Source organism: Glycine soja, chromosome 18 (genome assembly GCF_004193775.1).
Source record: "Glycine soja cultivar W05 chromosome 18, ASM419377v2, whole genome shotgun sequence".
NCBI lineage: Eukaryota > Viridiplantae > Streptophyta > Magnoliopsida > Fabales > Fabaceae > Glycine > Glycine soja.
In genome coordinates this window covers 37,410,823-37,482,911 of record NC_041019.1, presented here as the reverse complement: position 1 = coordinate 37,482,911, position 72,089 = coordinate 37,410,823, and the positions used below count along the sequence as shown (strand labels likewise).

Here is a 72,089-nt window from a genome sequence, read left to right as displayed (position 1 = left end):
AACAAAGGCGGTTGGTTAGCGACTATGACACATAGATATTCTCTAGCTTCTCCCACAAGGCCTTCAGTGTTGTCTCCTTCAACATGTTGTGCTTTATCTTGGGAGCAAGGGCTAATCGAATCCTACTCACATCCCTTCTTTGGATTTTAGTCCACTCGGTTTCATTTATAAAAGCTGACCTTTCATCTTCTAATGTCTGATCAAGACCTTGTTGCACCAAAAGGTCTTGAATAGTACTCTGTCAAATCATAAAATTTATTTTTCCATCAAACAACAGTATCTCAAACCTTTGTGTGCTCTCGATCATAGTTCTGATACCACTATTGGGTAATCAACACACTCACAAATAAAATTACCCACACCTACAAAGGATCGTGAAAACACAACAAAGATTACACCGTAGGAAAAATAATAAGAAACACAAGAATTTAACGTGGTTCGGCACCTCTTGCGTACGTCCACGGAATCGTCTCAAAAATATTTCCCTATCACAAAAATGATTATAAGATTGTAACCCACCCCAAATAGTGTATCACTCCACATACCCGAGTACCCCACTCAATGGTTACAAGAAATGATAACACTCTCACACAAAGACACTTTTCTCTCAACAAAATGACTTTTTTTTACGATCTCTCTTCTCACACACTCTCTTCATGTGTATCTTCTCCACTAATTCTCTTCTCTATTTATAGTGAAAATTGCCACCAACTTTAATAAATAAGTTCCCTTGGAAGTTGAAACAAAAACAACTTCCAATGCATCCATTCAAATAAGTTTCATCTAGTAGAATGCTATCTTCCACTTTGCATTTAAACCACCTAAACCTTAGTGATAAAAATTCAATTCCCACTATGCATTAAATGCACCTTATTTTTGGCTTGGAACTCTACAAGAAGAAAGGTGTGTAGCAGTAGAAGTGTCAAGATGAGAGTGCCTGTGTTGTAAGGCTTGCAACTTTGATTTTAAGAAAGTATTAGTTAGATGTAGAAAAGAGAGGCAAGTTGAAACTGAAGTGTGTCATGCAAATTAGAATGACAATTACTAAAAGGTGAGAGAGAAATAAAGAAGTGTTAGGAGAAAAATTTTCCCCCATTTTTAGATTATGTCTAACACTTATTTTGAATAATAAAAAAACAAATGAATAAAAATAATGAACAAAAATTTGCAAAGAGATTAAAATTAGTCATCTGAAATTCCATAGGGACTAAAAAAGAGTAAATAAAATTAAGAGGGAATACAAATCAAAATTTGATATAGTTGAGGGACAAAAATTTATTTAATGCTTTATTGTATTAATCTTTTGAGAAATAAATTAAGACAAACAATGAGCACTTTGAGCATAAGCTCAATTTAAACCTGAATTAGACACAAACAAGTGTTGATTTAAATTAAGATTTTATTCACCCAAGCCCACTCAATTGTTAAGTAGCTTAATTTGACAGCCACATGTAACTAGAGGGCATTTTACAACAAATTGACCTCAATAGCAGTTCATGAAATATTGAAATATAACATTACATATTAAGGAACCAAAAAGGAGAAAACATTTAGTATGAAAATCATAGGAGGACACATAAAAGATCATGAACAACATAATTTTTGCATCTCAATAAAAATATTTATATTTTAAATGTATTAATTAATATCCTAAGAGTATCGGTTAGTATATTCCAAAAATTAAATACATTCATTCTATGCTAGGAGTTACCTTATTTATTAATATAACCGTCCCAAAATCTATCGATTTATTGTGAAAGCAATGACTTCCAAGATTATTTTGATGATGCCAAAGAATCAAGAGTTAAGCAAATTCCAAATATTCAAGAATCAAGTTTCAAGAATCAAGATTCAAGATTCAAGAACAAACAAGACCAAGATTCAAGATTCAAGACAAGACTCAATCAAGATAAGTACTAAAAAGTTTTTCAAAACATTAAGTAGCACAAGAATTTTTCACAAAATCTTTTACCAAATATTTTTACTCCCTGGTAATCGATTACCATAAGGTAGTAATCAATTACCAATAGCCAGCATTGTTTTCAAAACTAATTTACAAAGTTGTAATCGATTACCATAATCATGTAATCGATTACCGATGTTTTAAAACGTTAGAATTCAAATTTCAAGTGTCACAACTAGTGATAAAACATTTTCAAATCATTTTTAACTTGTGTAATCGATTACACAATACTTGTAATCGATTACCAGAGTTTCTAAACGTTTTGATTTTCAAAATTTAAACATGAAGAGTCACATCTATTGATGTGTAACCGATTACACCTTGATGGTAATCGATTACCAGTGACTGATTTCGAAAAATAAATTTCCAAAAGTCACAATTCTTAAAGTGACTTGTTTTTGAAGATTTTTTCAAAAGTCACAACTTTTTAAATGACTAGTTTTCAAAATAGTCACAATTTTTAAAAGGTTACTAGTTTTAAAGAAATTGCCAAGAGTCACAAACTTTAACTTGAGTCATCAAAAGATTATAAATATGTGACCATGGCATGAATTTCATATCAATCTTTCAACAAGTTTCATAACAAGTTTTTTTACAGATCTTTCTGATTCATTTCTCTTCATCTTTCTAAAAGTTTTTGTTCAATCCTTTCTCTTTCAAGAAAAGTTCTTTGATCAAAAACTTGTGTTATTCTTCTTCATTCTCTTCTCTCTTTGCCAAAAGAATAGAAGGACTAACCGCCTGAATTTTTTTGTGTCTCTCTTCTCCCTTTGCCAAAAGAATAGAAGGACTAACCGCCTGAATTCTTTTGTGTCTCTCTTCTCTCTTCCAAGAGAATTCAAAGGACTAACCGTCTGAGAATTCTTTTGATTCTTTCCTTCCCTTTAAGCAAAAGATTTCAAAGGACTAATCGCCTGAGATATCTTTTGTTTCCCCTTTACAAAGATTCAAAGGACTAACCGCTTGAGAATTCTTTGTCCCAACACATTGGAGGGTACATCCTTTGTGGTACAAGTAGAGAGTACATCTACTTGTGGGTTGTTATACTGAGAACAAGAAAGGGTACATCTCTTGTAGATCAGTTCAAGTGGAGGGTACATCTACTTGGTTTTTCAAAGAGAACAAGGGAGGGTACATCCCTTGTGGATCTTTGGTTTGTAAAGGATTTTACAAGGTTGAAAGAAATCTCAAGAACCAGTTGGTTGCTTGGGGACTGGACGTAGCCACGGATTATGGCCGAACCAGTATAAATCTTGTGTTTGTCTTCTTCTTTCCTACACTCTTTAATTTCTACTGTGTTCTTTTATTTCCGTTTTACTTTGGTTAAGTTTTTGTTTCTGTTCTTTACTTTCTTAACTTAATAGTAAAATTAAGAAGAATAAATTTTTTAATTAGTCAAGAAACATTAATAATTAATTCAACCCTCCTTCTTAGTTATTCTGAGACCACTTGATCCAACATTTATTTATAATATACAAAAGTTAAGTTTCTTAATATCATGTTATCACGTGAGTCAAATTAGTGATTTAGAGGAAAGAGAGTTTTTCCATATTACATTGTCACGTTAGCAAAATTAGTGATTTAAAGGAAGAAAAACATTTTTCATTTTGTATCACTATATTAATTCAAAGTAGCACTAATCAATAGCCATTGATATATTTTAATAAAATTGAAAACTTCTCACATTACTAATCATTTAAATTATTTGCAATATTTAATTTTACATATTAAATTAATATGAAGGAAAGATTATTACATAAAATAAATGAAAAAGTTTAGACTAATTTAATATTACTGTCTATGCACAATTTCATTTATTTTTATATTTAGTTACTTTAAAATATATTTCTGGAAAAATAATAAATTAAATACATGACTATGAAGTTATGAAATAACATAATATAATATAATATGAAAATAAGAAAAAATATAAAAATTAGATATATATATATATATATATATATATAAAAGAATTTTTACATTATTTTATTGTAAATTTTATTTTGTAAACTAATTTTTTAAAAAACTATAAATATAATAATTAAATAATAAATATTATTGGGTTCACTTTTATATAAAAATAGCTATATGTAAAAATATATGTTACAAAATTTATCTTAAGATAAAGTTAAGAATATTTTTCAATTTTAAATTATGTTTTTCTAAAATAATTTTTTTCCAATAATTAAAAAAATTATATTTTAGAGTATTTTAATACCACATTGAAGTTACACAATGAATATATCAATAAGATTTAATTGTTACATGTATTAAAATACTATCAAATCATATTAAACAAGCTTAATAGGAAATCGTTCTATGTACATGAATGAGTTTTAAGATTGAATTTTATGTATAAATAAATAAATAAATCTAAACTCTAAGTTAACTTATTTGTGAAATATAATTTTCAATTAAATTCATTCGTAGTCATTTAAATGTATTAACCCTAATTATATAGTTTTGATACTATTTTAAATAATATTTTTCACATTAATAGTAAATTAAATAATATTTGACTATGCTTAATTTTATTTTATTTTTTAAAAATAAGGTGCATTAAAGTATATATTTCACAAAAATAACTAAAAATATTTATAATATTATATACTGTAAAATAATATATATTAAAATTGTATAAGACATTATTATTATTATTATTATTATTATTATTATATATTAAATAGTATAATATATTATTTGTTTCTTGCTTTTTTTCACTTGGATCTTCATAAAAATTTACTATTATATAAATATTTTAATAATGAAATTATTTTTAAAATTAATAATATTTATAATCATTGATTATAATTAAAATTGTATCACAGTTTTCATTGGTCATTATCAAATTGATAGTTTGATTTTCTATCTTCTTCTTCTTTCCATTATTATAATATCATTTCTTTCATTCTTTATTTTTATTTTTATGTATGAAAAAGAATATTTGAATGTGTTATTAATCATGTTAACATTGAAAATTTAGCTCTTTTATATCAACAAGGTATAAGGTGGATCTATCACTACTCCTTTTACATTGGTTAATAATGACTTTTAACATCGATTATTAACTGATATTAAAACTACCGACGTTAAAATATCAACATTAACATCAGTTGTTTAAAAACCGATGTTGTTTAGCAAAAAACAACATTGATTTTCCTAAAAACTAATGGATGTTGTTTACTAACAACATCGATTTTTTCTTGAAACCAATGCTATGTTTTGGTTTTTTTTAATATCCTATTTGTTTTTTAATGACCAACATGTAATTAATTCATATCACAACTTATCATTCAAAGTTGTAAAAAAAACACATAAAATTAGTCATGCACCAAAAGTTATAAAAAAAATATATCAAAATATCATGCACCAAGAGTAGTCATAAACATTTATAAACAAAATATATCATAAATGTGTTCAACATGTTCCAATTATTTGGACATTACAATGATCTGATTGACATTATGATATTATCCGAATTTAAACCAAATTTGGACAGAAGTTAATTTCTTACATACAATAATGTTATCTTTCCAATAACAAAGGATTGAAACCAGCCTTCACTGTCACTACTACAAATATTGCTTTTTACGTCACTTGTGCTACAACGGTTATTTAGAAAACCGATTTAAATAGTGATGCGGTGGCATTTTTGTAATTATTTTAAAAAAAAATTGCATTTTACGACATACATTCTAAGGCGGTTTTTAATAACCTCCTTAGAATATTATATGTAATAAACTTTACGATGGGTTTTAGTAAAAAACTGTCGTAATTGGGTTAAAAAAAACAAAGCCCGTAAAAAACCTTTTGTCCTAGCCCCTCTTCGTTACATTGAACCCTAGCCCCTCTTGCCTGTTCTGTGAGTGAACACATTGACATTGAAGCAACGTAGCCCTCTTTGCTGTTCTTACATTCGATCAACCCGACGATGCATGTGGACGACTCTTCTTACAGCTTGAAGTTCCTTTGAATCAGGGAGTTCGTGAAGAGCAAGGCTTTCTCCACGGTCCTTACCACTAGGTTAGTCACTTACTTACCTTCTCAGCAATTTCATTTGCCTTCCCTGCATGGTTTCTCAAACAGATTTATTTTGATAGAGAGAAATTTAAAGTATCACTTGAGGGTCCTTAGTCACACTCACACATGCTGTTGGAAGATTTTTTATTTTTTTTAATCAGCAAAAACAAATTTAATCAGAAGCACAAGGTCTGCCATTCAGTGGGCAGCATGCCTTGGAACTTGTCTAGCCTTTTGATGCAGTCACGGAACTACTAATGTCTATGACGAGTTGGCTGGTGGATTAGGTGACATGCACATATATATGTGAATATGTTGGGATAGGAATAGGAGGGGGATTTTTTGTTGGGGGTTTAGGGGTATACTTTTATCAGTTTAGGAATTTATTTGGTTTTAGGAACAATTGGTTTATAGGTAAGAAAGAAAATATCTATTGTTTACCAGAGGACAGGTTTTTCTTTTTTGGGCCTGGTAAAGTAAGGGCTGGGTACCCTTGTACCCATGACCTCTTCCTATTAATGATACATTTGTTTTTTTTTTGGAAAAAAAAAGAAAAATGTTTCATAGATAGCCATTATATTATAAATCACTTAGAGAAAATTAAAATATATAAGTATCGTAAAATACTCAAACAGATTTATTTTTGATAGAGAGAAATTTAAAGGGTGAAAAAATGATAATTAACAAACTAGGCTTTGTTACATTACTAATTCTGTCTTTCATGGCATTCTCCCTAAGAATCTTGAGCTTCTCCAAGGCTAAAGCTTTTGATGATTTCACTGCTTGTAGCTCCAAAAGGGTGAAAAAATGCAATTATTTAGATACCTTATTTTCACCTAATTTTTTTTAAAAATATTTTCTTTCTAGTGACATCATTTATTAGTATTTAGTATTTCTTCAATCTGTTTTTTTTTTTTTTTTTGTCATTCTATCCTTCCAAAATCAGCTGTTCCAAAACAGAGGGAGTGTTTTTTGATGAGTAACAGAGGAAGTGTTTTCCTATTACATGTTAACAATGCTCAGTATGTGGGAAAGTAGCAAGCTGGTTCAATTCACTGGCCTCATTAATTCATTTATTTCTATTTGAAGACACATCTAAGGATTGTTTAATTTACTTAGATTGTAATTTTGGGATTCAAGTAGTTCGACTTTGATTATGGAACAGTTGAGTCAACATAACATGGTCATAGTAATTAAGAACACCCCCAACTAGACAAGGCATACTAGCTAGATAGTATGAACAAGGTTTAATGTACCAACTAATCTTGCTTTGATGTTTTCTTCTATTTTTATGATCCAAATTAAACAAGGCTATATATACTCTCCCGGATGAAGAAAAGTTGAAAATCAATCCTTAATAATATTTTATGTATGAGAAAAGGAAAATTTAATTTCAGTCTTTAAATCATGACAGCAGGTTCTGCAAAGTTAAAATCATGGTTGCATGGTGCCCTTCCTATAAATTTTTAAACTCTAGTACAGTTAATAAGTTAAACTTAAAAATGTATCCAGGTTTCTTCTTATTTCTCATCCTATAAAAATAAGAAAAAGATAATTTTAAAATGATATTATAAAAGTAATTAATTAAATTAACTAGTGTAGAAGCCCATAAATAAAGCCTCCCCCTTTCCCATTCTAGGTTTCTCACTGCGCACTCCATGGCACCTTGAAATCTTTCCTCACTCACCTTTATCTCCAACAAGGCCTTTTTAATCTCTTCTTTGGTTTCTGCAACCTCTCCATTTATTATAAGGTCTTTTTCTTTTTTTGCTGCTTCTATTTTGGACTTGAGCTTATCAAGAGTTTGTGTCAAGTTACTCAATATTGATTTGGCCTTTTCCTCTGCAGCAGACACAGCTTCTAATTTAGATTTTTCTCTCAAGAGCTTGTAACTGAGGTTTCGAACTTTTGCACCAATTTTCGATTCCTTGTTCTTTAAATGAATCGTGGCTGCACTCACATGCTTTAGTTGTTTTCTTGTGACATACATAGAGGCCATAAACTTAAAAACTTGTTTTGTAATGGAAGCCAAGTCTTTCTTTGCTGCCTCTATTTCTTCTTTTGTAGGCTCTAACACACCAACATGTCTTGATTAATCTTCTTCTATATGCTCAATGCTCTGACCACCTCTTTGAAGTAACCTTTTCCCTGTTTTGTTAACAAACTTGAACTCATTCTTCAACATATCAATATCAGACAATGTTGTGGCCAATTCCATTTCGAGCTCTTTTGTCTCATCTATCGCTTGAATGGCCTCTTTCAATTTGTTCCTTGTGTTTTGAAGTTGTTCAATGTCTCTAAGTTCATTCAAAGCATCCATTATGTCCAATTGAACCACCAATTGTTCTTCACTGGCTTCCTCAATCTCGTTCGTCAGTTTTTGTGCTACTCTTGAGAAGGACAGCATGCTGGATCTCGATGCTTTGACTTCGTTCTCCGCTTGCAATTTCTCCTCCAAAACAGAACCCACATGAAGCTTAAGTTGGAACAATTCCCGCTTAGCATGTTCCAATTCTATCATAACTTGTGAATACTGATTATCATCGTTTCTCGGTTTGACATACTTCTTTAGTGGTGCCATGTCTCGCATTTCGGCTTTTGCCTTGTACATAGATTCCCCAATCATAGAGAAAAGATCTTTCACTGTCTGTTTAGCATTGGAAAGCTCAGCTTCTGCTTGAGCTTTTGCACATTCTGCTGCCCATTTGGTCTCTTTGTACCAAACAATATCATTGGTTCCTCTGTGGAGTTGTTTTGCTTTTGAGGAATATTTACCAAAACAATGTTGTTATCAACTGCTCTAATTAAAAGGCCACATAAAGAATCTATAAATAGATTTTTTTTAATTCAAAATCTTAATAATGTTGTGTTCATGTTGTATGGGCAAGAATTGTACACAAAGACATATTGGTGCAATTATTTTGACATATACAAAGAAGACCACTGAAAGACATGAGTGACTAGAGTAGAACATATGTTGTGTTTATTTCATCACTAGATAAGACATTTATTGTTATTGTTGTGTGTTTGGTAAGGGTTTTTTAGAAAATCTTTTGAATTTAGATTTTTACTTAATAGTGACAAACTTGTAAAAATTCTTGTTGAGAAAAATTGCACAAACCAATTTAGTAGAAAAAATGGTATCAGCTGCAGCTATAGTTGAAAAAATGCTCCTCCACAAGGTTTCTCTAGCTGGTTGACACATTTTATGAATAACAGTTTTATCAAGACACGTCAAAATTAAAAAGACAAATCAGAGACATTCAGAATCCAAACAGGTCAATGTTACATTCTGTTAAAAATATTATTCAACAGAATTCTCCATTGAAATGAAAAAATTCAATGTCATTTTTTGCATTTCAGGCACATCCTTCATGATGTTGTTAGCTCTCTCAGTCTAAAGGAATTCAAGAACCTGGAGAGTAGAGTACAAAAAGGTTTAAGCAGAGTTAGATCCATAAAGGTATTATACTATCAGCACTCAGGATCTTAAGCTTCTAAATATATAGGCATTGTGAATTTATGTAGATATGCAATAAGTTTAGTTGATTTTTTTATATTTGTTCATTAGTTAATTACCATGTTAGTTAGATCTAGAAATTGTAGGGGTTGGACATTTTAATTCCTTTTTGTTATAATATATATGCAGTTTTCCAATGTCAATGGCCTAGTTTTATCTGTAAATATAAATAGTAGTAAGTCAAATATGTTATACCCCTTCAGCCTCTTTTGGGCCCTGGATAGTCAAATATAGTAATGCTGACCTGAATGGAAGTGAAAAAAATTCAAATGTTTTACCTTTAAGATAACAACTAAACCAAATTGCACAAACATGCACCTACTGACTCTACTATCTTTTCACCTTTTCCCTCATTGCATGGGCAACTAAGGCTGCCCAACACCTACCTATTTTCACTCCTAATGTTCTCTATTCAAGACTTGATTGCTAGAGAAATCATGGATATTAACAGTTACTGGAAAAGAAAGAATTGAATGGGTAGCTTTTTGCTTTTCTGGTTTAACTGTAATAAGGTTATTAAAGAAAAATTGCTTCAAATAATAAGATCGTGTTACAAATGATAATAAGAGTTTGATTTCTATAATTCCTATAATGTTGTTAAAAAAATTAATTTTAATATATTAATTCGTATAATTTTGTGTTTGATTTCTAGTTATTATTAAAAAAACAATCCATCTGGTTGCATAAGATAATACTATCTATAAACAAGTTATTTACATATAGTATAGTTTAACTATGTTACATTAACGGTTAATAAAATAAATTTAAAATATCAACTGAGTTTAACTATATTTTTTTAAAAAAAATTATCAAATATATTGAAAGACAAAATATGTTTCTGCTTTAGGATTTTGATTTTTGAACATCTCTATGATTTGAATACTCTTTTTTTTATATTTTACAAATCAAAATTTTAGATATATTAATTATTTAATTTGAGATCTCTTTCAATGATTTCTCCTACCACTACTACAATAATGGCTTTTTCTTCTTCCTTTTGCTCCACAATTGCATCAGCCTTGTCAACCCGCGTTTGGAGTCCTGCTAAAGCTGAAACCAGATTTTGAACCCGGCTTTTTGAACCTGCACAGAAAACTTGGACTTTAGACATATACCTGCCCTGCTCGAAGATACAATTTGGTGTAGCCAACATGGTACACCAAATAAGAAGGATTAATTCCATTGACTAGAGCACCTTGAAATACAACAAAAGTTTTACTTTACAAAAAAAAAAAACAGTTAAGATGCTTGCATGGGAGTAGTTTATATTTTAAAAGTTCTATTTAAATGAAATGAAGTTTATAGCTAAACTTAATATATAGTATTCTCACTATAACACAAAGTTACATTTTGTTTTCGATCGACGAAATACCTCGTCTTAGACTTATTAGTTTTTGAAAATATTAGCTAGCTTTATGATTACTTGGGCCAACATATATTCTTCAGCAGTATTTACCTAGAATATAAACATTATTTTTGCTTTTTCTAGAATATATGTTAATTTTTGAAAGGTAAGAGAGCCACTTCACATTGGTTTACTATTGTTGATTTGATGCTACGAATTAGTACATATGTTAGAATTGTATGTCTTGACAAAGCATGTAAAACATAAAGAATATTTACCTAAGCCTTAACTATTCATTCTTTCAAAATGCCCAATATGTGGAATAAATTTGAACCATATATAACCAAGGGGAAGAAAGATAGCTAGGCTGGTAGCAAAAAGGAAATTGATGCTTTTAATTTCCCAAGTGATGTATCTTTATACTTGAAACATTTCAAGCAAAAGAAGATAATGTATTCTAGTTTTAAAATGAAAACACTAGGAATAACTTGGCATGACTGTGTTTGATGCTGTGTAGGAGGCAGAAATAAGAGTGCCAAACAAGTATGCATTAGACCAAAGTGAATTATTGCAAGCTCAATCAGTGAATCCCAGTCATTCTCCTTCTATTGGTGTGGGACAGAATAGTAAAAGAAAGCAGGTAAGAAAAATAGATAATGTGTGTTTTTTTTCAAGTACAAAATGATAAACCTTATTTTCTTTCCTTTCATACAACTCACTAGTAGTGTTTAATAGCTTCTTTGGTTATATTTTCAGATATTTACCTGAGCATCTGAATTTTTTTTGTACACTTTGAAATTTATCTGAAATGTGCATGACATATTAAATGCCTGTTTTAACAAACTCAAATAATGACCTTGGAGGAATTTCATGATGATTTGATATGCATCATAATTTAAACACGATGCTAGAAGTATGAAAGATAGATGATTGCATAGTGTTAGTACTTGTTTGATTTATAATATGATGTCTCAAACTGATCAGGTGGAGCTCGATGGCTTTGTTTTAAATGATACAGTTGGTAATTGCTTGATATGAAATCTAGTTTTTCTTTCTCTTTGGGATGCCCTTGAGTGATTTTATGTTCGACCTATAAAATGTCCTCGCCTAGGTGTTGGGAGGAGGAGGATAGGATTTTCACTTATTTCAATCAAATAGATTATTGGCAGGTGAATGTTAAGCAAAATAGGATAAATATAAGCATGTAGGGCCTGAGTCAGTTTTTGTTATTGATAGTTAATTGGTGGGAATAGAGAGAGTGTGAGACTACATATATATAATTCTATTGCAAACAGGTATCTAATCTTAATAGAAAAAAAAAGAGAACCTAAGGATGCAAAAAAAAAAAAACAACAAAACTAAAGACATTTCATTCTAGAATCTCAAAACTCATGAATCAATGGATTAAGTTGTCTTTCATTTTCACTATTCATAGCCATTAGCCTGTGCTCGGTCTATCTTATTCAATACATTTTCTGATTGACCTTTTAATTCCTATGACCCTATCAGCATGTTAGAGATATAGTTTTAAATTTTGATTGTGGTCTTTACACTTGTGTGTTCTCTTTCAAAACTTATGTTACTTCATTGAGATAAAACCCAAAATAACAGAAAAAAATGAAATAAATGATACATCACATGAATATTCTAATTGAAAAGATGATTTGATATATATATATATATATATATATATATATATATATATATAGAAGTGAATTATACTAATATGAAAAGATATATTCCAATGAATAGTTGTATACAGAAAGGTTAGTTTCTCCTTGGTGGTCAGTAACTCCTGGTTTTATATCACCAATTGGCTCATTCATAGAAATTAAAACATTATCTATTTGAAGGAAACCAAAATTATATAAGTTCCTTTTGATTTTTTATGGAGATTTTTATAACTGTTTCTTAAAACAATTCAACATGACTTAGCGGTCAATTCCTGATCTAAAATCTATTATTAAGTTTTGAAAATTTCCTTAAAAAACAAAAATAGTTGAGAGATATTTTCTCATACTCTTCCTATAGTTTCTCATCCAACAAGAAGAAATGTCAACTGCGATGCTGTATTGAAGTATTCATTCAGAGAACAAAGTTTTAGAAATAAGAAAATTGTCAAATAACCATATTTGAATGTCGAAGCAGACCCAACATTCAAAGACGGTTTTCTACTAATAACCGTCTTTGAATGTCAAATCAGACACAACATTCAAAGACGATTATTAGAAGATAACCGTCTTTGAATGTCAAATCAAACACAACATTCAAAGACGGTTATTAGCAAATAACCGTCTTTGAATGATTGTAATTTTCAAAGACGATTGTTAAAATAACCGTCGTAAAAAGCAATTTACTTTTAACGACACAAATATTTTTATTATTATAGAGATAGGCTCAATGGGCACCAGAACTACATAAAGAGACAACCTTTATACTTTCTCACAGGGCAACAACTCATTTGTCGTTCAGTATCAAAGAATTGTACAGGCTGGATAAGCTCTATATGATTCAATTTCAGCCTTAGAGCCTGTTTAATACAAAGCTAGAAGAGCCTGAGAGCTTCTCTACAGAAAACGCTTTATACTTCTAGTAAAAAACTCTGAAAATCCCTTTTGTATCCAAACAAACTCTACTATAACACTCATAAGTTGACATGCCAACAGTAAATTAGCAATGTGGGTGCTGCATACTGGCATATGAATATAATTAAAACTATAATACCTTTAATGGGGCACAAACATGACAATAAGAATTCAAAACCTTCAACTTTGTTAGAGAGAAAAAACATAAACATGACTTACAATAATGAAAAGAGTTTTCCTTTTAGCATTGCATCAATACTAAATTGTGCACAAGACAAAGTTTAAGTCCTTCTAAATCAACAAAACTGATGCTTGTAGAACTAATCAAAAAGCTATAATCACTAGTTACTACTATTTAGGAAGCCTAATGCAATATCATTCAAATAAAAGTTCACACCTAGCTGAAATCCTTGGACACGATGATAATTTTTTAATCATTTGGAGCCTTTCACCTGAATTTGAGGAACTGATGCTGTAAATTGTCATGGAGTATAAAACTCTTGCATTCTGTAGAACATATCTTGCAAATCGAAGCTCACTTTCTTGTCCACCATATTTTTTGACACAACATCTTTTAAGTTGTGTTGAGAGGCATTTGGGAACAAATTGTGGATAACTTACGTCAGAACTTGTTTTGACGAAAAGATTCCCCTGTCAAGTCAACAATGAATCTAAGATAAAATATATTAAATAAATCAACAAAAGACTGAAATCATCCTTAAAATCGACAAACCTCGTCAACTACAAGAATTTGAAGATTGGGGCATTCATGCAGCAAATTAATTAACCGACCCAAGACATTGAACCGGAACCGGAAGATAAGCTCCATGTGGGTTAAATTGAGAAAAGTGTGTTTGTTATCAGAAAAGAAATCAGATCCCTGCATTAGTCAAATGAAGGGGAAAATAACATTAGAATATAACATTTCCTAAACATGTAAATGTAAAAGAATTACAAATTAATCTCATTTTCAAAGTAGATTTAGGCTCTACACACCACTTGAGTGCGCAGAAACTCCACATTATAAAATGTCGCCATTTGAACATCAATGGAAGCATTAGAAATATCTGCTTTGACCAATTTTGGCATTCTTTCTAAATGCTCATCACTGGAAAAGTTATTAGTAACATGCAAAGATCTTATGAGCAAGTCCTCAAGAAGTGGACATGCAGACAGAATCTGAAGAAGCAATCTAGGTTCAACGAAATGAACCTTTCTCAAGTGCAGCGTTTTAAGCGAAGGAAGATCAACAGAAGATACACGGCTGTTCAAAGTTAACCCTTTCAACTTGAGATCCACAAGTGTTGTGCTAGTGAGAATGCAACACGGCAAGTTGAGGTCAGAGGGAAGCAAAAGGCTGAGATGCTTAACTTTTCCATGTATTGTGGCTATAAGCCATGTATCGATAACAGAAGGGTCGCAAAGACAAGACACGCACTCAAGGTTAAACCTTTCGATGGGTCGTGTCACGTCTCGTCTCAGCATAACTGTGTACACCAACTGAACAAAACGATAATAGGTCTCTCCGTATTGCCAATAGATTTGGTCGTTGAAATGAAGACTGGGGACTGAGCGCCACAGAGGTCTCCACCTTTTTGACAGAACACTTGTGGCAACACTTTCTATGGTTGGCAAGAAAGAGAGGATGTGACACAGAAGTGTGTCCGGCAAAGAGCTAATCCTATCAGCCATTGTCCTGCACTCAAGAAGATAAATGGAAGCAGTCTTTTTATGAAAGACAAATGAATGCGGTTACCTGGGGAGGAGAGAAAAATTGAGAGTGTTGATTCAGTATAAGTGATGATTAATATAAGAAGTTGCTACTTCAAAAATAATGGTCAAACAAAACATTTCTTTTATTTAAAGAATGATTTCTTAAGATTAGATGAATATGATTAAAAAGATTTTCTTTATTTTAAATTCGAATCAGATTTCTTAAGATTAGGTAAAAAGAGTCAAAATATTTCTTTTCCTTATCTTGAAATTTGATTTTTCTTTTAACCGATATTATTGTTATCTTGTTGTATCATTAATTTGATTTATTTTTATTCGTCCTTTATTTTAAACTAGTTAATAACTCCTGGGTTGAACAGATTGGTTTAGAACCTACAAATTTTTAAAAATGTTAGTAAATATTATATAAATATTTATAAAAATTAATATATATTCGTAACAAATAATGTTAAATAGATTAATTATATTTTTAATACCTCAACGTTTTCAGACACTTTTAATTCTTAAATAAAATTTTGACTAATCTTAATCTCTAATATTTCTATCTATTTGTATTTTTATTTTTAAGTTCCTACCATTAAGTGGATTGTTAGATAATGATGTACCAATTCTGGTTAGTGACACGTGTTAAATGATTGTGGCTGTTCATTGACTAAAAACTATAAAATTGCTTGAATAAATGTTCAAATCATATTAAACAATTATGACGGTTAAAACTGGCAGAAAAATTGCTTCACCAGATCATTTATCAGGAGTTGTGTCTTTGTAGCAACGGAATCAACCAAAACAAACAATCACACAACATAAATTAAATCCAAAAAACCAATTTTGTCTGATATAACATTCAAAACTATAAAATCTTTATAATTAATTTTGATTATCTTTTTAACAAAATTATAAAAAATAAATTATAACAAGAACACCAGAAAACTTAAGTTTTACTGTCATTCAAAAGTTAAGTCTTTATAACAAATTTTGATTATCTTTTCGTCAGAATCTCAACTAAATATAAAAATCTATCTGTAAGTATAAATTTAGAATTCATATACAGTCTCATATGACAACTGAAAAGAACAAGACAATTTCTAAAAAACTGAAATTAGGTATGTAAATACATACTAGTTTTAAATGTAACATCCTAAAATTTTAATATAATAACTATTATTAATTTTAGTTTAAAAATTATTAGTATAAGAATTTATTTGAATTAAATTGATTATGAAGGCTTGTATTATGATATGTAAAAATTATGTATGTTTTAATTATTTTATTTAAAATTGATTTAGTTAAATAATTATTTTATCAATAAAAAGATTATGGTTGATATAAGATTGTTGAAATTATTTTATAATTACAAAAGAAAATGTGACTTCTCCATATCCTAATTAAAAATATTAAAAGATTATTAAAATTTTAAATATAATTATTTTAGTAATAATATAACATCGAGTATCTAGTTTGGATAATATATTTGTTATATTTGAATTTGTGATCATTGAGAATGATTTAAATTTTATGATGTCTTATCTTAATATATCTTGAAAGAAAATAAAATATTAGATAATGTGAATAATTAGATAAATCTAAATAATAGAACAGAAAAAAAAAGATTTGATTAATCAAAGAATATATTTCATGTGATCCCGTCTTAAATCATATACTCTGGTATAATACGAGGATAGAATATTTTCTTCTCTTAGGATTCTATAGATGGATCTTAGGAAATAGAAATTAATAAATCACATAGGACAAAGAAGAAAGAAAATACAAGAGAGAAGCTTGTTGACCAACTAAAATGAGGACAGTATAATAAGCTAAGAATGTGGGAATTACATGTGTTTGAAGAGGTGAGCTTGTGAAAAGAAAGCTCTTATCCATGACTTCCTATGATGGTGAATTTGTGCTTGACTCATCTTCTCTTTGAGGTGGCGTCTTCAATCATCTTTCTTCCTTTTCCATTCCGCTATCATTGAACTTAAAAAAGTAAAAGACTCCATAGATGCGAAGCCTACAAGCTCCACATGGAGCTACGTCAGGATATCTTAAATTTACACAAGTTTTACACATAAATGCAAAACCCAAAAATGTGTATGTATCACATCCCAATGATCATATAATTGTCCAACAGTCCTTGATTCAAAAGATTTATAACAAAATAAGAATCAACAATATATTTTATCTTTATTTTTCACAAAAATAGATTTTTAAAAAAAATGCATCACATTGTTAGGTAATCACAAATCAATTGTGCATGGAACAAAAAAATGCCTTTAATTCATTGGATTTTTTTTAATTCCTTTTATGTAAATCAATATATGTGTAACATTCACAATTTGTGAATAATTCATAATAGCCATCAAGAGTTTGTTCCTTATAATAATCGTAAAACCTTCATCCTGATAACTTGGTATCTTTTTAAAGAAAACATTCAAAACTAAAATCGTATCCATAGCAAGATCCATACAAGGAAAAAACTATCCAAATATCAAATAATTAAAAAAACTAGAATCATAACAATCAAACAATGTGGACATGCTCTAATACCAATTGTTGGGATTTTTAATCTTTAAACCTTATTCTTTATTCTTTATGCGGAAGCTAAAATTCACTGGTATATATCCTAGAACAGATCACCAAAAGTCCTAGGATCTACAACATGTATGATTATTAAGGATTAGAGTAAAATTCATGGATTCGTAGTTGGTTCCTGATCAAAGCATTCTTTGATAATCATTGAATCACGAACAACCGATGAATAATGAAATCAATAACCTTATGGTTATTCCTTAATCAGAGCCTCTTTATTCCACAATAGAACCTTCATAACTATTTAGATGGGGAGGAGAGAAACAATGTGCAACAACTCGGTATATTAGAAACCATAGCCTATTTATAGTGTGCTAACCTAATAGGTTTTCATTATTTCCTAATAGGTCAATACTAGCATCTGCTCATTTAAGTTCATATCACTTTATTTGGTAGTCTAACGGACTCACTCAATTTGATCATATTAAATAAAATTCACTATTGATAAATAAATAATATAATTATCTTAAAATATTAATCCACATTAATTATTGGTATAGAAAATTCCAACTTAACATCATGGTCGTTGCCATTGTCGTCATTGGTTAGGCCAACATTAGCTCTGACGTCAGATAGCTCCTCATTTATTTTAATCCTAATTGTTGTTCTGTTATAACTTAATTATAAGTGTGTCATGGCAAATTGTAGCCAACAAATAATAAGCAATACTTGGAATATGCTTGATCATAATGTAACATCCCTATTTTCCATGTGTGTGGTAGATAATGTTATTGCTTTGTCGTGCGATTGGATAGTGATTTATTTTTAGACTATTGAAATGGTAAAATATGACATGTTACCATATGATGCCTAGGCATGGTTAAACTCTAAAGTTTTTAAGCTAAATTTTAGAAAGAATAAGAATAATTCAGAGAAAATTCTTTGGTCAAATAATGGTCAACTCATTAATGACCCAGATGTTAATAATTGGATTTTGGTTTAGAAATATAAATTAGAAACTTGAAAGCAAATTAGTAATTAATGTAAGTAAAGTTAGAAATTAAGTGGGGATAATTAAGGTTGATTAATGGTGATCTAAATTCCATAGAATTAGAAAAGGGGTAATTAAGTCATAAGAGAACTTGACAGAGAGTAAAAGAATCAGTGGTTTTATTTCCTTATGTGAAAATGTGAGGTTGCATGGAGGAAATGGATGATGGACAGAGATACACAGGGTGTAGTGGGCAGGGAGGTTCGAAGAACCTAGGGGAATTAGCATGTGCTAACTACCCAACATTTGGTACACTCATTTAGCGCAGGTAACTCACAGGTCTCAATTTACTACTCCTAATGGGCTTTAAGACTGTGCTTTTTGAGTTGGGAAATGAGGGGCCGATGTATAATGTATCCATATGTAGTGGTCACTCCCGATTGTCTTCCACATGATTTTGTAAGGTCATCAAGACCTAGGAGGATTGGTGGCAGTGATTAGGCCCAATGGTGAATTGTGATAATTACACACTTAGGATGCGATAGTGTTGTTTGTTTAGATAACCACACACAATGATTACATAGATTGTATGTTTTAATTTTGTTTTACTATTGCCTGTTGTTTGTGGAATTCAAGGAGCAGAGGACTCACCCCTACAACCAACAACTTTTAGGTACTGACGATGCTGAGTACACCAAGGCGTCTGCAGGCTTAATGTAGCTCGCAAATAGAGCAGGTATGGCCTAACACTGTAACGTAAACTACACATTACACCTGCCATACTTGAGTCCACGTAGTGCCAACTAATAAACTGGATACGACATGCATCGAGTACACCATTGGAGGTTACAGAGGATCAAGGTGACCATTTGTGCATATCGTCTAAGGAGTACTAGAAACTACTGAGGCAGTTGGAATCAGTGTTTGAGGAGGAGAGTGATGATTTTTGTGCATATCGTCTAAGGAGTACTAGAAACTACACATTACATCTGTACTTCTAGTGTGATAAGTAATCTGCTCTGGTCCTGGTTTCTTTACTGTTTTGATGCATTTTGAGATATATTTTCTCCACATACATGTATTTTGTTGTAGCAATGATGAAAAATGTATTTTATTTATTATTACATTATTATAGGTTATATATATATATATATATATATATATATATATATATATATATATATATATATTTCTTTTGTTTATCATTATCACATTTTGCTTAAAAAATAGTATAGGAAAATGTTTTTATTATTTATAAGTGGCGGTAAAAAAAGTGATGCATAATTCTAAAATAAATTAAACTAAAGCGTTTTCAAACAATATTTTCAGTTTAAATTTTAAGGTATTAACAGATAAAATTGTGAAGAAAGCTAATGTTAATGTTTGTCGGGTACTTGAGAACCTTAGCTATTCGTACCTTTTTTTTCCTTTAGCAGCCTATTAATTTAAAAGGGGACTCTTATTTCTAGTATTTCTAATTCCAAATTGTTCGTTGTGAGTGTGTAGGAAACAAAGGATCTGCTTATGAAAGATAGTTTTTTCACAAGTTTAGGATGGAGTTGACGGTGGATAATCTGATAACGGGGAGATTTAGGTTGGATGGACGGGAGGTAAAGGATGGGGTGGTTTAAGTAAAATTATTAACAAAAAAAATAGAAAAGGAAGTTATATTTAAAATTTAAAGGAGATAAGTTTAACAATTGCCTAAATAAACTAAAGCGATAACATGCTAATATAGGAAAATTGTCATTTGTCTCATTTTTTTTATCACCAAGATATTGGAGTGAAATATCTATCAAGTTTACTTATTATTAATCTCCTTCTGGAACCTAATTGAGCATCATTTTAACTGAAATTTCTCTTTTCAATCACTTTTTTTTTTCATCCACAAAACTCAGAATTCTTATCTAAGGGAACCAAGCCCAAAACTACTCTACTCATATCAAAGACTTGTTGGTTGTCTCATTTTTGTTTTGAAATATGGTTTCTTGTAGTGTATTTCTTTTCTTTTCTTTTTACTTTTGTTTTTGAACCGTAACTAACTCAAAAGATAAAATATCACACTTACTTTCAAATCATAACTAACTCATTCTTTTATTTAAAAAAAATATGGTTTCACGTGTAATTATTCTCTTATAATCTCAGTGACCACAAATTATTCACAATTTTGGAGTCTCCCACTCTCAAATCTTTTCTTCTTCCCATAGCCGAGCCGGTAGGTTCATTCTCTTCCAATACTCATTGTTATAATTTTTCCTGCTTCATTCTTTGTTCTCATACATCTGTGTTGGTAAATTTTTTTATTTCACATGTTTTCTATTTTTTTGAAATTCAAATTGTGTTCAAATATTAGCTTTATTGATTGATTTTATTTTATTATGCTTTTGTTTTGCTTGATCAAGTGTTAGGATGTGATAATATTTTATTAGTTTTCTTTATCGCGTTAGTCCAAATTTATAACACATGCATAAAATAATTACTTTTAAAATTGTGCTGATTTGTTATCTTTTCCCCGTTATGCATGGCTATTGAGTTTTTTATTTGCATCTCTCTCTAAATTTTCATATTCTGAATGGACTATTACTTTTGTAAGTATTTAAATTAGTTAACTTATTTATTAGTTATATTAGTTTTTTTTTTTCCTTTCAAGAATAAGAATTCTTGAGGTTATTTGCAGACAAAAAAGGTAAATTGGACACAAAGGTTGAAGAGACGAGGGATTGTTCAAGTTACATAAGTTATTTTGTCAAGAAAACATGAGTCTGACTCAATAGTTGAAAAGAGAGTGTTACTTGCACATAGAATCACATAAGATGACAACATTAATTCTTTTATACATGTATTCCATTTTTATGTATCCCTTCATTACTTCATTTTTTTTAGCATTCTTTTATGCTTTGACTTTTATGGTATGATTTATTATTATATAGATTAATTGCATAGCAGAGTTAAAAATTGATGTATATAATTCTTTATCAACATTTTGTAATTATGATTTTATTATTGTCATTACTATAATACATTATAGATTTGTATTCATAATTAAATGATTTTGTTATTGTCATTAATATAATATATCATAGATACATATTCATAATAATTTTAATATAAATGCGTTAATTGTTTATTGCTTATCATCATTTGATTTAACTGATTTATGGAACATGTTAATATAAATTTGTTGTTACAAATAATTATTTATTATCTTTTTAATTATGTTAATGGAAAAGTTTTCTTTGCCTCTGCAAATTTAAGTTTTCTTTTAAATGATGATATTTATGTTTAAACTTATTAATATAAAAATTATATATAAATAAATTTAATAAAGAATAATATTTTTTTCGCAAAATCAAGTAGACATATTTACAGTTAACTCACACAAATGAAAAATTTACCTGAAATCATATTAACATTTAAATTTTTTGGATTAAATTAATTTTATTTAATTCATTATTATATTGGTACAATATGAATTATAAAAAGTAAGAAATTAATTTTCCCTTATATATTTATATTATATGTGTAAATATATTAATAAATAAATCATGTATAATATCAAACTCTTGAGATGAGCATTTTTTTTATTAAAACAAGAATAAGAATTTACAATTAACTTAAAAGAAGAAACAATTTATCTAAAACTACATTAACATTTAAATTATTAGAGTTAAATTAATTTTTTTTAATTTATTGTTATTATACTTTTAATATAATATAAATAAAAATTTTCTTGTTTACTAACATGTGACATAATTAACTTATTAAATATGTTATTTTATCTAAACATGGGATGGGATGAACATTCTCTTTTGAAATGAAACGAAAAAATTTATGAATTCTCTTTCTTTCTGTAACTCACAAAAAACAAAAAACGTTTGACATATGATTTATTGTAAAATTTTACATTATCTTACAAACTTGGACAAGAAGCTTTTACATTAAGTATTTAAATTGTTTTGGAATTTAATTTTTTATTAGAATTACAATTAAAATTTTATATTTTGAGGTTAAAAAATATAAATTCTTAAATCATATTCTACATTATTTTACAAATTTGGGCAACAAGGTTTTTAATTAATTAGGATATTAAATTGTTTCGGCTTTTAAAAAGTATTTTTTTATTACATTATAATTTTATATTTTTAAATGTAAAGAAAAATTGTATTTTTTAGTCAAACTATTTGGGATGAACGTTTCTTTATTAAATCATGTAGTAAAATTTATACTTGACTTACAGAAAGGAACAATTTGATTAAAATTACATTAACAATTAAGTTATTAGGGTGAAGTTATTTTAAATTTTTTATATTGTACTTTTAATATAAATATATTTTTTTGGCTTTTTTAACTAATTTATGATTATGTTATTTTATCTAACATGAAATAAATATTTTCTTATGACATGAAACAAGGAAATTTATAAAATCATAGGCTTGGTGCATATATAATTTACTGTAAAAAATTTATATTGTCTTACGGATTTGGAAGCTTTTTCTTTAAGTATTTAAATTTTTTTGAATTTAAAAGTATTTATTGTTGCAGTTATAATTTTGTAAATTTATAAAAGGCTGCTTGATGCATGATTTATTATAATTTTAAGATAAAATAATTACTATAAGGAATATTATTTAAGTACATATTGTTTAAAAATTTACAAATATTTTATTGAATCATATACATAACATTGATCAAAACAATAGACTGTGCATGACTCGGATACTAAAACTAATTTATTTAAAAGGAGGAGGAATCTTGAGTAGCACATGAAAATTCCTATATGCTAATCAATATATATATATATATATATATATATATATATATATATATATTATAGGATATGTGAATATAAATGATGATATAAATAAGGCTTAAATATGTTTTAGATTTTTGATAAATTAATGAATTTTGTTTTGAATTTTTAATTTTTTTTTTGTGTTAGATCATTGATATATTAAAATTTTTAAAATAAAATTTACTAAGTACATAAAACATATTAAGGCTACAAATAATATCAAATGAAAATATATATATATATATATATATATATATAGATATAGCAGGTTAAAGTGTTCATATATTTAAATCAAACATAACTTTAGCATCAACTAACAAACCAATAAATAAATAAAATGCAATTAACAATTATCAAATGATTTTGCTAAATAATAATAATTAAATTATAAAAATATCAAGTGGGTTAAACTGGTTGACCGGCAAATCTGCAGACCAAACCTGTTGGGAATTGCTATATACACTTTCCCTTGCTACTGGTACATTCCCCTTTGGATTTTATTTTCCAAAAATATCCCTGAAAAGTACACTGCTCTCCACTCTCCCCAAGTGTCTCTCCCACTACCTTCGGATACTTCAATTGTTTTGTGATTTCATATACCACCTGGGACACAATTGCTCGTGAACCATGGGTGGAATTAACATTGACAAAATTATATGATTTGAGGGCTCAATCTTGCAATGAAGAGGGACTCTATCTGTGCCAAATTCCTTTACAACTTCATTGTGACGAGGATTCTTATGCGGCATATCTTTGCCTGTTACTTTGATCTTTTAAAGCAATTTTCTATTTTTATAAACTCTACTTTGATTCAGCATCCCTATATTGTTGCAAATTTCATATTTTTTTGGGTTATACAAAGGGTTGCTAGATCAAAACAGAAACAAAAGGCCATTTCTGGCTGCACTATGGAGGTGTGTGTGGGAGTAAATTAAATAGGATGTGGATAGTGATTTGGCTTGTAGGAGCGTGGTCCTTATGGTTTCATAGGAATGATTCAATGAATGGCAAAACCAACCTCTTTCTGTCTCAGATCCGTGGCTTGATTAGGCTCTCTATGTGCTTGGGGGTGTGTTGTTGTTTTGCTGATTGTGTGGATTATGTAGTCCTTATTGCCTTGTATGGGCTTGCTGCTATGGGTTTCTTCACTTCTTGTGATTAACCCTTTAATTAATGTATATAACTTGTTTGCCTTTGAAAAAAAATAGAAACAAAACTAACCATGGAAGACTATGCCAACAACATCCGCGTGCGGCGATGGTAGGTAGTCGAGACCTAATCTTTTCGTCAAAAGGGAGTGTATGCAATAACATGGAGTGGATTTTTGGGAAAAAATAATTAAAAGGAGGGTATTTTAGTAAAAGATTTGAGTGGAAATGAAAATTTCCAACCCGTTTAACTGTTGCCTAAACGAGTCAACCCCTTATAGGCCTGCATTTATATGGGTTGACAAAAATTGGGCTTAGGTCCACACAGACCACATATTAGATGGAGGAGTTGATATTAACCCCTCAAAAATTGCTATTGGCGTCTAGAAGATTTGTGAAAAGACCAAAACATTATTTTCTCCTTTCCTCTCATTATCGGCACCACCCCTTCCCCACCAACCTTTCTTCCTTTCTTCATTTCCTACTTCCCTTTCCCTTGCCTCACGAAGCTCTCTCCTATGTAGGTTTTTTTTTTTTTTTTTGCATTTGATATTCTAATGAAATCGTGATTTTATTGTGTAATTTGTAGAACAAAATAGACTTTGTTGTATTACAAAATTTGCAACCCAACAAAATCACGACTCCCTTTTTTTTCTTTCAATCTTTTAACAACCTAATGGAATCATAATTTTATTGTTATAAAATTTTCCAAAAACATAATTTTCAATCTAAAAAATCAATCATATATGAAAAAAATTGATTTTCTTTGGTTATCAGACTATATTTAGGCAAAAATAAAATGATTTTTTGCATCTCTATTTAATTCTATCATCCATATCTATTCCAAAACAACTTTACAATATTATTTCTACTCTATCTCCCATATTTCTCTTAAACCAAACTACAAAACATATCGCTTCATTTTTACTTTATTTTTCTTTTTTTTCAAATTATCTCTCTTTTATTTTTATTTATTATATTTCTCTCAATCATACGGATAAAAAAGACTTAGAAACAAGAGGAATGAAAGGCAGGACCAACGAAAATTGTTACCCTCGGTAAAAGTGAAACGAATGAAAAAAAAAAACATTTAATACCAAAGGTGCTAGTATTCGAACCATGTCATATATTTTAGTAAAAGTGCCACATAAGCTGTCTTGAGTAGCTTAGGAAAATAAGCTAAAATGATCTTATGAATCATCCAAAAAATACTTTTTATAAATTTTTCCAAACACTTAAATAAGCACTTGTTGTATAAGATAAAGTCTAAATAAGTTGTTCATAAAATCTTCCAAACTGAGGCCACTATTCTCTAAAACTCTTCTGCATAATAATATTTCTTGCAAACTGAAACTCAATCTATAATTATTAAGACAACGTTACAAACCTCTTTTCATTCAGATAGTTGCTTTTCTGGTCGAAAAGGCTCTAGTTACATAAAATTTCAGTTTTCAGCCTTGGCGTAGGATATGAGGAACTATAATCAAAAGAATAACAAGAAATTAAGGAATACATCCTATCGTAAAACAATAAATTTATCATCAACTTTGTGTGTTTTTCTGCTATACACTTCATTCAAACCATCTAAACGATTTCCCTGCTAACAAGTTATACAGTGGAGTAGATACTTAAACTTCCATGCAATTATCATGCTATCCATATCCCCATTAACCACAAGTTATACAGTGGAGTAGATACTTAACAGTTTTCCTTCTTTTAAAATTATTATAGCGATATAATGAAAGAGAAACAATGACACAAATGTCAAAATATACAACAAAAATCCAACTTTGAATCTCATAATAAACTCACCAACTCCCCATCAAAATCATCTAAATGAGTATACACATCGAACATACACGTGTATGTTCTTTGTTACTTCTTCATTGTTAAGAGGCCCCATTCCCAGAACATACAAAATACTACTAAACTCAACCTCACCCTGCAGAGTTTGAAGCGCAGCCAAATTGATAACTGCTTAAAGGAGAAATGCTTTGTCGCTGAGACAAAATCAATAACATATCTCGGTGGTGAAGTGAGTATGTACAAGTGGTTTTAAGAATTCACTAAAAGTCTTGTGAAATTCATTATATCCTCTTTTTCAACTTCCTTTGGATTGGGCATGTACAGAAAATATAAAGGCAAAGTTCGACCAATAAGAGAGGCATCACAACTAAATAATAAGTAAAATGCAGGGCATTAACATCCTAATATCATAAAATGTAGATATAGCTCAAACTCACCCATATTGGCTTCGTTTCATTGGCTAATTCCAAATCCCAATACTTCTCAGTTTTAGTCCTTTTCACCTTTATTTTGTCACCCTGATAACACATGCAGAAGCAAACTCACTTGGTAAAGATTTTATATTTCATCTTCAACAATGCTTCCTCTGAGAGTTCTCAGTTCACGAATCTAACAACTCTAAAAGCATATATATTTGTGCAAGTAAAGATTGAAGAATGCAAGATACCCATTTGTTGCTAGTTAATGGCCTACAAGTATATTTGCTTCCAGTGTGTTAGATTGTTGTTGATACACTTCAGCTCTAACAAAATTTGCATCTAGGTAGCCTTATTTTGCTAGTCTTCTTTTATAAATGATCGAATTATCGCAGAATTTTCATGAAGTATCTTTGTATGCAACTCAAGCTTGGAATGGAAATTTGGAAGTATCACGTCTTGTATTGCACAAATATAAGAGGCCCAATAAAGTCCCAACACCTAGTTCTTATTATATATAGGAATGCATTCTAAAACACAACTTCCTCTTATACAGTTTTGTCTATTTCTTTTCCATTTTTTTTAATTTATACTATGTCATTTAATTGTTGAGATTTTATACACTTTTATAAAATCTGTAGACTATCCAAGTTCTAGTATTAGGTGAAGCCACTCTGCAATAAATGGTAACGGTACTTATTAGTAAAAATTCTCACTAGGTATGAATCAAAATATCTCATGGTGACCACTATTAATATGTAGGGTTGGTAGAGTATGATTCAACAAGGGCATAACATCTTAAGCCATGATCATTAGATGTTCACCACCAGACACCAGTAGCTAGCTACAATTAATCTTTTGTTATTCATAGCTACAGTTAATCTAGCATAATAGTTTCTTTTTTTTTTTCTTTTTAACTTTCACTTACATTTTGTAACACCTTCTACCCCGACATATATATAAATAAATATAATATATTGGTAAACAAAATCGCATGGGTAAAAGGTTCACATTCACTTCAATTATCAAATAAAACTCATTAAAAACATATTTGACTCAAAATAAGGCCGTCAAAATTTACAAAAATATTTTGTTAAATCAGTGAGGTGAAATAAAATAGACTAACATCATAAAATTAACATAAAAACTTATATCCCAATGTCACATCTTATCAAAGCGTTGTGTCCCGACGTCCTTCAGCACAATATTCCTTAAAGCAGTTCACCTAATCATCTGCTCCCCTGAACACAAAGTTCAAGATCATCACAGGATCCAAACACAAACAGCAAATCGGGAGTGAGTTATCACATTCCTAACTAATAGATAAACAAGATAAATAGATATACACATCATATAACCAAATAAAACTTACTTACACGTAATTCACGTAATTCCACCACTTTGTCATTCAAAGTTCATTTTTCATCCATCAATCACATTACACAAGAATCACACGCTCTGATCAAGACATAATGACACATCAATTTCATAATAAACAATTAGCAAGCGCATGAGACAGTTATGCTAAGACTCAAGCCTATATGCAATGTGGTACCATGTCAGTGAAAAACCACCCTGGGGCGCTTAGGAGTACATAACACGACACACCACACAATGGGTTTGTCAGGTCACTCTCACTAAATAAGATCATAGGGAGACCAGTCAGGGTCACAATGTTTTGTGAGAATGCTCCAACCATATGGGATCAGCATAGGCTTAAAGGAGCACTCAAACCCGGTGACCCCCAAGGCCTACACTCCGAAGAGTCCGTCAGGACCTCTCCCTCTTGATTTAAGTCCAACCCCTAAAGTCATTTTAGCACACAGACACTACTTGTGAATTATACAATACCCACGACCTCACACTCGTATTTTAAACACGTACAACATATTGCGCTACAATTTAACACTGGTTCCTAGATAAGAAACCTACACTTTCTCTTTAACACTGGTTCCTAAATAGGAAACCTACACTTTCTCTTTAACACTGCGTATTTACACTTTTCTCAAGATAACACTGGTCGGGTTATTGTACAATTCACAACTTACAACACAAATAATGTCACATCAAGAGTTAATCACACACTTATTCACAACCAAAAACTCATTCACAATTTTACATCTCGTAATGTCACAATCCACCATCACATGTTTTCATGTATCTCACAATTCAACACTTGTTCTACTTTACACTTTTACTCAATCTCAATAACAATATTATAATCTCAAGACAACATATTATTCCATAATTCATCACATATTTCATTTATAAGCACTGCTCATGAATTATATAATACTCACGACCTCATACTCGTGTTTCGAACACGTTTAACACATTGCGCTACAATTTAACACTGGTTCCTGAATAGGAAACCTATATTTTCTCTTAAACACTGCGCATCAACGCTTTTCTCAAGATAACACTAGTCGGGTTATTGTATAATTCATAGCTCACAATATAATTATTGTCACATCAAGTGTCAAACACACACACTTATTCACAATCAAATATCATGCCCACATTTTAACATCTCATAATATCACATCAACCATCTCATTTTTACATGTATCTCGCAAATTAACACATTGATACAAAACATATATATGTATATGTATATAGTAAATTAAACTACATTATTTTTAATCAAAGGATTTCTATAACAATTAATTTAATATTACATCAAAAGAAATTATCACTAGACATTAACCTTACAATTTTCTTTAATTTATTATTATAGTATTACAATAATTATATACACATAACATGTTGATCATCGTCGTAGAAAAATTAGAACAAGATAATAATTTATAAAAAATAAGTCATTGAATAATATTATTTAAAATATAATTTACGTTAATAAAAAGAGCTTAATTTTTCTAAGGGATTCACACTCAACACAAAAACACATCAATTTCATAGCAATTTCTCATTGGGACATCAACTGATTCATCAAACATATATAATTCACTGTAATAATTAAAAGGATAAAATGAAAATTGCAAAAATACCCCAAAACTTATTCCAATTGATATCTCTAAGGATCCCTAAACATGTTCTCACTAATCCCCAATTGTGAATAACTCATCCCTTACTTCTAAGCGGGCTCACGTGTCTTCAGCCAGCGATAGCAGCATCACTAGCGGTTCCTTGAGATTCCTCCAGTTTTTTTTCTCTAACTGCTCCGATAGAGTTCTCAAACGTCAGAGTGACAGAGAAGGGATTGAAGCCTCCACTCGTACTGTCTTGGTGAAATTCCTTTTTCTCTCTCCATGAATATTATCTTGCAGATCCCAAGAGTGAAGGTGTGCGAAACTGAATCGCAAACCACATATCAAAGTTTCATGAAAATCCAACGGTTAACGAAACTGGGATCGTAGTTTTACTGAGGCCGTTTTGGGTTTCTGCGGGAAAGGAAAAGGCTACGATGCAAAAGGTATTTCTCTCAGCTCAAACATGATATCAAAATTCCCAACGGTGAGAATGCTCGAAATCGGGTTACGAACGTGGTGCTCAAATTTCACGACGATCCAACGGTGAACGAGTTCGAAATTGTCATTTTTCTGAGACAGGTTTGGTGGGCTGCGGGAAAAAGAAAGGGTTTTGAGTGGAGAAAAGAGAAAAACGAAAATGAGGGGAAGAGGAGACACCTGACTTAACATATAGCTATTTATACTTAGGGTACTCAGTCTATTATTTGCTCTATATTTATTTATTTATTTACTAAAAAGATTTTTAAATTTATTTACGAAAAATTGGGATGTTACACATCTGCCCAATTAACTTTGGAACAAACACCTAAATTATCGTCATCAATTACTAGTTACTCTATTACAATTTAGGTACACTCCCCCCCCCCCCAAAAAAAAATTACAATTCATCTTACTTTAAGAATATTAAATTATTGTAGTCTCTTTTCTCTTTCATTTTCTTTTTCTTTATGAGACTCAATCATAAAATAATGTTGTATTAGTATTTAAACAAAATTGACTTTCACAATGTCCGCATATAGTATATACCTTGCATTTTTTTTAAACTATACTATTGTGGGAATTTTAAAAGCAAAATACACCTATTTTTGTAAAAAAGACATAATAGATTTATTCTTCCTAATACATAACTAAGATAGGCAAACTACTATAGTTAGTGTTACATTCAATCTCTATTGAGCACAAATTTTATACTTAGCTTTCTTAAAACCCATTCTTCTTAGATTTTATGTAGACTAACAAATTCTGCTTAAATCACAATTAGTGTATGTAAACATGGAAAAATACCACTTGCACACATAGAATAGTTTAGCATAATTTTCTCACCTAACATGAAGATATGAATCCATACCAAGAGAATGACCACTTACCTATATATAGCAACTGAATCAAAATAAACACACGCACACACATGCACACGCATGCACATACACTTCTTTCCACCTTTCAAGTAGTTCAAATTTCATAGTTATAATAAACACTTGCAACAAAAACACTTAAAGTGCTTTAAAACACAGAGTTACAAAAATCTAGTGAACCTATATATAGCAACTGATACATAAGAACAAGCAACTAAGCAAAACTCTTTAAACGAGATTTAAAACCTCATTCAAAATAATTAAATTAAATTAGATATCACAATATAAATGTTCTCTGACCTTACTTTCAGTTTTGCCACTTGAATTCGGTGTAGTAGAGTTCCCTTGAAAATTTGTCACATTAACCACACAATTCACATAAAAATAAATAAAATTCATTTCCATATAAATAAAAAAGGATGCACATTGAACAAAATAAATAGTTAAATAACATCAGTTTGATGTTGCACAGCAAGGGTTTCAACCGAAGAGGGAACACCACCGCCTAGGGTTTCTAAATTGGACTCTATACAAGGCTCATTGGAGCTTTGTAACTCACCACGCTATGACTCAGGGCGGACGACAATTTGGAAAATCATTTTGTTTCCTTGGTGTGTTGTGGTTTTTGGTGAGAATCATTTCCTTTGGTGCCTGGCTCTGGGAGAGGTTGGGGTTGTAGTGCACGAGCATGGCGTAGTGACAGAGGGAGAAAGAGAAGTGAAGGTTTGGAGAGGTTGTGTTGTGCGTTTTACGGTGTTGAAAAGAGAAACCTTTCTGGTCCTGCAAAACGCCACAATTTTCTGATGCAACACACGGGAGACACCTTCAATGGCTTGTGAGTGAGGGCACGAGTGCAAGCGATTGTGTGAGTGAGTGAATGCATTTTTAATTGGTCAAATCAGCGCGTAAACCACGACGATTTTAACCATCGTTGAATGCCACTTTCTAAGACGGTTTTTATAAAATTGTCGTCGTTGAAGTCTTTCATATTACAAAATTGCCACTACACTTAGATTTAAGACTCTTTTGGGAACCGTTGTCTTAGAATATAATTTTTTTAGTAGTGTGACAAAGTTACCTCCCTAAAAACATGGCTACCTGGATGTTGTAAAATTATTTTCATTAAATCATAAAATTATTAACTTGTCTGTCCTGGGTTAAGCAAATTGTAGTGTAGGTTAACATAATCAAAACATTTATTGTTTTTACTATTCTATTCAAAGCTAGGCATATGTCCATGTATATAGGTTCTTAGCTCTTATAACCCAAAGTAGATACTTATTGGAACTATGACTTTATACAAGTTGGTCAATAAATCTATAAGGTAAGTGTTTTGTACGCAAAGCCCATAACCATAGAGTCTGCAATCCATGAAGCCCGTTCCGCAAAGCTTGCATTCCTATAAGGCCATTTTTTCTTAGTCCACGCCTACCCTGCATAGTCCATAGGCTTAGCAAGCCAACCCGCATTTGACAAAAAAAAAGAACTAGAAAATAAAATTTTAAAATGTAAAATTTGACTCATTTAAAAAACTATAAATTGTTTAATAAAAAAAATTTATTTGCCGAAAATGGTAACATAATTTGCAAGCCACCTAAAAAATATTTTTCTACATCATGTTTACTTAATTTGTAATTCTATACTAAATCAAAATAGGCTTGCTTGAATTTGTTGGTGTCTTCAAAGTACATCAGAGATGTTGCCACTTCATGGTGGTTGCTTATGGAATCAACATCAATCTTATTGATGAGATTACTTGCAAGTCTAATATCAAAGCTCAGGTAGTGTACAAATAAATTTCCTTTGTATTATTTTTGGTTTAATAACTAAGTATTTCACATTGTATTCTTTTTTGCTTACAAACTTGTATAAACTGCAGTTTCCTAGCCCCATGAGTACTTTTCTTTTATGGGTGTGACTTCTCAACTGCAACTAGAATCCACAGTTTGAAATGACTACACTTCTAGTAGTTCTGTATGTGGGTGCCTTATAGAACATGTTTATTAAGAGTGCCAAGTACAACATATACATGTAGTTACGATTCTCACCATCGTTTCAATACGTTTTCTTTAAGTTTTTACTATTATTATAAGATTACCTTGTTTTAGTTTTCAATGGATGCAGACATTGTCTATAATCAACATTTATAATTAAATTAAGCATTCATTTTTTTAAAAAACAATCTTTTAGTATGTGATTTCATTAGTGTACACCGTTTGGGACGACTCCTCTAGGAATATCGACTATTTCTTAAACATTTACACCACAAGGTTCAATGCTTGGAGGGTTGTACACCGTTAGGGATGACTCTTCTAGGAAGATTGACCGATCCTTAAGCATTTACACAAGAAGGCTCAATGCTTAGAGGATTCTACACCATTCGGGACAACTCTCTAGGAAGACCGAGTGGCCCTTAAGCATTTACGCCACAAGGCTCAACGCTTGGAGGGATGTACACCAGATTGAGATCACTTCACCGAGACCAATTGAGAGAATATTGGATGTCCGATCCTAGTGCAACAGTTGGACCTCTAAAATTGGACTTGATCAAACCTTAGGCCGAGTCACATTTCATAAATAAAGGTGATCCCCTCTTGTCACCCTAGAATCACATGCAATCTAAGTTTTCGTGATGACTCTAGAGCCTTTGACTTTGAGGCCCTGGGATCCAAACGCCGACAATTAGTAAATAATAATAATGATACAATTTTCATATAATGCAAAAAATGATTTTTTTTTAAATTGCTTGCCATCTTAATTCCTATTCCCATTAAACAAATTAAATTAGTTGATCACTAAAAAAAAATACTTGATGTATTTAAGAATACCTAAACAAGTTGAAATATATAATTTGAAGAGTGAGATCTTGGATCTCTTTAATCTCTCAATACCTTGTCTTTCTTTTGTAAATTAAATTGATGTCAATTTGGATATTATTTCTGATTGATTTTCTTCATATGGGCAACAAGTCTAATCTTCTATAATGAATTTGTTCATAATTATATTATAACAAAGATAAAAAATAACAAAATTATTTTATTAGAAACTCAATGTAATTTTTATTATTATGAATTAAAAATAAAATTCAGTAATTTATCAGAAACCTAAAACATATTTAAGTCTTATTTATCAATCTAACAAAATATTTTAAAATAAGGTTTTACCAAGTAGTTAGATGTTACATGATATCGCCAGTCATTTTTTTGCCCTAAATTTCATCAACTTTATTATTTTTTAATTCAGAAAATATACATATATATTAAAACTAGAATAAGTGAAAAATTTACAAAAAAATATATTCTATACAACCACTTTGTTGAACGTCACGTGTTGCCCGTAATTTTGGAATTGAGGACTGAAATAACGAGATTGTAAAAAATTGAGAGACTAAATTCGTAAATTAAATTATAGGAGACTAAAATTGAATTTTAAGACAAATAAGGAGACCAAATTTACAATTTAGTCAAAATACAAAAATGTTATCACTATCATTTTAAGTTATTCACAAGACATCACACCGTGATAGTTTTGCTTGGCAGAACATTACTAACACTAATTTATAATTTATCCCTAAGCCTGTGGTTTTTCATAAGATCTAATATAACAAAACATCACAAAATGTGACTCAACTTACAAATACCTTTTTTTAGAGAACTTACATATACTTGTCGATGAAGAAAAAGTTAGGTTAATTTGATATGAACGAAACAAGTCAATATCCTTAGAAATTAGAATTACTAATTAATGAAGAAACTTGTTATAAAAAATTAATGAAAACACTAACATCAATAAACTTTTTGCAAATTAACACACACAAAAATAACTACTTGCACTCTTAACTATTCAAACAAAAGTTTACAACTTGTAGAACACCTTGTGCACAAGGATAACTTTTGAAACATTTCGAGCTTTCTTTCCTTATTGATATCATTGTTGCAGCTGATTGTCATGATCTGTAAATATTTTGAATTCTCCATAATATATGTTACAAATCGAAATTCATCTTTTGAGCCATTGTAACGTTTAAGAGTGCATATTTTAAGATGAAATGAAATGCATATAGGAACAGATTGCGGGTAGTCGCCTTCAGCAAATAATGCAGAATCCACCTGTTATATAATACAACATATGTGAAGAAAAAGAAGAAAAGAAAAAAAAAAGAGCAGAAAATAAACTTAACTCAACAAACCTTATAAATGGTAAGAATTTGAAGTTTGGGGCAACGCTTGATCAAATCTAAGACGAAAAACCCCCCACGATAAGAGAAGAATTCAAGGTGGGTTAAATTTTGAAACTCAGAAGTGAAGCCATTGTGGTCTTTCTGCAAGAGTTACACACAATAACAAAGCATGATAAACAAAATTAAACTAAACTTTGAAAGTAATAACAAATTAACAAAAAACCTCACACTTATAATAAGTACCCAATTTATGCGCAAGAACTGAACATTATCAACAACTTCCAAGGGAAACTCTGGTGTAAATATATGGGCGCGGAGCAAATTGGACAATCTTCTAAACTCCGTTTCGACCACGTAGCTTTTAAACATCAAATCACTGGCTTCCAAGTCTTCAAGATTAGGACTCCCAGAAAGAAGCTGCGCAAGATCTCTATCTTTCGAGAAAGCGACGCTGCTCAAGTGCAGGATCTTAAGCCGGGGAAGATAGACACAACAAGAGTTATTAAACGACAAAACAACATTCAACAGTTTCAACACCACAAGGGTTTTGCAGCTGAAAAGCAAGAAGGAGGGCAATTCTACCGCACAACCCAGAGAGAGGTCGAGGTGCTCGACTCTGTGTTGCGTTGCAGCGGAAATCCATGCGTTCACATGAATGGGATCGAGAGGGCAAGAAGAACTGAGGCAGAATCTTGTGAAGGGTTGGTCCATGTCGTGCATGAGGATGAATGCGTGCACCCTCTGAGCAAAGAGGGAACAGGTTTCGTGGTTGTTGTCGTCATGGTGGCTGTGGTTGAAGTTGAGAGTCGAAACGGAGCGCCATAGAAGTTTCCACCTCTTGGAGAGAACACTCGTTGCAACTGCTACATTGGTTGGGACTAAGGAGAGGATGTGAGAGAGCACTACGTCAGGCAAATTACTAATCCGGTCAGCCATTGTTTACAAGCTTTAGATGAAGGATGGAAATTATTTGGTTTTCCACACGGGTCTCCTCCTTTGGAAGCAATCCTCTTCAGGGTAATAAACAAGGACTCTTCCCGGGAAATTTGAACCTTCAATTCATTCACTCCCTATTGCTTGGTGAAGGATTGAAATTATAAAGCTACAAAAGAATGGAATTTTGTGAGTTGAGACCGAACAAAGTGATGATCGAAAGCATATCTTCACTGCCCAGCTCAATAACACCACTATTCTAATAACAGAAAATTGATATAGAAAATTTATTATCTTTTAATGTTGTTACTTGAGAGAAAAGAAATGGTATTTAAGATAAAGGGTTTTCTTTTTACCCTTTTTATTTCTTAATTTTAAAAACAAATCAAATTCAAGAGAAAACAACAATATATATATATATATATATATATATATATATATATATATATATATATGTATATATTACTCATATCAAATCCTTATCTCAGGAAGAAAAAAAATCAAATTTCAAGATAAGGGAAAAATTAATCTTTTGACTCTTTGTTAACTAATCTTAAGAAATCTGATTCAAATTAAAAAAAAAAAAAAGAAATCTTGTAATCCGTTTTTTTTCCTAATCTAAAAGAAATCAAATTTAAGATAAGATAAAAAAAATCTTTTTTATATACTTTTAAAATTATTTTTATGAGTTTTATTGAGATCATCATGTAATCAGGTTTTTCAAAAAACCGTCTAAGTCAATCAATAAGCTATCTCGAGTTTCTTGCACATCCGATCGAATTAGGTATTTAGACTGGGCATATATCTGTCTGGTTTCTGATTCAACTAGTCGGTCCAAGTCGATTTTCATAACATTAGATAAGAGGCCAATGATTTTAATGAACAATAATATTCTGTCTACAATAATGACCCAGTAATTTAGTCGAGAGAAGTAAAAAAAATGTTTCACAGACACTAATTATTATATTATAAGACATCTAGAAAAAAAAATATTACTAAAATTTATGCTGTAATGAAAAGAGAAAGATAAAAATAAAATAAATGTGTTAATAAAATATTTAAAATAAATAAATATTTTTATATCTATAATTGATTTACACAGATTTTTTCAACTATTTTCTTTCAAAAAATATTTTCTAAACCAGAATCAATATAACATTTTTTAAAAAATTTAAAATGTTTTTTATTAAAGAAAAATATTCAAATTGTTGTAACTAAATTCTAGTTTGTTTTATAAAGTTTACAGATTAGTTTGTTTAGACTTTTCAGTCGAGGTTAGAAGAACAGTGTGTTTCACAAACAATACCTAAGAGGAAAAAATAAAAAAGACTATATAGAGAATTAGCAAAAAAAAAAAAGAATATTTATTGTTATTTTTTAAAATTATGTAATCTGTTATATTCATGTTGATGAGCTTGCTCCACAACTTCAATAACAACGGTTAATATATGTATAAGTAGCTTTTAATTCTCAAATCAATTATAACAAATGAATATAAATGAAACACTGTTGGATTACTAGATTAGGATTTTGATGGATTTTAAAATATATTTTTTTATAAAAAAAAGTCATCATGTATTCAATTAAGACTTTTAAATGACATAAATAAATATTTTTATATTTAATTGAGATTATTAAGATTTTTAAAGGAATATAATAAAATTCAGTGATATTCGATTAAGATTTTTTTACAACGTAAAAAATGTCCTGCGGTATTAAGAAATATAAAGATTTCAATAGATTATTTTTTAGTATAGATTTGATCGGACTTCTCAATAGAAAATATACATCAAACAATCCAACAAAAAATCTTGCCTTTCCTAGTTCTTTATTTTCTTTTTCTCATTACTCATAATTTCTTCTCTCTCTTGAAGGTAATATAAATCATCTACAACACTTCATAACCCTCAATACCTTCATAATTTTCAATAACCGCATGCTCATTCATCACTGTGATGTACAAACTATTTTTCCTTTATCTTACTTCTCCACAACAACTTTTCATTATTAAAAAGTATAAATACAATAATTTGCTATGTATTATGGGCACATAGATATTTTGAGCCATGGGAACTCTATCTTTTTGTATACATGATTTTTTATAGCACTTCGTGTGACCTATTTGATTTTTCATTATTAATACAAATATAATTATTCTCAGCTATATATTCAAATGGAGATTTGTTTTAATACTAGAAAGACCCACAAGCTTAATACATTTTCTGACATGCAATATGTTGGAGGATTTGATTGATGAGGAACAACATCATTTTTAATAATGGTAGGTCGAGCTATCTGAAACTCATTTCATCTATTAAAACTTGTTCATGAAAGTGGTTATTTTACAAAGTTTGGACTTAAAGGGAAACCTTCTATTCCTCATGGTACACCTGTTCTAGAGCATGTCTTCCCTGATGACTTATGAATGTTGTTTTTTGTTTTGAAAACCGATACTATATTTTTATTTTTCTTTTAAAAATCATTGTGAAAAAAAACTTCCAATAATGAAAACCTAATTTACCAGCTTCAATTATTAATTGAATATGATTTACTGTGCTTAAAAGTTGAATCGAATAGGATACAGAAAAAAGTCACCTGACTCACTTATTTATTCTTCATGGGAAAACTAAGGGTATTGAAAGTTCATTGAGTTTTACAAGTCAATTTTTTTTTGTAGATTATCAATTTTTTTATACTCTTATAATTTTGAATCTTTTCTAAAAAATTTCATCGAGTCCTTCTAAATCTTATGAATTCATGTTTTATATATTCATTAAAATCTAAACTACAAAATCCAAATCATAATTTTTTTCAAAAAAATCTTAAAAATGATTACATTCTCACAAAGTCTTATAAGATTTGTAAGATTTTTTTTATGCTATTTTTTTAAAATTCTAATCCAATACACTCTTAATAGAACTATTTGATTGCAAATGTAATTATTTATAATATTTAAAATAGCATTAAAAAATTATAAAATAAAAATAAACACTCAAATTTAGAAAGAGAAAAAATACCATTATCTCAACCATTAAGACTATAAAAAGATAAATACAATATTTATCTAAAAACAGAAAATATCATCATCTTTACCATAAAAAGAGAAATGCAATAATAGTTATTTAATAAGAATAAAATATTTAATAAAAAAAATATACTACTATTTCTAAATTAAAATAGATCCCAAAAAAACCTAATATTAAAATCTTAACTATACTAAAATTTAAAATTTAGAAAAAACTTAGGGGGACCTAATGTACATAGGTCTGCCCTGCTCGAGACTCACCTAAAATTTAAGTCAGAATTTTTTTCAATAATTTTATTTATAAAAAAATTATAATTGGTTTTAATAACCTTATGCCACATATAAATTTTTATTATAAATTTAAATTGTAATTTATATATTTAAGGATAGTTATTTATCAAAAAATTAAATTATAAGAATATAATTTATATATATATTTAAAATATTTTATCTATTAATTTTTAAATTTTAATTATATAAATAATTATTTATCCTAATATTTATATAAAAAAAAAATTGGTAGAAAGAAGACATAGATGGTCATAGTCATGCTACTAATTACTAAAGATGGTAAAATACCGGTTAACAAAGAAAAAAAGTATTACTATTTTTCTGTGGTCGGCTCTGTATGTGCCAGCTGGGAAAGAATATTTTTTAGTCCACGCTATATTCTCTCATCTTATTTCTTCTCCTTTAGACGGGCGAAACAGCCAAATGGTTTTTTTTTTTTTTTTTTAATTATTACTTGGACATTGGTTTTGAATTATTATCTAACACCGGATAAGTCATAATATTTAGAGTTAAAAATGTTATACTAGCTGAAATAGTAAAATATTTTACTATTTTAATTATTTTTTTAATTTAAATTTTTTAAATTTTAGGTTTTTTTTACGACTTTAAAGTTTGTCTAGGTTCTTTTATTTATTTATTTTTTGTTAGAAGTATTAAATTCATTTACTACTTCTATTTTTTATTGTTTTTCTTATATTTGTTTTTTCAAAAAATTGCAAATAATTTTTTAATTTAATTATTTAATAAATAAATGTTTTTTTTTACTTTTTATAGTTTTATCTAATATTTTGTATATATTTTTATATGTTTTTATTTAATGTTTTCTATATTTTTTGAATATTGCTTTGTTTAATATATTTTCTAATTTTTTTAAATGGTTTTATTTAAAATTTTCTTAAGTTTTGGTATGTTATTTTATTTAATATAAATATTCAATTTTTCCAATATTATCTACATTTTTTGTATATTATATTATTTAATATATTTTTTATATTTTTTTACTAATGTTAAAGTTTATTATTTGTTTTATAAATTAAAAAAATAATGTAAAAGAATTAATATGATAAACATCTACTCTCATATGAGAACTTGTTGGGTGACATTATCTTATTGTTAAAAAATGTAATATATTTTAATATTTTTATTTAAAGTCAAGTTTTTTAAATTTAATTTTATTGCATTATTTTTTTAATTTAAAATAAAAAAGAATCCTTAAAATTATTAAAAATATAGATAATATTAAAAAAAATTAAATATAATAAATATGTTAAATAAAATAACATACCAAAATTTAAGAAAAGAACATCATCTCTCACTGTTCATATTTTTGTTAAACGAAGATGTAATATATTTTAATATTTTTATTTAAATTCAATTCTTTTTAAATTAATTTTTTTGTATTATTTTTTAATTTCCAAAATAAATAATAATCCTTAATATTAGTAAAAAAATATAGATAATATTGAAAAAAAATTAAATATAGAAAATATGCTAAATAAAATAACACACCAAAAGTTAAGAAAATTTTAAATAAAACCACTTAAAAACTTTAGAAAATATATTAAATAAAAAATATTTAGAAATGTAAAAAATATTAAATAAAACCATATATAATATTAAATAAAACAAAAAAGTAAAAAAAAAATATTTATTTATTAAATAGTTAAAATAAAAATTATTAACAATTTTTTTCACAAAAAGAAAAACAGAAAAAGGAATAGAAGTCATAAATGAATTTACAGCTTTTTATAAAATTAAAAAAAACATAAACAACTTTAAAGTCATAAAAATAAAAATGCTTAGGATTTAAAAGTTGTAAATTAAAAAAAAAACTGATATCGTAAAATATTTTTTTACTTCAATTTAAAAAATAAAAATTATAACATTGATTTTCAATACAGAAATCCTAATAAAATGTTAGGACATATTCTATTTTGGATAATAATTTAATATCAACACAAATGATAATTAATAAATAAAAAAAACGCCCTTATTTTGTCGTTTCGCCCCTTTCCACGTTTTCATACTTTGCGCACCAATCTTGCTCTCTGCTTTCTCTCGATCAGGTACTTTTCCATTCGTTCTCTTTTCTGTTTTGCTCTTCTCTCTGATTTTTGCTTCAATTCGTTAATTGTAATTGTTATTTCCCCGATTTCAATTTTTCAGGGTTTCCCCTCGTCTCCGAGCTCGTTTCGTTCTCGAAGAATCGATCTGCGATAATGACTCATATCCTTTGATCCGTTGAAATTTTACTGCTTTTGTTCACGAATTCTCGTCAATTAAGGGACCGGGTTGACTTTCTGTTAGAAAACTCGAGGAAAAAATAAAGCTCATTTCACCCTCCCCTACCCCCTTTTGTTGTAGATCTTATAGGTTTTGCTGCAATTAATATTTCCCTTCAGTTTGGATCCACGTAAAGGAACATAATTTTCATAATTTTACCTTTTTTTATTATTTTTCTTTTCAATTTTTGTTTCCTTTGCAACAATACAACCGGGGTATTCGTGGTTTGGTTTGAGAAGCCGTTTTGTTTGTTATTGTTTACAAATTAACTCTAAAGCGCACGCGGTAACCAGAGGGATCGTGATCGCGAAAGGGCTCAGGCTAGAACCGGTGGTAAAGGCAAGCAGAAAGATGATGGGTTGACCCCTGAACAGCGCAGGGAAAGGTTGGGTTGATGTCATTTATCACACATGCTTTGTAATCTCTCACAATTTTATTTTATTTTTTAAAATTAATTGTGTAACGTTGATTTGTGTGTGAAATGTTGTATTTTTTCATGGGCAGAGATGCGAAGGCGCTGCAGGAGAAGGCGGCAAAGAAAGCGGCACAGGATGCAGGAGGGAATAATGCAGGTGGAACCAAAAAATAGGCAATAATTCAATGAGTGGTTTGAGTTCGACATTGTTGTTTGTAGACATGGAATTTATGGAAAATTTATGTTGCGTTATTCGTGGAGTATGATGTGTTTATTAATGTAATTTGTGACAGATGAATAAATAAGTTGTGCTTCTTTGAAAGGTGTTGTCGCTGGGGGGCTGAATCAATAACTTGTATCTTTGTTTGGAATAAATAGTATTTGGCAATGATATTGTGTTTGCTCCCCTGTCTTATTCTCTGAATGGTTTGCTGTTGCTACTTTTGTGATGACTCATTGTGTGCCAAACACAGTTCTTTAAATCAGCAATGTTTAATTTGTAAATGTAAAGCTGTTTGTATGAAAATTGTTTTGTGGTTGATAGCAAAGAAGGAATTATTTGTATTGCATATTCTGATAAGGGTTTCTGGTTTAGTGTCATATATTTGTATAATTGTTATTGATTATTGATAGCACGCTGTAGTGGTATAGTGGACACCGGAGGTTTTGCATTGCAGAGCGTTTTTGAATAGCCTCTGTTTGGGAGCAAACTTTAAAAGCATGATTAAATATCAGAATTGAGGTTTAGGAAGAAGGATGTTTTTGGTAGCTAGAATGTAGAAAGCTAGACATGACACTTCAGCAAGACCCAATAGATTAATAGGAGTGGGAACCCATGAGTGGTATTTGGCTTGATGGGCTTTGAAATGAATCTACTCCCAGGGCCTATTAGGCTTTGAAGCAGAAGATGACGTGACCACTTTGAATGAAGGTAGAGATGTTAAGATGTGTCAAACCCCAAAGAAACGCCAGAACACGTATCAGACACATCCATATACTACCAAGCCAAGGATTTGACTTGTTATTCTCCGCTCCTTGGTTATACGCTCGTCTCATTATTTTACTATCCTAGAATCTCACTACTGCTGGGATTATTGTTTAAAGAAATCTTACTGAAACAATTAGTGACTTTACTGGAGAGGTGTGTGAGCGATGGAGACTGATTGAGTTAACAGAACTTACACCCAATATAACATGAAGAAGGCTGAAGGGTTGAAGAGCACTGCAAAGCTTTGTGTTGTCTGCTGGTGGCTTTTGCTTAGAAAGCTTGGTTGAGCAAAACAAGTTGAGGGAGGGAGAACTTATGGGAACACAGGGAAGAAAAGGAAAGAAGAGGACACGGGGAAGAAAAGGGAAGAAGAGAAAGAACTCTAGATAAGATTTCTCATTCATTCTCCAATATTAAGAAATGATCCAGTTAAGTAAACTTTGGGAAAAATGGTCTTTAATTTATGATACTGTAATACCGAAAGCTTTAGTTTTATGCCTTTGATGTGTTTGGTTTTACCCCTTAAAGGAAAATATCGTTATCCCTTTGGGTGAAATATTATCATAATGCAACGAGATTCATTGATATTGGGAGATGGATTTTATGCATGAGCAAGTTCTTTCTATTTTTAAGAATCTGAAAACTTGATAGTATGTCTGCAAATTTTGTAATTTTATTGAGCATGTGATGATAAGAAGTGTGCATTACAGTTGCTATGAATTTGTTGTCCTGGTTGACTAGACATGTAGCTTTGCCAGTTTGTTGTCCTGGTTAACCTTGCTTATTGATTTGGATAGAAAATCAAATATGGATTAGCTCTTCTACAATTTTGCTTTGAAATTGAGTTATGTGGCAACCTAGCCTTCGGCGGGAGGGCGAGGCGAGACCCAAGGGTGCATCTTTCAAGAAAGAAAAACGTGTGGGAGTCGCCACCAACGTTTATCGAGGAAAATGTTAGAAAAATCGGGTCTGCAAATTTTAAGAATAAAGGTTAGGGAGTTGTTTACGTGCGGGGAAAATATTAGCACCCCACGCGTTCGTCATACGGGAGGACTGCCTTTAATCGAGTGTACAAAATCATGTCTTTAATATTTATTTTATTTTTTTATTTTTTATGATTTTTTACTTTTTGGGTTGATAAGAGCGTGACCCCTGCTCCTACGTATCCTCAAATGCGATGGGAAACTAAGACTTACGTAGTTCTTTTAAAAGCAAGAAAGTTATGTGTAGAGTTGATTTTAAAATTTTGAAAGGTTCATTTTAACCAATAAAAGTAAAAGAGACCGTTAAGGCGTTGGACTTTGAATGGATTCAAGTGATTTTTTTGTGAATAAAAGCTTGGTTATGTGTTGATTTTAACTTTGGATTCACTTATTTACTTTCAAACTCATTAAATGACGACTTGTGAAGTAAATGACCGGTTGAAACTTTATTTTACATTGATGGAAAGAGATTACGGCACAAACGATCAGTTGAAACTTTATTTTACAATAATAAAGTGAGATTACGACACAAACGATCAGTTGAAACTTTATTTTACAATAATAAATTGAGATTACGACACAAACGATCGGTCGAAACTCGCTTTACAACGAAAAAATGAGATTACAACGCAAACGATCAGTGGAAACTCGCTTTACACAAAGAAAGGAGATCACTGATGATAGAAGAATGAGATGAAGATGTGAAAAGCAAGAAGGGACCCCTAAGGGTGCATAGAGCGAATTCAAAACTTTAAAATAAAAACTAACCAGTTGATGAACGAAGAACGGACGAAGAACGATGTAGGAATCAGTCACAGATGCAATTCGAAAGTGCCTCGGCTTCATTTTTTTTTCTTCTTTCTCCTTCTCCTTAATTTCACTAAATCCTTTCAATTTTGAAAGTTTGAACCCCTTCCTTTAGCCCCCTCACGCCTATTTATAGGAAATGAAGGGAGGAGGTTGATTAGTAGCTCGCCCAGGCGAGCTATTGCTTCAACCTGAAGTAACTTTGCTCACCTAGGCGAGCTGGTTACTTCACCCCTAAGTCTTCTAGGGGCCCAGGCGAGCTAGAGGCTAGCCTGGGCGAGCTAGGGGTCTGAAAAAGCCTTCAAATGACCCTTTTGCCCTTCCATTTGGGTATTTTCCGTATTCTTTTCTGAAACATCGAAAAATATTTCGGATTGTGTGACAACTGGTGTTAAGCAGCTCAATTCGGCTAGCAAGAATCAAAACTTTAGCAAATGATCATCCCCATACGAAATTAGGGTCTGACCCCCTTTTTACTTATCTTTTCATTGAAAATGAAAAGGTAAGTAAAGATAAGGACACAAATTTCATCTTCGCGATCTGGCCATCCGACTGGCCACTAGCGGAAACCCAAGCAGTGAAACCTGTGAAAAGAAAGAAATGTAAGAGGTATCAGGTACATCAAACAAAAGACCTTGAAGTCTTGAAAAGTAAAGGAGACATTGAAGTCTCAATAAAAGACTATGATAGTCTTTGAAAATGTAAAGAGCAGAAGACATTGATAGTCTCCGCAAGACAACAAACTTTGATAGCCTTTGGAAAAGTAAAGAAGACTGTGATAGTCTTGAAACAAAAGACTCTGATAGTCTTGGAAACATAAAGAAAACTGTGATAGTCTTGACAAAAGACATTGAAGTCTTTGAAATGTAAAGAAGATTGTGATAGTCTTGTCAAAAGACATTGAAGTGTAAAGAAGACTGTGATAGTCTTGACAAAAGACATTGAAGTCTTTAAAATATAAAGAAGAATGTGATAGTCTTGTAAAGTAAAGGGGCAAAAAACATTGATAGTCTCCGCAAGACAAGACTTTGATAGCCATGGAAAAGTAAAGAAGACTGTGATAGTCTTTGACAAAAGACTCTGATAGTCTTGAAATGCAAAGAAGACTGTGATAGTCTTGACAAAAGACATTGAAGTCTTTGGAATGTAAAGGAGTAGATGACCTTGATTGTCTCTGCAAGACAAAAGACTATGATAGTCTTGGAAAAGTAAAGGAGTAGATGACCTTGATTGTCTCTACAAGACAAAAGACTATGATAGTCGTGGAAAGTAAAGAAGCAGATGACCTCGATTGCTTCTGCAAGACAAAAGACTCTGATAGTCTTTGAAAAATAAAGAAGACTTTTTTCTATTTCCTTTTCTCTTTGGTTCGGCGCGAAACAAGAGCGGACACAAAGATTTGGTTTGCAACTAAAGCAGGTGATTGCTTTACACCCCAGGTTTCAACCAAGTTATTGTTGCTTTTCTTTTATATTTTTTTCTTTTGACAATTCTACACATTGTTTAGACATTGTCTGATTCAAAGAACCCCTTCTTTCTTCTTTTCTATTTTCCTTCGCTTTTCTTCAATCTTTGATTGATTGATTCTTTTTTTTTTTCTTTCTCTTTTTCTTTTCTTTTCCCTTTCCTTTTGACGTGCATCTCTAACCCAAGGTAAGAGAAGCTTCTCGTGGAAGATCCTCCTGTTCTCTCTTCCTAGGGTAAGGTTGGAAATTTCCTTCCTAGGTCAAGGTCATGGCCAAAAATTTGACGTTTGGGCTCAAAAGGCCTACACATGACGGGACATGATTTATGTTGGGATATCTATTTAGCAAATGGCTCAAAAATAAGGGAATTTGTAAATCATTTCCATGAAACACATATTATGATGACTAGAAATTCATGCAAAATTAATCACAGCACACGTCCATGTGGACACTCTGATGTGAATCTTACGAGGCGGATCGCTTGATACAGGCTACGAAGGTTTGGATGACGCCACTTCCGGTGAAGGAAGATAAGTCAGGGTAGACGCCACAAGAATTACCTTGATAAGTCTGATAATTGGTTCAACAAGGAATCCGGAGAGAAACTCTCACCAAATTTTATCAAAATGCCAAAAGTCCTTTTATTGAAAACAAAAATAAATACTTATAGTGTATCTGAACATAAAGATAAAAATAGACATGGGCTTCTAAACAGTTTGAGCCAAAATTACAATAAAAATAAATTATAACTAAAAACTTATTTTACTTGGGCCTTCAAGTTAGTTTGGGCCTTCAGCAACAATTAGTAGTCTTGGTAGTGCCTCTGCCTCTGGGCCTTCATCTTTCTCCACTTGGGCCTTCAATCATCATCAATGGCAGCTATACAAATGACCAGCCTTGTCTCTATGACGTGTTGGGCTTGTTTAAGTCTGCCTCTGGTCATGGGACCTTCAAGTGCTTCATGGTCCTTGGTTATGTCCTCATCACTCCCTCCTTCTTGAAAAGGATTTGTCCTCAAATCCAAGGCTCCTCCATCTGCATCAAAAAGAGATAGATCAGACACATTGAAAGTAACACTTACATTATACTCACTAGGCAAGTCAATCTTGTAGGCATTGTCATTGATCTTCTCCAACACTTGGAATGGTCCGTCTCCTCTAGGTTGAAGCTTGGACTTCCTGTGTTTTGGGAACCTCTCCTTCCTCAGGTGTACCCAAACCCAATCACCTGGTTCAAGCACGACTTTCTTTCTGCTTTTGTTGGCTTGCCTTGCATAGCTCGCATTTTTCTTTTCAATTTGAGCCTTCACTTGCTCATGCAACTTCTTCGCATACTCAGCTTTAGCCTGTGCATCCTTATGTATAACATAGCAATGTTAGGCATAGGCAACAAATCAAGAGGAGTCAAAGGATTAAATCCATACACTATCTCAAATGGTGAACAATTAGTTGTGCTATGGACAGCCCGATTATAAGCAAACTCAACATGAGGCAAACAGGCTTCCCAAGATTTAAGATTTTTCTTTAAAACAGTCCTAAGCAGTGTGCCTAAAGTCCTATTGACTACCTCAGTTTGACCATCAGTTTGTGGGTGACAAGTAGTAGAAAACAACAATTTAGTACCAATCTTACCCCACAAGGTCCTCCAAAAGTGACTAAGGAATTTTGCATCCCTATCACTAACAATGCTCCTCGGTAATCCATGAAGCCACACTATTTCTTTGAAAAACAAATCAGCCACATGACAAGCGTCATCCACTTTCTTGCAAGGGATGAAGTGTGCCATCTTAGAAAACCTGTCAACAACAACAAACACAGAATCCTTTCCATTCTTGGTTTTGGGCAGCCCCAAAACAAAGTCCATAGATATGTCAGTCCAAGGATATTCAGGAACAGGCAAAGGAGTATACAATCCATGAGGTTTAACCTTAGATTTAGGTTGTTTACACACAATGCAATGACCACAAAACTTATGCACATCACGCCTCATATGAGGCCAAAAGAAATGCTCTTGCAGAATTTCCAGGGTCTTTTGAACCCCAAAGTGTCCCATCAACCCCCCCTCATGTGATTCACTCACAAGCAACTCTCTAATGGAACACTTAGGCACACACAATTTATTTGCTTTAAACAAGAATCCATTATGCCTATAGTAACCATTTTCAGAAAACTTTTCACATGCAACAAAAATTTCAGCAAAGTCCACATCATGCACATACATTTCTTTCAAAGACTCGAGACCAAACAGTTTAGTTTCAAGCATAACAAGTAAAGCATGTCTCCTAGACAGTGCATCAGCCACTACATTCCCTTTCCCCTTTTTATGTTTGATGACATATGGAAATTGCTCTAAAAACTCTACCCACTTAGCATGCCTCTTATTAAGCTTTCCTTGGCCTTTTAAGTATTTTAAGGACTCGTGATCACTATGGATGACAAACTCTTTGGGTAATAGGTAATGCTGCCAAGTTTGTAAAGCCCTAACCAAAGCATACAATTCCTTATCATAAGTTGAATAGTTAAGGGTAGCGGCTCCTAACTTTTCACTAAAATAAGCTATCGGATGTCCCTCTTGCAATAAAACAGCCCCAATACCCACATTTGACGCATCACACTCAATTTCAAATGATTTTGCAAAATTAGGCATAGCAAGAATGGGTGCATTAGTTAACCTATGTTTAAGGGCAGCAAAGGCCTCTTCTTGTTTCTTACCCCATTTGAAACCCACATTCTTCTTAACAACTTCAGTTAGAGGAGCAGCCAATGTACTAAAATCCTTAACAAATCTCCTATAGAAACTTGCTAAACCATGAAATCCCCTCACCTCACTCAGGGTCTTAGGTGTTGGCCATTCTTGGATGGCCTTAACCTTTTCCACATCCACCCGTACTCTCTCAGCACTAACAACAAAACCCAGAAACACCACATGATCAGTACAAAAGGAGCACTTTTCTAGGTTGGCATACAATTTTTCTTTCCTAAGCACACTTAAAACAGATTGCAAATGTTGAACATGCAAATCAAGACTAGTGCTATAGATAAGAATATCATCAAAGTACACCACCACAAATTTCCCAATAAATTCCCTTAAAACATGGTTCATCAATCTCATGAAAGTACTAGGTGCATTAGTCAAACCAAATGGCATAACCATCCACTCATACAAACCATATTTTGTTTTAAAGGCAGTTTTCCATTCATCTCCCTCTCTGATTCGAATCTGATTATAGCCACTTTTCAAATCAATTTTAGAAAACACACATGCACCATACAGTTCATCAAGAAGATCATCTAACCTGGGGATTGGGTGCCTATACTTGATGGTGATGTTGTTTATGGCTCTACAATCAGAACACATCCTCCATGAGCCGTCCTTCTTGGGTACTAGAATGACAGGTACAGCGCACGGACTCATACTATCTCTTACCCAACCTTTGCTCAGGAGTTTGGATACTTGCCTTTTGATCTCCTTAGTTTCTTGTGGGTTGCTCCTATAAGCTGGCCGATTGGGCAAGGACGCTCCTGGAATGAGATCAATGTGATGCTCAATTCCCCTTAATGGTGGCAAACCATCTGGTACACTTGCTGGAAACACATCATCAAAATCCTGCAGAAGAGACTGAATACTAGAAGGCAATTTAAATTCATCAATTGGGTTAGCATGCAACATCTGACGTTGAGAAAACAATAAATAGAGGGGTTGTCTCGCACAAAGCACCCTCCTCACCTCCCTTTTTGTTGCTAAATAAAGCTGTTTGCCCTCAAGTGTTTCACTCTTTTTGTTTTCTCTCTTTTCCCTCTCAAGTGTTTCACTCTTTTTCTTTCCTCTCTTTTCCTTCTCAAGTGTCTCACTCTTTTTCTTTTCTCTCATTTTTATCTGATCCTCACAAACCTCTTGAGGAGATAACGGTTTGAGAACAATCTTCTTGTCAGCTTGCTTGAAAGAGATTTTGTTGGTGAAGCCATCATGCACTGCCTTGGTATCATACTGCCACGGTCTTCCTAACAACACATGGGTCACTTCCATTGGGACCACATCACACAGCACCTTGTCATTATATCTCCCAATGGTGAGACACACCTCAACCTGTTGAGTCACTTTTACCTCTTCATCTTCACTAAGCCACTGAAGTTTGTATGGTGTAGGATGGGGCTTAGTTTCCAAATTCAGTTTGGTCACTAATGTGGAACTTGCAACATTGGTACAACTTCCTCCATCAACAATTAAAGAGCATAGCTTACCATTAATTACACATCTGGTGTGGAAAATATTTTCTCTTTGATTGTCATCCAGTGGCTGCATTTGATTTCCCAACAGCCTTCTCACCATCAACATATCACCCTGCATAGCTTCCTCCTCATACTCTTCTTCTTCCACTTCTTCTTCACTGATTTCAGACTCACTAGTGATTTCTCCATCAACCTTCATGATCATGGTCCTCCTGGTTGGACATTCAGAAGCAATATGTCCTCTACCTAAGCACTTGAAACATTTTATGTTTCTGGTTCCAGTATTGGATGAGGAAGTGGAGGTGTTATGTTTGCTTCCACCTACACTGGGCGTTGCTGACTTTCCATGCGGGGATGTGGCTGCAGGTCGGAACGAATTACCTCCCTCCTTCTTGGATCTGTTGGCCCAGTTTTGGTTGTAAGTATTGGGTGAGTTCCTCCTTGTTGCACTTTTTCTTTTAATTTGCTGTTCAACCTGGAGCGCCCTATGTAACAAGTTATCCAACACCACATACTCCTGTAATTCAACAACATCTCTGATTGCAGGGTTTAGACCATTCAGGAAACGAGCCATTGTGTCTTCGGAGTCCTCTTTGATGTTGGCCCTCACTAACGCCATTTCCATCTCTTTATAATATTCTTCCACGGTTAAATTCCCTTGGGACAGCCCTTGGAGTTTCTGTCGCATGGTTCTGTTATAGCTAGTGGGCACATACCTTTTTCTCATCACCCTTTTCATCTCAGTCCATGTATCTACCTCTCGCCGTTCCTCTCTCAACATTTCTCTTTGGTATTTATGCCACCAAACAAGGGCATAGTCAGAGAATTCTGCTGCTGCTAGCTTGAATTTCTGTGCATCAGTGTAGTCATTGCAGGCAAATACGTGCTCAGTCTTCATTTCCCAGTCCAGGTAGGCATCTGGATCACTTCTACCTTTGAAGGGAGGAACATTGAGCTTTACTCCCTCAACCCGGTTCTGCCTCGGTCCGTCATTACCGCCATTGTTACCTCTATTCCCATCTATATTTCATCTAGCATTCTGATTGGCTTGGTTCTCCAAAGCTTCTAGTCGTCCATAGACCTCCTCATTGGTACGGTCCAACAAATGTTGCATCTGTGCATTCATCGCATCCAGTAACAGACGTTGAGCGCCGTCCAACTGATGATACTCGTCACCACCACCACCTGCTCCAGCCATAATTCAACAGGAAAAAAAATGTGCAATAAAAATTATTAAGGTTTCAGGACCTCACAACACTCTACTCACGTGTTTAACTCTTAGATGGTAGTACATTCGTGTTTAATGCTCTCAATAGGCTTTTGTGTAATGTGTTCCCTCTTGCCTTTTACCACTCGTGTTTCCTCTTAAGTTCCTGGATGGACCAAATTAGACACACAAGGTAATATAAAATAAAAGGAAAGACAATATAATGATCACAAACAGATTTGATTTGGGATAACAACTTGGACTTGATTTGGATAATAATATATTAGATTGGATTTGGATAACAGGTGAGCCTTAATTTGGGTAACAGATATGATAACAAATAAGATATTATAGATAGGATAACAGATAAGATATTAGGTAGGATAACAGATAAGATATTAGGTAGGATAACAAATAAGATATTAGGTAGGATAACAGATAAGATATTAGATAGGATAACAGATAAGATATTAGATAGGACAACAGATAGGACAAGTAAACTTCAAATGCTCATAACTTTTGCTACAGTTGTCCGTTTGAGGCCCACTATATATCAAAATGCTCATAATTCAGAGGAGAATCTAGATAAGGGGATTTGTTCCACGATTTTCTTTAAAAAAAAAACACCTCTAAATGCCTCAATTTCGTATTCAAAGATCAAACACCCACTTTTTTTTTTTCAAAATTTTTGCAACTTTTTTTTTTTTTGCAACTGTTTCCCTTTTTTTTTTCTTTCTCTTTCTTTCTTTTTTTTTTCGTTTCTTTTTTTTCTCTATTTTTTTTGTTTTTTTTTCAGACGTCCAGCTATTAGAATTTGTTCAATAGGCAATCATCATTAGGCAAATTTGACAATTTAGCAATTCGGCAATTAGGCAATTTTTACCCCAAACAGAATTCGAATAGGCTGAAACAAAAGTTATGAACAAAAGATAGAATACAATATGATAGGCACAAGAACAGGAAACAAGAACTCAAACAATTTTTTTTTGACACAAAGTTTGAAAGACACAAGAAACAAGAACAAGAACGCAAATAACAGAACAAGGACAAAAACACGAACCTAGACAAATTACGAAGAAAAAAAAAAATAGGATAGGATAGGATAGGGTAGAACCTGTATCAAGAGCCGAAGCTCTGATACCAGATGATGTGAATCTTACGAGGCGGATCGCTTGGTACAGGCTACGAAGGTTTGGATGACACCACTTCCGGTGAAGGAAGATAAGTCAGGGTAGACGCCACAAGAATTACCTTGATAAGTCTGATAATTGGTTCAACAAGGAATCCGGAGAGAAACTCTCACCAAATTTTATCAAAATGCCAAAAGTCCTTTTATTGAAAACAAAAACAAATACTTATAGTGTATCTGAACATAAAGATAAAAATAGACATGGGCTTCTAAACAGTTTGGGCCAAAATTATAATAAAAATAAATTATAACTAAAAACTTATTTAACTTGGGCCTTCAAGTTAGTTTGGGCCTTCAGCAACAATTAGTAGTCTTGGTAGTGCCTCTGCCTCTGGGCCTTCATCTTTCTCCACTTGGGCCTTCAATCATCATCAATGGCAGCTATACAAATGACCAGCCTTGTCTCTATGACGTGTTGGGCTTGTTTAAGTCTGCCTCTGGTCATGGGACCTTCAAGTGCTTCATGGTCCTTGGTTATGTCCTCATCACACTCGAACATAAGGCTTTGTGGCCATGCAAACACTAAGGCTAAGGGTTTGTTTCCTCATTCAAATCAAACTAGTGTTTCAATGATTGCTCTTTTTATCAAGTTATACAAACATCCGAGTCCATTTTGGCATTCGGGAAAATCTTTCGTTGTGTTCACCCTCTAGGTGCACATTTCTTTTTTTTCAAAAACCTTTTGCATTTTGATTCATGAATTTTCCAAATAATATTGGCGGTCATCTTTTTCAAAAGCATGTTGGTTTTTAGTTTTTCTTTTCAGTTTTTTTAAGAAAAAGTTTGTAACCTAGGCAAAGTTATTACCCGAGATGACACTTTATCAAAGGAACAAAAGGCGTGTGAATGAAAAGAAACCATACACAAGACCCTATTTTTTTTTTCAGACAAACCATCACAATGCAATAGTACGAAAACACGCTAGAAGCGATAAAGTTTCATCACAATGAGATAGCAAACAAATACCAAAAGCGATAAAAACAAAATAAAGACGAGTTCACACTTTTTAGTCAATCCCGGCCAAGCAACTCCGTCTCCTCAAAGAAAGAAGTCCATCACATCGACTATGTCATCATCACCCCTATCTGAATGCTGGGCCTATCTCCAAGCCATGCAATTGTGGCCCCGATCTGCTCGGGGGTAGGCCACGGGAAAGGGCTAGGGTCCTGGCTCTGCTGGTGCAAGGTGTACCGATAAAAGCTCTCATTCAGTTGCACCAGACCCCTATGATTAGCCGTCTGCCGGTCAGTCACATGCTACATATACGCGTGCATCTGGAGCTCCACCCTTCGCAGGTGAGCGGAGATGGACTCCAGGGATGGTGGCTGCCGTAGAGGTGGTGGCAGCGCATCTTCGGCTGGCTACTGCTGCACCTCCTCTTGTTGCTGTTGTGCTTGACCTTGCTGCTCTGCCTGGCTTGGCATGCAATATTTTTCTATGAAGGCCCTATTAATAGGAGGCCGGATAAGCTTGGTGGGAGTAACTGGTACCCCATAAAATTGGCAGAGGCCCGTGATCAAAGCCGGAAACCCAGTGCTCTGTTGGACTTCTCTGGGTCCACTGGGTGTCTAGGAGGTGTGATCCCTACAAATTGATATATGGCATCTGAGATCAACTGGGCCACATGAACACTCACCTGGGTCAAGATGGCATAGACTAGTTGGCACTTCGGTAGGGGGAGGTCGGAATTATGATTGCTGGGGAGGATGTTGCTGAGCAGCAATGTCATCCAAGTCTGTGTCAGGGGGGTCATGCTAGTGCGCATGATCTGCACCCTTCTCCCTGCCATGCTTCAGGCAAAGTCCTGCCCTAGAACACACAGCTGCTGACTGATGGCCTCCTCATCGAACCCTGAGGCTGGGCTCCTCCTCTGACTGAATTTGCAGCGTTGGCCCTCCTCTAGGACTAACGGATAACCCAGGAACTGATTAATGGCATCCTTATCAAAGGGGATCATTGGCCCCTCACCCAGGAGTGCTTGTCTCTGACTCCCTCCTCCATGGGCCATGCATTGGCGTAGAACTTCATGACTAGTTCTGGATCATACTTAGCCATGGGTGCTGCAAGTTGAGTCCACTGCCTCCTGGCAATTTTCTCCTAGAATTTAGCATACTCTCCTTCCTTCAACTGGACCCGACTCTCCTAGAGGAATGATCAACCCTTAATTGCCTCAAAACGGTGCTGGTGTTCCTCGCTTCGGAACCGATGTCCGTCAAACTCCACATCCACTTGTGGGGCCGCACTGGAACCTTCTCTAGTGGCATCCTTCCTTGCTCTCTTAGCTAGAAGCTTCTTTGGAGTCATTTCCTGTGAGGACACATTCACAAAGTCAGTTTGCATAAAACACCAACCATAATTTCATTTATCTCAAACATTGTAAAAGCCAAACAAATTTGAATGTTCCATACTTCTTTTCACCAAATGCAAGTGTCGCCGTGCAATTAGAAAACAATCATACATTGGTGCATATGTTATTTTATGATATTATATATATATATATATATATATATATATATATATATATATATATATTTTTTTTTTTTTTGAAAAGAATTTTAGCTACCTAGATGCAAGGTGCCCATCATTGTGTAACAAGTTCAAATATTAGTCTAAATCCAAACAATCATGCTCCCATATTCATGTTAGTCATACATTTTTGCATCCAAGACAAAACTTAGATTTCTATGCCTAACTCATACTTTTGGCATTTTAATCTAACAACCTAAACTGTCCACACCTTCCAAATGACAGCCATACTTGCACAAACTCACTCCACAATAACACATGCAATGGTCATTGAGGCATTTCACCGAATGGTTTGTGGGCGCATGTTCAAGCATGAAAAAAATGGGAAATGGGGATAATACGACTTGCCAATTCGTAATATAATTCAAGGTAGGCCTAGGGCCACCCCTCACAGCCCCCAATCAAACAATCAAAGCATGGATTCACACATAAATTGTCTCACGAAATTTGCAAAAAATAGACAACTAGAGTACCAAAATACCACAATGGAAAGCCAAAATTCAAAGGGAGGTGGTACTTACTTGTAGGAGATGAACGGAAATGCACAAATGGAGGCTTGGGGCTGTTGGACTCGAGTATTCCCGTAAGCCTTGGTGTTTTTTGAGTTTTGGGGAAGAAATAGGGTGAAGAATGGCTTCACCCCCTCTCTTTTTAAAACCAGTGTTAGACACGCTCGCCCAGGCAAGCTAATAATTTTTTTTGCAGAAGCCTTTGCAAAAAAATTGTGTTTGATCAGGGTTATGTATATATTTTCCTAACATCCTATAGTTGCATATAAAATTAGGTGAATTCAAATATAATTCAAGAAAACAAATAAAAAGCAGGAATTTTAAAGAGCAGAATTAGCGATACTAGGCTGCTTCCTAGGAACGCTTCTTTAACGTCTTTAGCCGGATGTGGGATGATGATTGATTGATCATGGGCCTAACACCTGCTTGTACCTGCCCCTAAGCTTTGAACAAAGGAAGTGGCACCATGCGAAAAAATATGAAACAATACCACAAAACGCCTGCATTACCTTTCACTTACCCTTTTCTCAATTTTGGTGTGGTATTGACCATCACTCAAAATGACTCTTTATTCATCCTCTGATTCACAGGATGACAAGATGCAAATGCATGCATGCTTATGATTTGAATGTTTAAGTGCAACAATTAAACAGGTGTTATCGTGTTCAATTTTACTTTAAACGCTTTCGGCACCTCGTTGATTATGCCAAATGGCTCCGGACTATGTGAGCAAGATCGAGAGTGTATGTTCTTAAGAAGTAAAAGACACAACACAGGAAGTTAAGATGCAAATCATTAATCCAATATTTATTAATGTTGCGATCATGGTTTACAAAGGATTTTAAGACTTTGGAGATCCCAATGAGTCCTTGGAGAACAAATCAACGTGTTTCCTTGATCCTTGTTCTAGTAAAGTCGCGCCCTTCCACCCTAACCACCATCACCGGCAACAACATCTTTCTGCTCTAAGCTCCACCACCCACAACTAACCCCTTTCTCCTTTTTCTTCCTCCACCCCTGCCGCCCCTTAATCGTCCGCGCCGCACCTCGACAACAAAGCCCCCAACAGTTTCGCCTCCACCCTACCGTTGCAGATGTTCAGCTGAAGCTTCGAGATCTACACTTTTAGATTCCAAATCTGGCTTCAAGGTTACAGTTTGAGGTCATTAATGATGTCATTCCAGTTCCGCTTTGAGGTTCTAGATCCGTTGCACCTGACCGAGTCCATTCTTTACTCAACTAGGGGAGCTGAACACCACCGTCACACGCAAAACTCCAAATAGTTCGCGAGCAAGGGGGTGGAGGAAGAAAAAGGAGCATCCTATGGTAGCTGTCACAACTTAAGTTTCCGATTCAACACCGGCAGGCGGTGGCTGCTAGGGTCCCGATGCGCTTTGGCACGGGGGAGCGAAGTTTGCTCAAGGTGAAGAGCAATGAGAAACTTAAAACTTGTTTTATTTTCTAAAAACAATAATAAATATAGTGGCAGGTGTTGTTTCACTTTCTGGTGTTGTTTTCACATTGTAATGGTATTGATGTTGATGTATATTGCATTAGCTATGTCTTGGTTGCTATTTTATAGTATTTGGAATCTGAGCAAAGACTTGAAAAATGGTACTCTTTGAATCCATGTAAGGTAATCATTGCTACTGAATTCATTGCAAGCACACCTCAAAATGGTACACCTCAAATCATTGCTACTGGAGTTCTAGCTCTGACATATTGATGATACTTTTTTCTTGCATTTGACTTCCATAACATGAAGTTTTGATTAAATATAAACAATTATATCTTCTGCAGTTAGTGAGGCTGTGATTTTGAAGACACTGTCTTTAATTCACAACAAGCAAGTGGGTGGACTCCAAGCCACGAGGGACAATGGGAAAACGTGGATCACCATTCAGCCTGTGGAGGGTGCCTTCGTAGTCAATATAAATAATGTATTGAAGAGATGTTTGCATCCTGTGTATTTATGTATAAACTAATTGCCTAAATAAAGTATTTTGTTCCATATTGCCTGCAATGACATAAGATCTCTTGCTGTTTAGGATCCCTTGAAACACCTGCCTTGCATATTATGTTTCCATATTAGTCATCACTATGGATGTTATTTTCTAATTAGAAACATATGGTAAATACTTAACCTTAATCCTTGATTAACGATTTTAATTGTATTGAAAATTAATCTGAATTTTAATTTGACTTGCATTTTTATGGTTCTCAACTTTCTGGAAGAATGAGCATATCAAGTTAAAGGAATGGTTATTATGAGGGGAGCTAATTATAGCCATTCAATCAAAAAGAAGGTTGACGTAAAATCTTTCACTAAAATCCCACATGACCCTTTTTCCCTCACTCTCAGGGCTTGCATTGCCTTTCTCTCTTCCACTCTCCCAATCAGCTTCTCTTCATGGTTTCCAACATTTTACCCTGTATGCAGCTTTCAAGTATTGTTCTTATTTGTCCATATAATTTTATTCTTTTGTCTGTGCTCATATGCTAGGCTTAACTTTTATGAAACACCCAAAAGATTTCATATTGATTTGAGCACTTGATGTATAATGATGCCACAGTTTAAATCCCCATCAATGCTCTCCAACAATGTGAAAATCAATATATATGTTTGTATGATGTATGTATATGTCAACCTAACAAATTTACAACATAAACTTGACATGTTCTTTATAGCCATTTTGATGCATATGCTTGGACTTCCCAACAATATGGGCATGGCTTTAATTGAAAAATTTAATGAGGCAATTTGTACACATGCTATATTTAAAGCAGGAACCAAAAGTGTTGGATCAAGTGGCCTCAGAATAATTAAGAAGGGGGATTTGAATTAATTATTCCTAAACCTTTACTAATTAAAAATTTACTCTTCTAAGGCTTTTACTAAGTTGTTAAGTGAATAAAGAGTAGAAAAGAAACTTAACCAAAAGTAAAAGCGAAAATTAAAATGCACTGTGGAAATTAAAAGAGTAGGGAAGAAGGAGACAAACACACAGGAGTTTTTATACTGGTTCGGCAATAACCCGTGCCTACATCCAGTCCCCAAGCGACCTGCGGTCCTTGAGATTTCTTTTCCAACCTTGTAAAAATCCTTTTACAAGCAAAGATTCTCAAGGGATGTACCCTCCCTTGTTCTCTTTGAACAACCTAGTGGATGTACTCTCCACTAGAACTGATCCACAAGAGATGTACCCTCTCTTGTTCTCAGTCAAACCCAAGTAGATGTACCCTCTACTTGTACCACAAAGGATGTACCCTCCAATGTGTTAAGACAAAGATCTCAGGCGGTTAAACCTTTGAAACTTTGTGAATGGGGATACAAAAGAATTCTCAGGCGGTTAGTCCTTTGAAATCTTTTGTATATGGGAAAGGGAAGAATCAAAAGAATTCTTAGACTGTGTCATTTTAAATTCTTTGACAAGGGAGAAGGGAGACACAAAAGAATTCAGATGGTTAGTCCTTTGTTCTTTTGGAAAAGGGAGAAGAGAGACACAAAAAGAATTCAGGCGGTTAGTCCTTGGCGAATTCTTTTTGGCAAAGGGAGAAGAGATGAAAAGAATGAATAGCACAAGTTTTCAAGGTTTAGAAAACCAGAAAACTTTAGAAAGATTTTTGGCACAATGAAGAAGAAGAAGTTCAAAGAGATTCAAAGATTGTAAAGGATTGTATTGTAAAGGTTGTTCAAGATACTTGAAATGCAAATCAAAGTCTTGCTTTAATAGACTCTTCATGTCTGGTCAAGAGAACCATTAGAAGAGTTATGACTTTTAGAAAAACTTAAAACCAATTTGAAAAAGTCAAAAACCATTTGAAGAGTTACATCTTTTGATTTGTTCAGAAACTATCATTGGTAATCGATTACCAAATCAGTGTAATCGATTACACAAAGTTTTTTTGTGAAAGAATGTGACTCTTCACATTTGAATTTGAATTTCAACGTTCAAGCACACTGGTAATCGATTACCAAAACATTGTAATCAATTACAACATTTTGAAATCAATTGGAACGTTGTAAATTCAGTTGAAAGCTTTTTGAAAACCATTTTGCTATTGGTAATCGATTACAATAATCTGGTAATCGATTACCAGAGAGTAAAAACTCTTTGGTAAACATGTTTTGAGAAAAATTCATATACTACTCAGTTTTTGAAAAAACTTTTTCATAATTAAGCTTAACGATCAATATTTTTTTATTAGTATATGACATTAGACATTTGTTTGTAGTGAATATGAAAAGGACAAAAAAAAAAGCCGCAATGATTTTAAGTTTAATTTGAGGATCACAATTGATATATTCATTCTTATTCCAAGGGGGCAGTTGTGTATCTGCTAGAGACACTTATGCAGCTCTCTGGACCTAATACAACAATATTTTTGGCTGGAGAACTCCGAAATGGTAAAGAATACCATTCCTTTTTCTTTTCTATTGGGAGCACAATTTATAGGATACCGAGTAGTGTTTAATATTTACATGTAGTCAGACTCCATTTTGATGCTTATTCTGAGGAACTCTACCATAATAATAACCTGCAGTGATGGAAATGTCTCAACTTTATTGTGGAGGTTGTAGGACATTGCTAATGTACACACGTGGAACTACAAGTGTGAGATGTTCCTGCTGTCACACTGTAAACCTTGTTTCACTAGGTACTAAATGTTAGTATGTTCTTGTTTAAAAAAAAAACACTACATGTTAGTATGTTACCTTAGTGGTCTAGCATTGATTTTGGTGGACTGTATGTTAATTTGCTTGTTAATATAAATCTTCTAGTTTATAATTATGGTGATGTTTTGTTGGATTATTTGGTTATTGAATATATAAATCTTCTATTTTGAACTTAATCATGTCAACAACTAATAACCATTTTTTAATTCTAATGAATTATTGAATTAAACCTTATAATAAGGATAAAAAGAGTATTTGATATTATGTTTTGATATATATTAAAAAAATATTTTATATTATTATTATTTAATGATATATTATCATTTTTTTAAAGGATAATGATATGTTACATATTCACTATTAGAAAATACACTTTCAACATCGGTTATTTAGAATATTCTACATCGGTTCTAAAACCGATGTTGAAAGTGCCGATGTTGAATGTATCAATGTTAACATCGGTTTTGGAGGACCGATGTTAACATATATATGACAACATCGGTTCTCTAAATACCCGATGTTAAACACAATGAACAACAACAAAAAAAGTGTACGCATGATGAACGTTGACATCGGTTTTTCAATAAAACCGATGTTAATATGTTATATTAACATCGGTTTTTTAGAAAAATCGATGTTAATGTAATACATTAACATCGGTTTCCTACGATAACCGATGTTAATATATTCCATTAACATCGGTTTTGCTAGAAAACCGATGTCAACGTTGATGATGCATACACTTATTTGGTGTAGTTCTTTGTGTATAACATCGGTTATGTGTACATAACCGATGTTAATATTCAAATGTTCACATCGGTTATTTATAACTAACCGATGTTAATGTACAAGAGTTGACATCGGTTATCTACAGATAACCGATGTTAAAATACAAACGCTGACATCGGTTATGCACAAATAACCGATGTTAATATATAAACGTTAACATCGGTTTTCTATTACAACCGATGTTAAGGTTCATATCGACATCAATTTTTGTAAATAACCGATGTTGTTTATGATATTAACATCGATTTTTGTCAATAACCGATGTTGTTTTCAAATATTTTTTTTATATATATTTTCTGTTTTTACAGTAAACCCAAAATTGTACCTGTCAAATGCAATTTCAGGCCCAATTCATAGCAAATAAACATTTTATTCTGCTTTCAAGCAGTTTTAATGATGATAAACATCAAATAATTGATTTATCATAAAGAACAATCATCAAATGAATTCAATGTTCATGTTACATAGAAAATGTAAAAAATGTTAAAACAAAGTAAACTAAAGCTAAAGATAATGTCCCTAAATCCTAGGCCTGATCTCTAACTCGGAGATAAAACTGTGCCCACTGGATCCGCAATGCTTTTAATCTCTCAGGCTGCAATGGTCTAGGATCGTTAAAATACTGCATGATGAAATAAATCATAATAAGTTAATAATGTAATACAAATTATAAATAAAATCGATTTTGTTTGAAATAAACTTACCGCTTCCCAATTATTCCTAAAAGTTCCTAAAATGATGGTGGACATCCAGTGCATCACATAGTAGCCACACTCAGTACTTCCTTTTTGTCTATTACACTAAATACATAATGAAATTTGGATATTAATTAAACAACTAGTGTACAGACACATAAAGAAATATATATAAGTGGAAGTTTCATGTAAATGACGTACCTTGACGACAATCCACCTAGCAGAAGCCTTTGATTTAGGCTGTGGAACATCATCAAGACCCTTGATAGTACTGTTCCATATGAGTAACATTTAAAAACTGGTGTTGTACGTTGAGGTATTACAATGCAAATGTATTGAAAAGAACACTAACCTATTAATAATCCCCTTAAGGTAGTTGTCTGGCCTGTTATGCAATGAACAAAACCAGACAACTAGGTGTTCCTTGGGCAGGATGACCACCATCTGCCAGTGTCCGCTGCAGTGGAACCTAAAATGGGTTAGTACATTAGTAAACATTAATTAAATTTAGTTATTTTGTGACTTACCCATTTAGGTAGGCTCCAAGATAGACATCGCGTTGTGAACTCTGCATCCAACTCTTTATGTAACTTTCAGACTCAAACTGTGATTGCCCAAACCTCTGAATGGACTATGGCTTCCTCCAGCTTCTTCTTCTTCTTCTCAGCCAGGAGCTTCTACTCCAAATAATCATAACCCCCACGAGACAAAACGTGGGGGGCAGTATTCTACTTCTGGATGGCCTGTGCCTTCTTGCGCACATCCTGAAAAAATTAAACAATAATGTTTGAAATGGGTAGAATGAAGTATAACAAAATCATGTTTAATATGAAAAACAACTTAAATGGCAAGGAACATACCTCCCAAGAAAGGAAAGATATTGAGCTGGTAGACGAGGAAGAAGCCCAGATTGGTGCTGATCGTTCTAGTGCAACCTCTAATAAATCTTAGATTTATAACGAGGAAGCATGGAATGCAGCACAAAAGCATAAACCAAAGAGGGTGGAGAGTGTCAATGCTGATGCAGAAGCCTTTGGTGATCACTGGAAAATTCAGATTGCTTTATGCATTCTGAAGCTGAAGCACTAGAACATACGAAGAAAAGAGATACAGGCCACCAAAGTGTGTCATTGGAGAATAAGACAGGAGATTCAACTGTGCTGAAGATAGGAGATTTGGCTAAAGTTGTGATAAAACAAGACATGAAGGGAAGAAAGCATAAATATGGGTTTAACAACAATAAACGTAAGAATAAAATGACTTGTTTAGATGTTATTCCTTCTGGTTCGAGTAATAATAACCATGACAATTCTCTCCATGTTTTCTTTGATATTGATTTTCTTTTTTGCAGAACACAAAGAGGGGAACGAACAACAATTTGAAGGTTGTACATTCAGGAACTAAAGAATTCAAAATAGCTAGTAATAAGAGGGATTTGTTTTTGGGATTTTCTGAGCACCAAGAGCGGCTACGCAAGAAGCTTGCACTTGAGGAGGGAAGGATATTTGCAGCTAATGAACAACTTTCTTAACTATTTGTCCTTCATATTTTACTGTTTATTTTTACTAATATGTAAATATAAATAGTATAAGGCTATGGCTTATGGACATGGTCTTTTTTACCCCTAACAATCTTAGAAGTAAATATAGACCATGTTTTTACGCCATAGCCTTATACTATTTATATTTACATATTAGCAAAAAGAAACAGTAAAATCTGAAGGACAAATAGTTAAGAAAGTTGTTCATTAGCTGCAAATATCCTTCCCTCCTCGAGTGCAAGCTTCTTGCGTAGCCGCTGTTGGTGCTCAGAAAATCCCAAAAACAAATCCCTCTTATTACTAGCTATTTTGAATTCTTTAGTTCTAGAATGTACAACCTTCAAATTGTTGCTCATTGTAAACAACACAAAGTGGACCTTGTCTGTCTCCAAAAAACCAAAAGGGAGAAATTTAATAAAAGTATTTGCCAGGCCATTTGGGGGGACTCGACTGCCCATTGGGATTATGTTCCTTCTGTGCAGGCTGCTGGTGGCCTATTATGTTTGTGGAATAACTCCATTTTTGAGGTGGATAGGAGGGAGAAAGGTAGAAGTTTTTTAATGCTTGAAGGGACATGTATTAGTAATAATCAGAGGATGATGATTGTCAATGTCTATGCTCCCTGTGATCTGGTTGGGAAGAAAGCTTTATGGGATGATCTGAGGCAGTTGAAGGCCTCTAATCCTAGTGGATTGTGGTGTTTTCTTGGGGACTTCAATAGCATTAGAAGTTCAGAGGAAAGAATCAGCTTATCTCAAAGAAGGGCAGATCCATATGATATTTTAGCTTTTAATCAGTGGATTTTTGATATGGAGCTTCAGGAAATCAAATATGCTGGGAATAGTTTTACATGGATCAGGCCTAATGGTTGTGTGAAAAGCAGGCTTGATAGATTCTTGGTCTAAGAGAATTGGATATCTCTTTGGCCTGAGACCTGCCAAACTGTCCTTCAAAGGAATCTTTCTGATCATTGCCCAACTATATTGCAAACTAGCATGGTGGACTGGGGTCCAAAGCCCTTTAGGGTGTTTGACCGGTGGCTGCAGCAAAAGGGGTATCAAAAAATGGTGAGGGAGGCTTGGAAAAAGGATTAGCAGGGGGGGTTGGGGGGGGGTATTGTCCTTAAAAATAAGTTGAAAAACTTAAAATCTATTATAAAACAGTGGATCAAGGTAGAGGGGAATCTAGCCTGATGGAAGCTTGCTTGTGGAGCTTCTATGGAGGCTGGATCTTTGAGCTTCAATGAGGTCCTTCAATGGTGATTTTTCACCATGGAGATGCAGCGGAAGGCAAAGGAGAAGAGGAGAAGGGAGGCGCCATCCACTAGGGAATAAGCCATGGAAGAAGGAGCTTCACCACCAAGATGAGCCTTGGATAAGAAGCTTGGAAAGATGCTTCAATGGAGGAAAAGAAAGAGGGAGAGAAAGAGAGAGGGGGGAGCACAGAATTGAAGGAATAAAAGAGGGGGAGAAGTAGAACTTTGAAGTGTGTCTCATAAGACTTTCATTCATCAAAGTTACAACAAGTGTTACACATGCTTCTATTTATAGACTAGGTAGCTTCCTTGAGAAGCTTTCTTGAGAAAACTTCCTTGAGAAGCTTCTTTGAGAAAACTTCCTTGAGAAGCTAGAGCTTAGCTACACACACCCCTCTCATAACTAAGCTCACCTCCTTGAGAAGCTTCCTTAAGAAGATTCCTAAAGAAGCTTGAGCTTAACTACACATACCTCTGTAATAGCTAAGCTCACCTCCTTGAGATGAGAAGCTAGAGCTTAGCTACACACCCCCTATAATAGCTAAGCTCACCCCCATGACAAAAAACATGAAAATACAAAAAAAGTCCTTATTAGAAAGACAACTCAAAATGCCCCGAAATACAAGGCTAAAACCCTATACTACTAGAATGGCCAAAATACAAGGCCTAGACGAAGGAATAACCTATTCTAATATTTACAAAGATAAGCGGGCTCATACTTAACCCATGGGCTCGAAATCTACCCTAAGGCTCATGAGAACCCTAGGGCCTTTCCTTGGATCTCTAGCCCAATCTACTTGGAGTCTTCTAGCCAATGCCCTTGCGGGGTAGGATTGCATCATAGCCTCTCATCGAAATCTGTCTGATCAAGAGCTTAAGGACATAAATTCACTTCAGCAGGAGTTATGGAATGCCTCAAATGCTTTTGAATCTTTAATGAGACAAAAATCTAGGGCCAGATGGTTGAAGGAAGGGGACTACAACACTGCTTACTTTCACAAATTAATAAACTTCAGGAGAGCATACAATGCTATTCTAGGTATCTTTATAGATGGGGAGTGGGTTCAGCAACCTAATACAGTGAAAAATGAAGCTGCTAACTTCTTCCATAATAGATTCACTGAACAGATGCATTCTAGACCTACCTTGGATGGGGTTCACTTCAAATCTATTTCTCATAGGCAAAGAGAGCAGCTGACTGCCCCATTCTCTGACCAAGAGATCAAAGAAGCAGTGTGGAGTTGTGGAGGGGACAAATGTCCTGGGCCAGATGGCCTTAACTTCAATTTTATTAAGGAATATAATCAGCTTTTTTCTGATTAGTAGACATCAAAATTCTCTCATCTCAAATATGGGTGATTTTAATCATGATAGTTGGGGGTGGAACCTCAGGTGGAGGAGGAATTTATTTGATTATGAAAGTGATTTAGCTGTGCAATTTATGGAGGAAATATGTTCTATTCCTATACAGAGGCATATTAAAGACTCTATGCTGTGGTTGACTGAACCCCATGGTCAATACACTACTAAATCAGCTTACAGTTTATGCATTAACCCCAGTACAACAAGTTCAGATGGGAAGATCTATAAGACAATTTGAAAGTTGAAAATCCCCCCCCCCCCGGGCAGTGGCTTTCTATTGGAGGCTTCTTAAAAATAGACTTCCCACCAAGGACAATCTTCTAAGAAGAAACATCAGTATGCAGGAAGATAACTGCCCTCTATGTGGAAGTGTACAGGAGGATGTGGGTCACTTATTTTTCAATTGTAATTTGACAAGAGGTTTGTGGTGGGAAGCCATGAGATGGATCCGGGTAGCAGGTCCCCTTCCAATCACACCTAAGTGCCACTTTATTCAATTCTGTGAAGGCTTTGGGGAACTTGTGAATCATAATACAAGGTGTGGGTGGTGGATTGCCTTAACTAGCTCTATATGGCAGCATAGGAACCAAACTGATTTTCCAAGGAAAACCTTTTGATCCCTATAAAGTCATGGATCATGCTATCTTCTTAGTTTGGTCCTGGCTGAAGGCTAAAGAAAAAGATTTCAATATCAGCTTCAACCATTGGTCTTCCAATATATCGAATTCCTTTGGATAGTTTGACTAGGCTTTCATACTATTGTTATATTAGGGTGGGTTGTTATTTTGGAGGGTAGCACTTAGGTGCCTTGTAATCTCTTTTTATGGTACCACTGGTACTGGTTTGCCTATTAATAATATATATATATATATATATATATATATATATATATATATTTTGCCTTCCAAAAAAAAAAAGGCTTTAACAACTACCAAAACCAGTTGTATGCCATTCCCCTTAAGGTGTTGCTGTCATGCATACTTTCCCAAAAACACTATAGTACAGCAAATGTCCCTCCACAAGACACGTCATCAAAACCCGTTTCCTCTTTGGTTAGCCATCTGAACCATAAACAACGATATACACTATAGTACTAGCTGATAACACGTAGATAGACAGATAGCAATCAACCTTGCACAAAACCATAGAAATACATATATGCCCAGCTAAATACCTTAAGAATATTACTTCACTTTCTGGCAGATTTTCTTGTTCCATCTCATTGAAAACCTTGATTGCTTCTTGTCCTTGACCATGAAATCCATAAGCAGAAGCAATCCTTGAGTTCCACAACTCAAGGGATTGTGTGGCAGCCTATTATAAGGAAGTTTGAAGCCAAACTTGCAAAATGGAAGTAAAGAAGCCTATCTATGGGGGCAGAATCACTCTCATTAATTCAGTTTTATCAGCCTTACCTAGTGGCGATACTATCTATGGGGGGCAAAATGGAAGCAAAGAAGCCTATCTATTGTGTGGCTGGGGGATAATTTAACTCTACAAGCAAAATATCCTACTTTGTATTTAATAAGCAATCAGCAGACCTTTCTATTTCTATTTTTTACACATTTAAAACTCAAACATATAAAATATAAAATATATAACAAACTAACAAAGATAAAGACAAAAAAAAAAGGAAATATAAACTCACCTCACTTGCTGCTGCTGCCCATCATTTCACTCTCACAACAAATAGGAATCATGTACCTGCATGGACGGATCCACATAAAGCTATAAGGAGATGATTGCTCCCATTAAGATATTTTTTGTAGTTAAATATATTTAATAAAAAAATTACTCCCATAAAAAAATCAAAATGAATGGTTTCAAGACATGATCGGTTGCTAAATTAAGCAACTAACATGAGAGTACAAAGCCCTGCTGCTCCAATAATATATATGAGATGCAAAATGGGAAAATTTAACAACTACAGCGGAAATTTTTGTATGCAAGGAAAATGAATCAGACAACACACAAGTGGCTTGACACGGGTGGAAAGAGATGGTGGCAAGTGAAAACTTTGGCACTCAACATAGATTGTATATAGACTGAAAATACAGTTTGATTTTTTATTTTTTATTTTTTATTTATACTTTTCCTGATTGAAAATTGAAATCAACCCAAACTTTAAATGAAGGTGAGCCTAAGCATTTCCACTAAACCGGTGGCAGTCTTTATCAGCACCAGGTAACGTGTCTAGTGTGAAAGGCTAAGAAAAAAAAATACAACAATTATATAAGAGTGATGGTGCTAGATGTTGGATTAAAGCCTCGAATGGTCAAAATAACATTATTGTATCAACGAGATGTGACATTTTCTAGAAAATACCCTGTTACTTTAGAAAATAGTGTAACAAAAGAGAATTAAGAAGAGTGATGTTATTATTATTTTTTATAATATCCTCATACTAGCTAGTTCTTTTAATATTTTATAAAAAAATTAATTAATTAATTAATTTTTTATCTTAAAAATACACAAAAAATCAATACTTGATTTATGTAGTAAAAAAAAAGAGGAGATTAATATTCTGCAATATGCCTAAGGTGGCAGGATAACCCTCATCAATTCTGTCTTAACAACCCTGCCTATTTATCCCTAAAAATCTGGTGCATAAGGTAGTTTCTATTCAGAGGAATTTTTTGTGGGGAGGAGGTTCTGAGGCAGCCAAGATACAGTGGGTCAATTGGGATACTGTTTGTCTTCCCAAGAACAAAGGGGGGCTTGGGGTTAAAAATATGTCCAAGTTTAATGAGGCCTTGATTGGTAAATGGGGATGGGACTTGGCAAATAACCAGAACCAGCTTTGGGCTAGACTCTTGATGTCCAAATATATATGGTGGGTGGAATGCTTTATGTTATGGTAGAAATAGTGTAGACTTCTCCCCTTGGTAGAAGGATCTAAGAGCTGTTTTCCAGCAGCAGCATAGCAACAGTCTCATCAATAATATGAGGTGGAAGGTGGGTGATGGGGTCCGGATTAGGTTTTGGAAGGATAAATGGAGAGTAGGAGACTTAACCCTACAAGACAAATACCCAGCATTGTACCAAGTGAGTACTCAACAGAACCACTCCATAAACTCAATGGGCCTCTTATATATGAATATAATTATATTTGCTGAGAAAAAAAAAATCTATAGTAGTTGGGTTTGGCAGGATTTGCCTTTGTATCTATTTGCTATTTTCAGTACATCTAGTACTGAACTATTATTAATATAATTAATTTTTACTGTGCAAAAAAAAAACCAGACCAACTTTGGAACAAGATTCTGGTTTCTAAATACAATGGTTGGAGGGGTTTGGGTCAGGGGCCTAGAAAGCTATACTTCTCTACTTGGTGGGCTGACTTAAGGGTCATCATAATGGAAAGGAAAAACATGCATTCCTGAGTCTAAATTAGCTCTGTCTGGTACTTTATCTATTCTAATATTAATTATCTTTGCTTTCCAAAAAAAAAAATGCCTTCCAAGCATCATCATAGCTCAAACCACTACACTCTTTATCAGACAAGGCACCACACTGGACAGGAGAATGGGACCCCATTTTGAAATCCCTCCAGCATGTCTCATAGCACTTGTAAGCAACTATAATGACTTAGTATCGTCTTAGTCTAATTTAAATCTCCAAATTCACAGAAACATGAACGGGTAACAAAACATATTGTTTGGAAAAATAATCATATTTCCTAGTCTCAGCTTACTCAAATATCAATCATATTAGTTAGTCTAACTAGGGTTTCGAAACATCACAACAGAGACATACCATTGAACAATGGATTTTCATCATTAACATACAACAGAGACATACCTTCGATGGCTTCCCTGGGAGTCTTAAAGCCAAGCACAATGGACTTCCAAAATCGAGTCCCACCCTTTCCGGGACTCGATTTTTTCCTAGTTTTCTTCGACCTGCGAAAGTGAGCAAATGTTCAAATGAGGAACGCCTAATGTTAAAACCAAAGGACGTACCTCAAAAGATAAGTGCCAGACACGAACTCCACAAACGCGAACTCAACAATGTGGTTGCAGTCACGAAAGCACAGCCCAATTTGCGACAAACACCAACTCAGGCAAAAGGAGAAACAACAAGAACACCCTGGGAGTACCCTTTCCGGGACTCTTTCCTTTCCTAGTTTTCTTCGACCTGCAAAAGTGAGCAAATGTTAGTTATGATTAGTGAATTTTAGTTATGGTTCAGCCCACTAATCCAAGATCAATTCCAAGATTCTCCACTAAGTGTGCTTAGGTGTCATGAGGCATGAAAAGCATGAAGGACATGCACAAAGTGTGACTATATGATGTGGCAATGGGGTGTAGTAAGCAAATGCTCACCTCCCCCTCTAAAATTTAATTGGATTGGGCTTCTACCAATTCAATTAAATTTATTTCCAACCACACACATCAAATATCCACTTAGTGCATGTGAAATTACAAAACTACCCCTAATACAAAAACTAGTCTAGGTGCCCTAAAATACAAGGGCTGAAAAATCCTATATTTCTAGGGTACCCTACCTACATTATGGAGCCCTAAATACAAGGCCCAAAAATAATGAAACCTTAATCTAATATTTACAAAGATAAGCGGGCTCGTACTTAGCCCATGGGCCCGAAATCTACCCTAAGGCTCATAAGAACCCTAGGGCCTTCTCTTGCATCTCTGGCCCAATCTACTTGGAGTTTTTCTATCCAATGCCCTTGCGGAGTAGGATTGCATCATTCCCTCCCCCTTGAAAAGGATTTGACCTCAAATCCTGAGGTTCTTGATACTCTGGGCTCCTTCCCTTAACACCTGTAAAAAGAACAAAAACATATGTATTAGTGGTGTTTAGTATGTTGAAGTAAGGTAAGGTCTGAAAACTCATTTCCGGGGCATCTTCCCATGAAGGAACATGGTTCCTCACCAACTCAATGAGTGGTGCTACAAGTATAGAAAAATATGGGGCAAACCTTTTGTAAAAGTTTGTTAAGTCTTGGAAGCCCCAAATTTTTCTTACACTTGGTGGAGCGGGCCACTCAGGAATGACCTTTATTCTCTTAGGGTTCATGGGAACCCTTTGATCACAATTTAAAAAATTAAGAAAAGTAAAGCAATAGAACATACCTTTTTCTGTATTTTCATGTTGATTATTCCTACCAAAAAGTATGACAAACCTAAGGTGTCCCATATGTGTGCCTAAGTTTGTATTGAAACTAAAAATAAGAACAAACCTACCTAATGAGTCCCTATGTACACAAATCATGAAGATGTTGGGTGCATGAGTAATTTTACAAAAGAGTGTTGCACCACCCAAAGCATTCATCACACCACCTATTTTAGGGATTTGGTGCCTAATAATACCTATTTTGGGCACCAACAAAGCACAAGGATTTAATCTCTTGCGAACCAAACCCTCATCCAACAACTCCTTTACTTGAGGAATAAACTCAAGCCTAAGAGATGTGGCAATGCTAACAAGTGTCTTTTTACAAAGGAGAAAATGTGGAGGTTGTCTAAGAAGGGAAATTTCTTTAATATTTGTCTTTATTTCAAAATGTCTTTCCTTCTTAGCTAAC

The 72,089-nt window shown here is 33.0% G+C and overlaps 3 protein-coding genes and 1 long non-coding RNA gene across 4 annotated transcripts; 1 reads left to right on the top strand and 3 right to left on the bottom strand.

Moving 5' to 3' along the window:
- Window positions 1-26,068: 26,068 nt before the first annotated feature.
- LOC114397211 (F-box/FBD/LRR-repeat protein At5g56420-like) lies at window positions 26,069-36,307 on the bottom strand. The gene is made up of 6 exons (XM_028359310.1): window positions 35,615-36,307; window positions 35,381-35,512; window positions 35,181-35,300; window positions 26,868-26,948; window positions 26,504-26,566; window positions 26,069-26,101 (listed from the first exon to the last, which is right to left on the bottom strand). The coding sequence occupies exons 1-6, from the start codon at window positions 36,305-36,307 to the stop codon at window positions 26,069-26,071; spliced, it is 1,122 nt and encodes a 373-aa protein (XP_028215111.1).
- A 5,278-nt stretch (window positions 36,308-41,585) lies between these two features.
- LOC114394753 (small EDRK-rich factor 2-like) lies at window positions 41,586-42,733 on the top strand. The gene is made up of 4 exons (XM_028356429.1): window positions 41,586-41,686; window positions 41,787-41,846; window positions 42,186-42,288; window positions 42,408-42,733. Exons 2-4 carry the CDS (start codon window positions 41,840-41,842, stop codon window positions 42,490-42,492), a joined length of 195 nt encoding a protein of 64 aa, XP_028212230.1. The 5' UTR covers window positions 41,586-41,686; window positions 41,787-41,839; the 3' UTR covers window positions 42,493-42,733.
- A 6,508-nt stretch (window positions 42,734-49,241) lies between these two features.
- LOC114397210 lies at window positions 49,242-51,689 on the bottom strand (the record flags this gene model as incomplete). Its single annotated transcript, XM_028359309.1, has 2 exons — window positions 51,173-51,689; window positions 49,242-50,773 (listed from the first exon to the last, which is right to left on the bottom strand). Coding segments are annotated over exons 1-2 (2,049 nt in total), but the record flags the coding sequence as incomplete, so codon positions are not given.
- Window positions 51,690-68,165: 16,476 nt separating this feature from the next.
- Window positions 68,166-70,668, bottom strand: LOC114394949. Its single transcript, XR_003662888.1, has 3 exons — window positions 70,504-70,668; window positions 70,343-70,443; window positions 68,166-68,245 (listed from the first exon to the last, which is right to left on the bottom strand). It is a non-coding gene; the product is annotated as an uncharacterized LOC114394949 (long non-coding RNA).
- Between the last annotated feature and the right edge of the window lie 1,421 nt (window positions 70,669-72,089).

Excerpts from the sequence above, each read along its gene's own strand:
- LOC114397211 (XM_028359310.1), bottom strand. The coding sequence starts at position 36,307 with ATGGCTGACCGGATTAGTAATTTGCCTGACGTAGTGCTCTCTCACATC. Across the intron at positions 26,949-35,180 it reads CAAAAGATGAATTTCGATTT|GGTGACAAAATAAAGGTGAA; the intron begins GTAACATATATT and ends ATGTGTTATCAG. Across the intron at positions 26,567-26,867 it reads ATGAAACGAAGCCAATATGG|GGTGAGGTTGAGTTTAGTAG; the intron begins GTGAGTTTGAGC and ends CAAACTCTGCAG.
- LOC114394753 (XM_028356429.1), top strand. Across the intron at positions 42,289-42,407 it reads CCTGAACAGCGCAGGGAAAG|AGATGCGAAGGCGCTGCAGG; the intron begins GTTGGGTTGATG and ends TTTCATGGGCAG.